The following is a 72089-nucleotide window of genomic DNA, read 5'->3' as shown; positions in this document are numbered from 1 at the left end:
GAATTTTGAATATTTTGATTATTTGACGGGTTTGAAAATAAAAATGTAATAGGGTTGAAATTGTTCCTTGAACAAAATTTGAGAAGCTTTATCATAATCAATGTAAAAATTATTAAAAATATAATGAATGTTATTTTTGTGTGGTTGTTTTCTAATTCTATTACAATTTTTGATAGAGTGTTAGTATTTTCTAATCGTAATTCGGTGTCATTAGAGGTTTTATATTCAGTAATTAAATAATTTGTAAATTTGTTATGTTTTACATAATTAAGCAGTTTCTCTTTTTCGTTTGTGTAAGTAATATTGTTTATGGTTACAATGGTTTTGAAAGTTATGAGATAAGTGCCTGTAAGCCAGGTGTTATTAACGCAATTTTTTCCTGATATTAAAATTGCACCATCTGTAATTACTTCTATTGGCTTATTTTTTTCTGATATTTTTGTGCAGCTTGTGAATTGCTTATTAACTAAATCGATGAAGCAGTTCTTTTCAGTAGACAATTTGAGCAAAGGTATTATAAATTTCGGCCTTTATAAAGTTTTTTATAAGATAAAAAGGTGTTCTTACATTTAGCGATCTTATCGTCGATAATAGTTTTTCCATTGATTGGATAATTGCTTTAGCAGGTATAACTGACAATTATGGTTCTATAGTGGCTGATTGATTGTATAAAAATAATTGAACCTTGTTATGTAATATAATGTATATAATAGGATTTCGTCTACTTGAGCAATAGTATTGACTTATAACTAGGAATGCTTCGCATGATTAAATCAGTGTTTGTAATCGGTGCTTTTATAAAAATTTTTGGGTTTTCTGTGTATTTATTGTTATTGCAGATTCGCAATGTCGTATGATTTTGAGAGTGTGATAGTGTGGCCAAAGTAAATTAAGAATTTTTTGAGATTTTTAAAAATTGAGCACGAGCATGGGTTTTTATATAATGATCTGGTCGTTTTTGTTTCGATATCTACGACAACGTTGGTAAAAAAAATTATTTGCTAAAGGTGATTTGTAGCTTATTTTGAATTTCGTATAAGTCTTCAAGACTGCAATGGATTCCTGTAGTTATATTTGGCTGTAGAAACTCTTTAAGTATTGTGATTAGGTTGTCTAGTGTATCATATTCTATAATATGTCTAGTTTTATTGAATGGGTTACATTTTTCGTGGATAGTGAAATTATTTTTTGAAATTAGTAGTTGCTGTTTAAATTGGTTTAGTGGTTTTTTTGTTTCTTCTAATATGTAATCATGACTGCTGTCGGCTGAATGTATGGTTTCTATATCGGATGAAGATTCATTGTCAGACGAGGGTTTGTTATCGGACATTTGATTGTTTTCAGTGGAGATGTGGTTTATTACTACTCTGGATAATGCGTCAGCAACAACATTGGTTGACCCAGGTTTATAGAGAATGGTTGGGGAAAATTCCTCAATGAAAGCGTGCCATCTTTTCATTTTTGAATTAGGATTTCGTGCAGAAACCGCGAAAGAAAGTGGTTGATGGTCTGTTTTGAATTTCTAGATTTGTAATACCATATAAGTAATTACGAAGATTTTTTCGTTTGTTGCATAATTTTTCTCTGTTTTATTTAAAGTTTTTGAAATGAATGTTATTGGTTTATTTTCTTGTGAAAGGACGGCGCCTATAGCGATGTCGGAAGCGTCTGTAGTAAGAACGAACTTTTTGGAATAGTCTGGTTGGGTTAATTCAACCTTTGTAGCTAAATGTGATTTTAAAGTTTCGAATGCTGAATGGGCTTCGTCGTTTAGAGATATTTTTGTTTTTTTCGACATGTGTTTTGAAATCATACCATTATGTCCTTGTAGCAGTTTTGTCAGTGGCTTGGCTATATTTGCGTAGTTTTGTACGAATTTTCTGTAATAATTAGTTAGACCTAGAAAGCTTCGTAATTCTCTCAAGTTATTGGGAGGGGGATATTTCAAAATAGTTTCTATCTTTTTGGGGTCGGTTGCGATAGTGTTATGAGATACCATATATCCTAAGAATTCGATTTCTTTTTTAAAGAATTTAGATTTTTCTAGAGATATTTTCATATTGGCTTTAAATAATATTTCAATGATTTCTCGTAGGTCGTTGAAATGTTGTTCGATATTTTCTGAAAAGACTATTATGTCATCTATATAGATGTGGCAAGTTTTGCCAATTTTGTCGCGTAGAATATTGTCCATTGCTCTTTGGAAAATGCTAGGTGCGTTCGCAAGTCCAAATGGCAAGCGAAGAAATTCATATTTTCCATTATTAATGGAAAAGGCGTTTTTTTTCAATGTCTGCGTTTTTCATCAAGATCTGATGAAAACCAGACTCTAGATCAATAGTTGAGAAGAACTTTGCTTTACCTAAATTAGATAGTATTACCGAGGGATCTGGCATCGGATATCTATCAGGGATTGTATTGCTATTCAGTTTTTTATAATCAATAACCAACCTGTGTTTTGGTGTGCCATCTTCATTAAAACCCTTTTTTCCTACAACCCATACTGGAGAGTTATAAGGGCTTTTACTTGGCCTTATTATATTATCGTTTAGCATCCTATTAATCTCTTTATTAACGAAGTTATTAACTGAATGCGGGTAAGGGTATTGTTTACTATAGATTGGAGTATCTGTTACCGTTCTGATTTCACCTCTTATATCTGTTCTAAAAGGAAGAGATATTTGTATTTGGGAGTGTTTGGTTTTAATTTCCTGAATGATTTGTTCTTCAAGATTTGCGAGATTAACCATTTCATCAATGGAATGGTTTACTTTGCATATAGAAGTACTTGTAGAGGATACCGACAATTCTTGTTGCCTGCTCTTTTTAGCTTTCTTCATTTTATGCTTATTTCTCTTGAAGTTCAGTTTGGGGCAATCAGAGTCACTTGATGACGATGATTCTATGTCAGATACATTGAATAATGAATTGGATTTAAGAGTTTTATAATTTAGATAAGGAATGGCACAATGCTCCTTATCTAGATTTGAATTTACTAAATTAATTTTTTCCGTTTTATTATTATACTGCAAGGAACCTTTTGATAGGTCAATTATTGCATTGATATCTTTTAATAGATTATAGCCGATTAACAAATCAGCTTCTAGGTTGTTGATTTCATAAAATCTATAACGTTTGCCAAAAATATTTATATTATGAAAGTGTGTTATGATGCTGTATCCGTTTACAGTTTTTACTCTTTTTTTAATAGCTAGCTCCTCTGGGTTATCATATATTCCCTTTTTAATATAACAACATGTAGCACCTGTATCTATTAGTACTTTTAATTGTTTGTTTATTTTTTTATCTATTCTATAGATGAATGGGAGGTCTCCCCTTGCTCCTCTAAAAAATGATCCTCCTGAATATTATTTACGCGCATAACCTTTTTCGGTTGTTGAATTGTTTGTGAAGAGAATCCTCTTTTATTGGCTTGCTCCAAATTTGGATTCTGTTGAAAGGATGGGTTTTGTATTTGAATGGATCTATCTACATCCATCGGTTCTTGAGGGGGTTGAGCGTTTGGATGTTTCTGATTTTGCGAGCTTTGATTGAATCGCAAGCGGTTATCATATTTTTTATAAGGTTGATCAGATTTGTTTTGCTTCGTTTGTTCCGTTTTATTCGCATGTGATTGTTGCGAATTAAAGGAATGGTTATAAGCGAAATTAGCTCTTTGATGATTCGCTTCTAGTTCTTGAGCTTTTGCTAAAGCATTTGGAAGGTTTTCTGGGTTAAGAGAAAATAAAATGTTGGATAATGAGCCGTTAAGGCCTGTAATGAAAACTCGCAAAGCGTTATCCCTATTTTTAGTATTTAATTCGTTAATTAAATTAGCTTTATCGCCGTATGTCATGATAGTTTTGTTTATTATCTGAGTTAGTTTTTTGTTGACCAGATTATAATAGTCAAGAACTGATAAGTTACCCTGTCGTAATACGCTTAATTCTTGTTCCAAAATATGCATCGGACGCTTGTCACTATATGCAAAATCTAATCTAGCAAGTATCGCCTCAAAGTTAAGTACGGTTCCATGATTGGTTAGGACATCGTTTGCCCTACCAGTGACCTTGTTTCGAAGTATTGTTAAAGCACCTACGTATCTTCTACTGCCTTCTTTATACATTCGCATAGCGCCGCAAGCTGCTTCACGCCAGCTTACATACGCGTTATGGCTTCCTGAGAACTCAGGTAAAGATTTAATTATATCAAACGATTCATCGCATCGAATCGTTTCATTGATAACTGTTGCTCTAAACTCCTGTTCATTAGTAGATGATAGTGTTAATTGGGATTTTAATTCTGAAATTTGATCTTGCAGTGCTCTAGTGTGAGTCGCTATCAGTTGAGCTATAATATCTGCTGTCAGATTATTAGCCATTTTTGAATTATCTGTAGTCACCTTTAATTTTCCTAAATTTTCAATTAACTCGTCCAGGTTTAGTACAATTTTAAATGAATCAATATTTTTAATACTATTTCTTATTTAAAAAATTCACGATCGCTCACGTAGTAGTGCTTCTTTCTGGGGGTTTCAGCAAATTGGGTAGGTCGTCCTTCCTTCTTAATCGTCTTTTTGGTCGCAGATTTTTGTTGTTTACTTTTAGTTTTTGGTTTGGCCACAGTTTTTTGTTGTTTACTTTTAGATTTTGGTTTGGCCACAGATTTTTGTTGTTTACTTTTAGTTTTTGGTTAGGTACTTTTACACCTTGTTCATTGAATATTCTATATATTAATAATCGATTCTTTAACTTTTGTTAACGTTATGGTTTTTTTGTAAGCACAATTGTTTTGTTCTTTTATCAAAACTTTTTAATGCACTTTTTGGTTGAGTTCCAGAAACCTTTTGTTTCTGTTGGGTTTAATTTTTTTATACTTTTTAGTTCACGTTTAAAATTTCGGCGGCGTACGATTACATTAAAAGGTTTTTATATTCTTTCAATGTGTTTTCTTATTTAACGTAGGCCCCACGTTGGGCGCCAATTAACTTCTTGACTTTGCAAGTTGATAAAAAAATAATTTTATATTTAGTGAACTTAGTGTTCTTTTATTAAACTCCAAAATTGAACTGATTACAAGATATGATCTTATGCTGCAAGTCAGCTAATGTTTATGCTAAAGCTTCCCTCATTAAAGCTCAAAGCTCAAAAGCTCCCAAGATTGGCTTACGTGATTTTATATCGGAATTGTGAAATTAAGATTTGTTTACATCAAAGCTGGGTTGCCGGCTCTATGGGCTCATGGAAACAACGCAGGGAGATCTTATGTTTATATTGAGGCTAAAACTGCTTACTCTGTGGGAATAGTGCAAGAAGCTTTTATGTCTGGGCTGAGTGGCGTGATACTATAGAGGGAATTATGTTATTTGAAAGTTGTTTACATTTGTCATAAGATTTGCCTGAGTTGCGTGGTGATAACTTGCGCCTCAGAAGGAACGATTGTTTCAAAACATCAAATATTTGGCAACGTTCACGGGAACTGGTGATATATCAATTAACTCGTTCTTCAGCAGCGTGGCGAGAGGCCACTAGGACAATCTTCAACAAAACAATCCAAGGACAGGCGAAGGATGTAGTTATCAATATACCGGAACCAGACAACTGGCAGCTAATCAAGTCAACGCTAAAGCTGAGGTATCCACCGGACACGGAACCCCATCAAATTTAAAAGTAGACACAGTAAGCGAACTTGCAGCAGAACTACAAAATATTAAGTATAAAACAGATGAATTAAGAGTTTACCATCAAAACGATCATTTTATAGATTTAAGTAACGTATAAAGTTTACTAGTAAATGCAGCTAAAGAAATGACTCAAGGCACTTTGCTTGATAAAATATACGAAGAACGAAATTTAAATGAAATTCTAAAAATAATAATGTTACGTAGATACGAAAATAGTTGTATTAGATTTCAATATAAGAAAAGTAAACCCAATAGGTATAACGCTGAGGCTGAGTCTAGCTAGAAAAATCATAACTATAAAAACGAAAATACCCAACAACATAAATATAACAAAAAGCAACAATATTATCAACAAAATAATAACAATAACAAGCAATCTTATTATCAACCACAAAGTGGTCAAAACAATAACCAAAACAATCAGCAACAATTTTACAGAAACAACTCAGGTCAGTACAGACAAGATTATACTCAACACAATTCAGGACAGAGTCACCCTAACCAAAACAATCAGCAAACAATTTCACAACAGTCAAAACAGTATAGGTCAAGGAATTCAGAACCCATGGAAATAGAAAACCTAGAAACAAAGCAAGATACAAACAGTTTCCAAGAAACAAAAAATGACTACGACCAGGTAGAGGTTAATAATAAAGTTTTTTTTATGAAGCAGCCTCGGAATGCCTACCATTATTAGAACTTAACATCGATAAACATAGATATATAGCAGCAATAGATACAGGTGCAAGTTTAAGTCTAGTAAACAACCAAATTAATGGGCACACAAAGATTAAGCTGAATAAACCCATATCATATAGCACAATTAATAGTAAGGACATAATAGAGTATGAAATTTATACAACAGCACCTAGAGAATTCAATTTACCAAACAACGCTAGAGTCCGCTGGAAGTTAGCCCCACTAAAGGGAAGGAAGTATAACTTTATTATAGGTATAGACCTTCTACAATTGTTGAGTGCAGTTATTAACATTGAAAAAAAACAGTTTAACATTAAATCACAAAGAAAACCGTATAATAAATAAGCCATATCAATATGAAGAAATCTGTGCATTAGAGAGTACTATAGATAAATGTGATAGCTTGGCATTAGATCATTTAAATACACAAGAGGTAATTGAAGTTAAGAAAATTATAAAACGATATAGTAAACTTTTTTTTAAAGAAGGAGATAAACTAACTAGTACAACCGAAATAGAACATGAAATAAGGACAACACAGATGAACAACTTAATTCAAAGCTATATAGATACCCACCACAGCATGAGGAAGAAGTCAGAAAACAGATAAAAGAAATGGAAGAACAGGGAATTATTAGAAAAAGCAATTCAAGATATTCGAGAGCCCACTTTTAGTAATACCAAAAAAGTTAGACAATTCAAAACAACAAAAATTTCGCATTGTAATAGATTATAGAAAACTTAACGAAATAACCATCGACGATAAATTTCCGATTCCTAATATTAATTCAATTCTTGATAAACTCGGAAGAGCCCAGTACTTCACAACAATAGATTTAGCAAAAGGCTACCATCAAATTTTAGTAAAAGAGGAAGACAGAAAGAAAACTGCCTTTGTTACGCCGCATGGCTTATATGAATTTATTAGAATGCCATTTGGGTTGAAAAATGCCCCCGCCACTTTTCAAAGACTAATGAATGAAATCTTAAGAGACTTTATTAACAAAAAATGTGTCGTATATTTGGACGATATACTTATTTTTAGCACATCGTTGCAAGAGCATATTTAAAGTATTAGAGGATAAGAATTTGAAGATTCAAATCGATAAATGTAACTTTATGAAGAAGGAGACAGAATTTTTAGGTCATATCTTAACCAAACAAAGTAGCCTTTACCAAAAACAGAAAAGGAGATAAAAAGTTTTTTAGGCATAACAGGTTTCTACAGAAAATTTATTAAAGATTACGCAAAAGTAGCACAACCCATAACAAAATATTTAAAGAAAAATACTAAAATAAATACAAAAGATCCAACTTTCATCGAAACATTTTTAAAGTTAAAGCAACTTATTTGTTCACATCCTATATTAAGATTCCCTAACTTTGAAAAAGCATTCACGCTTACAACTGACGCTTCAAATTATGCCATAGGATCGGTTCTTTCTCAAGAAGGGCATCCAATTTGTTTTGCGTCAAGAACGTTAAACAATCATGAGAAAAATTATTCAGCAACAGATAAAGAATTTTTAGCAATACTATGGAGTGTAAACTATTTTAGACCATATCTCTACGGAAGAAAATTCAAACTATTAACAGATCACCAAGCGATAAAATTCTTATATTCAAAACATAAAGGGAAAGATATTTCGCCAAGGCATCAAAGATGGTTACTAAAACTAGGAGAATATCAGTTTGACATAGATTACTTAAGAGGAAGAGAAAACAGAGTAGCCGATTTCTTAAGCAGAATAAAAGGTAATGATTTTGACCCACAGCAAGATAATGACAATATATCAGACATAAATATAATAACAAATATTGAAGAAGATAACTATTCGTTAGCAGCAACTATACATTCAGCAGAAGAAAATTTACAGGATCATTTTCTAATAAAGGAAGAAATAGTAAATAAATATAAAACACAAATAATAATAACAAATGGCAAAACAGAAGAGTGTAAAACTATTCATGGAAAAAGAATAATTTTCATAGCAAAACACGACTTCCCAACAATGGAAGAAATTTTTATAAAATACTTAAACAAAGGAAAAGTAGGTATATATTCAGATCTACCGGATCAAGAATATAATATAGTGCAAGAAAAATTAATTCAATTATACTCTAACAACAAACAAATAGAATTCACTAAATGCACACATGGAGCTCAAGATATAGAAACTGAAACGGAAGCTGTAAAACAAATATCTATTTACCATGTACAAGAGAGTATGCATTCAGGTATTCAAGAGACGTACAACAAAATAAAAAATAAAATATTTTACCCTAAGTTATTAGAATTAATACAGACAGTGATCAACCAATGCGACTTTTGCAAAGAAGTCAAATATGACAGAAACCAAGTTAGAAACAAATTTGTTAAAACAGAAACTCCATCGGATAAAAACCAAATAATACATATAGACACATACGTAATAAAAAACACATATTTTTTGACTATTATAGATAAATTTTCGAAATTTGCAGCCGTTTACCCACTAAACGATAGAAACCATATAACCATCGTAGAGCAGATTGAAAATCATTTTACAAAAATAGGCAAACCAAATAAGATTGTAGCTGACAATGAATTTAATTCGATAAGAATTAAAGAACTATTAAGCCGAGAAAATATTGAATTACATTTAACAAAACTAAACAGCCATACCAAGACTGCATAACTCATTGGCAGAAAAGTTTAGGATAATACATAATACAGAAACAGAAAACTTATCAGTAAAACAAATTATGCAAAGGGCAGTAAGAAATTATAACGACAGGTACCACTCTACTCTAAAATTCGAATGGACAGCTAAATGCCAAAACGCCTTCGAGCATCTGAAGCATTAATAAATCCAACACTATTACAGCACCCAGATTTCAACAATGAATTTTGCATTATTACAGATGCTAGTAAACAAGCATGTGGAGCAGCTCTTACTCAGAACAAAAATGGACTTCAGTTCCCAGTAGCATATGCATCTAGATCATTTACAAAGCGAAAGTAACAAAAAAAAAACAGGAATTAGCACCTATTCATTGAGCAATAACGCATTTCAGACCGCCGCCGACGCGCTCTCTAGAATAACAATCACAGGCCTGAAAAACATAAAAATAAAAAATAAAAAATTCTGAAAGTTACTACCAGAAATCAATTCCTGCGCAGGAAAAGAAAAAGAAAAAGAAGATTTGCATAAGCAATCTCTAGATGCTCAGCCCAACGTATACGAAGTCATAGTAAATGACGAGGTACGAAAAGTAGTGACCTTGCGAATAACAGAATCTCTATGCTTACTAAAACATGGAAAGAAAGTTATAATAATTAATAATAATAATAATTTACGTATCATGACGATCCAATACAAGGTCATACAGGCATAGCTAGAACAATAGCAAAAATAACAAGTAAGAAAGCTCTAGTCGAGACTGCTCGACTATGAGATCCCCTGCACCATACAAGCAACTGATATTTCAATAATAATTAGCACACACACACGCACACAGACACACACAGAGAGTTCGAGTTGCGTTTTCGTGGAGTGCGGTCGATGTTATTGTGGTCCATCGTTGACTGTATCTTGTTTAGAGGTTTTCCCTGCAAAAGTGGAAAAATCTAAAGGAAACGTGTATGCTGTGGGCGAGACGTACCCAGCTACTTCGAAAACTATCATAGACTTACTGCGTGGCGGTTCATGGAGTGACCCAGCGGTGGAAACCAGTGGTTCAAGAGAGGGGGGCATTGCGTCATTGTTTTGGCGACTGGGCTTTCCTCCATCCTTTTCTTTTAAGCGCGAACAAAATTTGCATCGTTAGACGTCGCACTTGTGCAAATAATAAATATAAGGTGCACTCACTCGCTGCAAGCTTTCGCGCGTCTCTCCTCGTTGCAGCGATCGTCGCAGCAACAACAGAGGGCGTTGCCGCAGCCGATGACTTCTAATCAGTCCCCAATAGTTGAGTGCCAGGCACCCAAGTTGCTAAAGGAAGCGTTAGCCCAAATGGGAGTTACACTAGAGGGTTTGTCTGCCTTATTTGGGGGTCAGCGGCAGAGAGGAGCTGGCTAGGCTGGTTAATCTCCACAAGACGGCCGAAGCGTTCTGTAATCGACCCAAGCGGTCAAGGAAAGTTGCCCTCGAACAGAGGAAAACTCCCTCAAAGAAACCGAGGCCCAATAAAAAAGCAGCGAACCCAAAAGAGCCATTTCAGGCGTAGGGTGTTGTAGCTATGCGAACATGCTACGTGTAGTCAAGACCGACCCAAATTTAAAACACCTGAGCGGCGACGTTCAAGGCATTAAGGAAGACAGCTAATGAAACCTTTTGTTGCAATTGAGTAGGAAGCCAGAGCATAGCGCTGAGGCTCTACACGAAGCTGTAGGCAAAGCCTTGGGCGACCGAGCGGTAGCTAAGACCCTTACCGAATCGGCTCAAATTGAGATTCGTGATTTAGGTGAGCTAGCGAGCAAAAAGGAGATCTTGGAGGCAATTAGGGTGGAGTTGAAGGATAGCTCTTTCCCCATTGAGGGTATAAAATCACTTCGACCAGCTTTTGGTGGACAGCAACGAGCCTAAACGCTGTTTCAAGTGGCTCGATTACGGTCATATTGCAGCCAACTGCATCAGCTACTCTGACCTAAAGGGCGCCTGTTTCAGGTGTGGAGAGAGCACTCGAAATGTAGCCTTTGCGCCCGGAAAGGTGAAAAGCAGACGGATCACTCAGCAGGCAGCTTCAAGTGCCCATCCTACCGTGAAATGTTAAGGTTTCTTCAGCTTAACTTAAGATCTACTTGAGCAGACAATAAGAGAAAAACGTATAGACGTAGCAACTCAGCGAATGTACTTTCGGATGTTAAGTCATTCAGTGGGTCTGTACGTGGCCGATATGGTAACCTATGGCTCTACAGTTGCTATCTGGCTCCCAGCATGCAGCTCAGTGAATTCGGAAGGCCATTATAGGAGATTTTAACGCACGAGCGTTAGAATGATGCAGCCACACAGCAAATGCCAGAGGCCGTATCCCACTGGAGATCTTCGCAACACTTGATGTTGCACTGCTCAACACTGGCCACGAGTTCACCTTCAGTCGGGCTGGATACGGATCTGCAATTGACATTACTTTTGTTACTTCATCCCTCTTTCGGGAAGCAACATGGAGCCACTGCGATAGCTATACGGGCAGCGATCATACGGCACTTCTGTTCACAATAGGCGAGGCACCTGCCAGGGTGTCAACCTTATGGAGAGAATCGTATCTTCTGGATACTTTTGACTCCGCGGTCTTTCCAGAGGATATTCAGTCTGCTGAGGCCAGAGCATGCCAAATGGTAGCCCAAATTCAGAGTGCCTGCAATAGGAGCATGTTACGTCGCAAACAGTTCACGCGACAACAGGAGCCTATGTATTAGTGGAATGTACAGATAGGTGACACTCGACGCAAAAGCATCCAGGCGAGAAGAAGCTACCAACGGTTTCGCGGTAGGTCTATGTTAGCTGAGAAACAATTAGCTTATCAGGCAGCTAGAAAAGAGTTGAAGAAGGCCATTCGGATAAGTAGAAGAGAATGCTTTTTAGAGTTGTGTGACTCAGCCGAATATGACCCTTGTGGCAGGACATATAAGATAGTAGTTGAAAGACTATACTCAGGTAGACAGGTGCAGCCTACGGATCGCTTGAAGCTTAAATCAATTGTGGAAACGCTCTTTCCAGAACGATTAAGCTCCATTCATGCTGTGTCCGATGCTGCTGATCAGAGCACTCAAATTGATTTGGTTACAGACGAGGAAATATTAATAACTCTCAGGGCCGGACGGGATCCCAAATCGCGCGCTAAAGCTAGCTCTCGCCTTGCACCCCAGTACGTTTGCCGAATTATACAATGAATGTTTAATTCAGGAGACGTTCCCTGCAAAATGGAAAACGCAGAGCCTTGTATTGCTACCCAAGGCTGGCAAACCACCGAAAGAGCCATCGACGCACAGTGGAGCCTTTGCCGACAGAGCGTGGCAAAAATCAAAAAAGGTACTTGAAATATGAAATTAAAAAAAAAAAATTTTTTTTTAATTTTTTAAAATTTTTTTTTATTTGTTTTGTTATATTTATTGCATATAATTTAAATAAAATCAATTTCAACAAAAAAATTTGTAGTTTTTCATACAAAAACATACATTTTAGGACAAAAATCACATTTTTCAGGTTTGAGGTAAAACTGTGAAGCACCCTGTTAACGCATCACCCTGTATTTTGGTTTATTTATAACTTGAAGAATTCTCTGTCGAATGCTTTTTAAATGTTTGAAATATCTTGCTTGGTTTAAAAGTTATGATTTTTGTAACGCAAAATGAGCAAAGGCTCCACTGTGCGTCGTATAGACCAATCTGCCTCTTAGACACCATGGGAAAGGTGTCTGAGAAACTGGTTTACTCTAGGCTGGAGACATGTATTGCAGGCACGGAACAAAGCAATACTGCATCATTGCGACCCTGGATGTAAAGAATGCTGTAGTATGTTGTATGACATATAAGCATATGCTCACAGTATTGTAGTGTACACAATATATGATTTTACATATGCCCGAAGATTATCATGCCCACAACATAGCAACACTTTGTTGCTTTATTTATATTATAACAGCTATACATAAGTGCCGTAATTTGATCGGTCACTTATGTATAGACCGGCCTAAAGCGTGGGATCTGCAACGTAAGCATTGTTACGCCGCAGCTTAAACGCTAAAATGTATATGCCTTCTGCATATACATACAAACATATATACACACACATACAGCATGCTATATACTCCCATTCTGCCGCTGCTTTTAGCGACAGAATTCTTTATGTAAACTTTATGTATTTAGGCTAAGACAAACCCTTTTCGAATTCAATAAAGCATTAGCTCAATGAACACCAAACATATCAGTTCGTTTTATTCTTTTATTATTACATTATATCGTGACAGCGCATTCAGTATCATATCCCAACTAGCTGTATTGAAGGCATTCTTTACGTCCAGGGTCGCAATAATGCAGTATTGCTTCGTCCCATGCTGTATATGTGAGTGTGTGTGTGCGCGTGAGTTTGTTTGTATGCGCGTGTGTGTGTGTGTGCGTGTGTAAGTGCGAGTTATTATTGAAATATCAGTTGCTTGTAGGGTTCAGGGGATCTCGAAGTCGAGCAGTCTCGACTAAAGCTTTCTTACTTGTTATACCCTGAACCCATTGAAAATGGGAAATCAGGGTATAATGGTTTTGTTGAAATTTATGTAACAGGCAGAAGGAGGCATGGCAGACCCCACAAAGTATATATATTCTTGATCAGGGCGACGAGCTAAGTCGGTTTAGCCCTGTCAGTCCGACCGCCCGTCCGTCCGTATGTTTGAACGCGTCGATCTCAGAAGATATAAGAGCTAGAGACTTCAACTTTTTTTTAAAATGTCCGTATAGTACACTATTTTTCAAAGAAGAAGAACTAACCAGTGTAGTATGTTGTATGATATACATATAAGCATATGCTCACAGTATAGTAGTGTACACAATATATGATGTTTACATATGCCCGAAGATTATCATGCTCACAACATAGCAACACTTTAATGCTTTATTTATATTATAACAGCTATACATAAGTGCCGTAATATGATCGATCACTTATGTATAGACCGGCCAGCAGCGTGGGATCTGCAATGTAAGCATTGTTACGCCGCAAATGTAAATGTATATGCCTTCTGTATATGCATACCAGTGTTTAAAAAACTGCAAAAACATTTCTTGATCAGCAGCGCAGCGCTTCGGGAATCAATTGCTGTTTCCAGGAAGCTAGCAATTAGCAGCAATCTCTTAAGTTTTCTTGCGATTTGATGCGTTTAAACAAATTGATTTTCCGTCGGTTGCGTTGAAGCCGTCACAAATTGAGTTTAAAATATTTCGCATATTATCAGAATTTAACACATTAAACGGTATGCAGTCCTCCGTAACGAGCCCATTGTATGACCTTATTAGTTGCTTTTTGTTCATTTCAATTTTAATTTTTTTTTTTTCGTATAATTTTAGACGACGAATAAAATAGTATATATATATATATATATATATGTTCATGTATTAGTGGAATGTACAGATAGGTGACACTCGACGCAACAGCATCCAGGCGAGAAGAAGCTACCAACGGTTTCGCGGTAGGTCTATGTTAGCTGAGAAACAATTAGCTTATCAGGCAGCTAGAAAAGAGTTGAAGAAGGCCATTCGGACAAGTAGAAGAGAATGCTTTTTAGAGTTGTGTGACTCAGCCGAATATGACCCTTGTGGCAGGACATATAAGATAGTAGTTGAAAGACTATACTCAGGTAGACAGGTGCAGCCTACGGATCGCTTGAAGCTTAAATCAATTGTGGAAACGCTCTTTCCAGAACGATTAAGCTCCATTCATGCTGTGTCCGATGCTGCTGATCAGAGCACTCAAATTGATTTGGTTACAGACGAGGAAATATTAATAACTCTCAGGGCCGGACGGGATCCCAAATCGCGCGCTAAAGCTAGCCCTCGCCTTGCACCCCAGTACGTTTGCCGAATTATACAATGAATGTTTAATTCAGGAGACGTTCCCTGCAAAATGGAAAACGCAGACCCTTGTATTGCTACCCAAGGCTGGCAAACCACCGAAAGAGCCATCGTCGCACAGTGGAGCCTTTGCCGACAGAGCGTGGCAAAAATCAAAAAAGGTACTTGAAATATGAAATTAAAAAAAAAAATTTTTTTTTTAATTTTTTAAAATTTTTTTTATTTGTTTTGTTATATTTATTGCATATAATTTAAATAAAATCAATTTCAACAAAAAAATTTGTAGTTTTTCATACAAAAACATACATTTTAGGACAAAAATCACATTTTTCAGGTTTGAGGTAAAACTGTGAAGCACCCTGTTAACGCATCACCCTGTATTTTGGTTTATTTATAGCTTGAAGAATTCTCTGTCGAATGCTTTTTAAATGTTTGAAATATCTTGCTTGGTTTAAAAGTTATGATTTTTGTAACGCAAAATGAGCAAAGGCTCCACTGTGCGTCGTATAGACCAATCTGCCTCTTAGACACCATGGGAAAGGTGTCTGAGAAACTGGTTTACTCTAGGCTGGAGACATGTATTGCAGGCACGGAACAAAGCAATACTGCATCATTGCGACCCTGGATGTAAAGAATGCTGTAGTATGTTGTATGACATATAAGCATATGCTCACAGTATTGTAGTGTACACAATATATGATTTTACATATGCCCGAAGATTATCATGCCCACAACATAGCAACACTTTGTTGCTTTATTTATATTATAACAGCTATACATAAGTGCCGTAATTTGATCGGTAAGTGCGATTTGATGCGTTTAAACAAATTGATTTTCCGTCGGTTGCGTTGAAGCCGTCACAAATTGAGTTTAAAATATTTCGCATATTATCAGAATTTAACACATTAAACGGTATGCAGTCCTCCGTAACGAGCCCATTGTATGACCTTATTAGTTGCTTTTTGTTCATTTCAATTTTAATTTTTTTTTTTTCGTATAATTTTAGACGACGAATAAAATAGTATATATATATATATATATATGTTCATGTATTAGTGGAATGTACAGATAGGTGACACTCGACGCAAAAGCATCCAGGCGAGAAGAAGCTACCAACGGTTTCGCGGTAGGTCTATGTTAGCTGAGAAACAATTAGCTTATCAGGCAGCTAGAAAAGAGTTGAAGAAGGCCATTCGGACAAGTAGAAGAGAATGCTTTTTAGAGTTGTGTGACTCAGCCGAATATGACCCTTGTGGCAGGACATATAAGATAGTAGTTGAAAGACTATACTCAGGTAGACAGGTGCAGCCTACGGATCGCTTGAAGCTTAAATCAATTGTGGAAACGCTCTTTCCAGAACGATTAAGCTCCATTCATGCTGTGTCCGATGCTGCTGATCAGAGCACTCAAATTGATTTGGTTACAGACGAGGAAATATTAATAACTCTCAGGGCCGGACGGGATCCCAAATCGCGCGCTAAAGCTAGCCCTCGCCTTGCACCCCAGTACGTTTGCCGAATTATACAATGAATGTTTAATTCAGGAGACGTTCCCTGCAAAATGGAAAACGCAGAGCCTTGTATTGCTACCCAAGGCTGGCAAACCACCGAAAGAGCCATCGTCGCACAGTGGAGCCTTTGCCGACAGAGCGTGGCAAAAATCAAAAAAGGTACTTGAAATATGAAATTAAAAAAAAAAATTTTTTTTTTTAATTTTTTAAAATTTTTTTTTATTTGTTTTGTTATATTTATTGCATATAATTTAAATAAAATCAATTTCAACAAAAAAATTTGTAGTTTTTCATACAAAAACATACATTTTAGGACAAAAATCACATTTTTCAGGTTTGAGGTAAAACTGTGAAGCACCCTGTTAACGCATCACCCTGTATTTTGGTTTATTTATAGCTTGAAGAATTCTCTGTCGAATGCTTTTTAAATGTTTGAAATATCTTGCTTGGTTTAAAAGTTATGATTTTTGTAACGCAAAATGAGCAAAGGCTCCACTGTGCGTCGTATAGACCAATCTGCCTCTTAGACACCATGGGAAAGGTGTCTGAGAAACTGGTTTACTCTAGGCTGGAGACATGTATTGCAGGCACGGAACAAAGCAATACTGCATCATTGCGACCCTGGATGTAAAGAATGCTGTAGTATGTTGTATGACATATAAGCATATGCTCACAGTATTGTAGTGTACACAATATATGATTTTACATATGCCCGAAGATTATCATGCCCACAACATAGCAACACTTTGTTGCTTTATTTATATTATAACAGCTATACATAAGTGCCGTAATTTGATCGGTCACTTATGTATAGACCGGCCTAAAGCGTGGGATCTGCAACGTAAGCATTGTTACGCCGCAGCTTAAACGCTAAAATGTATATGCCTTCTGCATATACATACAAACATATATACACACACATACAGCATGCTATATACTCCCATTCTGCCGCTGCTTTTAGCGACAGAATTCTTTATGTAAACTTTATGTATTTAGGCTAAGACAAACCCTTTTCGAATTCAATAAAGCATTAGCTCAATGAACACCAAACATATCAGTTCGTTTTATTCTTTTATTATTACATTATATCGTGACAGCGCATTCAGTATCATATCCCAACTAGCTGTATTGAAGGCATTCTTTACGTCCAGGGTCGCAATAATGCAGTATTGCTTCGTCCCATGCTGTATATGTGAGTGTGTGTGTGCGCGTGAGTTTGTTTGTATGCGCGTGTGTGTGTGTGTGCGTGTGTAAGTGCGAGTTATTATTGAAATATCAGTTGCTTGTAGGGTTCAGGGGATCTCGAAGTCGAGCAGTCTCGACTAAAGCTTTCTTACTTGTTATACCCTGAACCCATTGAAAATGGGAAATCAGGGTATAATGGTTTTGTTGAAATTTATGTAACAGGCAGAAGGAGGCATGGCAGACCCCACAAAGTATATATATTCTTGATCAGGGCGACGAGCTAAGTCGGTTTAGCCCTGTCAGTCCGACCGCCCGTCCGTCCGTATGTTTGAACGCGTCGATCTCAGAAGATATAAGAGCTAGAGACTTCAACTTTTTTTTAAAATGTCCGTATAGTACACTATTTTTCAAAGAAGAAGAACTAACCAGTGTAGTATGTTGTATGATATACATATAAGCATATGCTCACAGTATAGTAGTGTACACAATATATGATGTTTACATATGCCCGAAGATTATCATGCTCACAACATAGCAACACTTTAATGCTTTATTTATATTATAACAGCTATACATAAGTGCCGTAATATGATCGATCACTTATGTATAGACCGGCCAGCAGCGTGGGATCTGCAATGTAAGCATTGTTACGCCGCAAATGTAAATGTATATGCCTTCTGTATATGCATACCAGTGTTTAAAAAACTGCAAAAACATTTCTTGATCAGCAGCGCAGCGCTTCGGGAATCAATTGCTGTTTCCAGGAAGCTAGCAATTAGCAGCAATCTCTTAAGTTTTCTTGCGATTTGATGCGTTTAAACAAATTGATTTTCCGTCGGTTGCGTTGAAGCCGTCACAAATTGAGTTTAAAATATTTCGCATATTATCAGAATTTAACACATTAAACGGTATGCAGTCCTCCGTAACGAGCCCATTGTATGACCTTATTAGTTGCTTTTTGTTCATTTCAATTTTAATTTTTTTTTTTCGTATAATTTTAGACGACGAATAAAATAGTATATATATATATATATATATATATATATATATATATATATATATATATATATATATATATATATATATATATATATATATATATATATATATATATATATATATATATGTTCAGGCATGAACATATGAATATACGATGATCGTATACATGCCTCCGACGCACTCAGCGACTAGCAGGTAGTGCGCTGTGATAGCGATAAGGGCCACATGTACGGACTGCATAAATATACAAATGAAGACCAACCCTTGCAACCCCAGGATCAGATTATGAAGGAGACGCGCGCTGAGCCTTACAAACTCAGCGATAGGATAAGAATAGCTAATAGACCAACGCGGAGTCTTACACACTCAGCGATAAGATAAGAATATGTAATAGCCCAATGCTGAGCCTTACACACTCAGCAATAGATACATTAGATTTAAGGGTTGAAATTATACATGAGTCTGGGTATATAAACCCAGGCTCAGAATAATAAAGATCAATACGAAACTAAACACCATCATAGTCAAGTGTATTCGTTCAAGGTCCTTCGAGCCGGATGAAGTATTTTTAATACTTCAATGCAGTCCACAAGGAAAAGTGTTTGTGTTTAGTACAAAGTGAAGTGCTAAATAATAGTAGATTTGTGCATTGGCTTACCAACCCAAGCTGTGAGTCGAGGCACAGCAAGATCAACCTAGTGATCGAATCAAAAAAACCTCCAACGGGAAAAGCCAATGGATCTACAATAAACAAACAACTGTGTCGTCAACCATCAATATTTAACTAGAAATATTTGATGGCATAATGGCAGAAATCAGAACCAAAGTTACCGATCACGCCGTAGACACAGACCAACTTTATAGCTGGGAAACGAGACCGGAAACATCAAAGCATGAGATGTTTTTATTCGGTTGGTCGAGCCCAATGGTGAAGTTGCTTAACCTTTTGGACAAAAGAGTTCAAAGAGTATGGCTGCACATTGAAGAAGTGCAGGCCAACATTGAGCTCAGCAACCAGGAAGATGCTCTAGACAGCAAAGAAACGCTAGAGTTCCTCTGGAATAAAGTCCAGTCAACGCTTACCGATTTGGAGGTGAAATATGATAAGCGTGTCCATGAAATCGATGGCATAGACGCACTGGAAGTCAAAGTGTACACAGTGTCTAAAAGGCTGGAAAGAAAAATAAGTGCACTGCAAAACATAAAAGAAGACACTCCAAAGCGACAGAGACCAACACTTCCTTACTTTAATGGAAGTCCTAAGGCGTGGCCGACGTTCTTCGAGCAGTTCACCAAAATAATCCACAACAGAAAGGATATCAGCGACAAAACGAAACTGCTATACTTGCAAATGTATGTAAAAGGAGAAGATGTACAAATGATAAGCAATTTCGCAATGGGAGTAGGTAACTACAAGTTAGCGTGGGACTGTTTATGCAGACGCTACAAACGTTATTTGCCAGTGGACAAGGAACTGCTGAAGAATGATGATGAAGGCAGAATCCGAAATTGCGTGAGCTCCTCCGATAACAGTGACGAGGTCACCGCTAATGAGATGCTAGCATCTCAGGCAGCTTTGGATGCAATTGTGTTCAAAAAGTGGGATTTCAACCCGCCGGCAAGCCCCCACATGGGAAGATATATAACTGAATCTACAGAACAAGAAAATAAACCTCAAGTAGTAACAACAAAAACAAAGCTGGGTGAAGACAAGAGATCAATAAAGAAGATCTGGGCTCCACCAACTCCGACATTGGATTCGCGGGGCATAGAAGATGAGGACAAGAATGGAATTTATGCCACAACTTCGACATCGACGTTGAGTATCGCTGAAGATACATCAACAGATATCCAATTGGAAGTTCGACCAATGGATGATATTTCCACAGTTGGCAGCACGACGGAAGAGCAAACTTCTGCGGAGACTGCAACAGCGGCTGGATGTGCAGCTGAAGAGAACAGCGACAATACCGACTCAAACTCTCCAGTGATGACCACAGCAGCGCTACCAACTATGGAGACTAAAACTGCAAGTACAATTACATCGGAAAGGGATTCAATTGGAAGTAGCAGCAACATTTTAAAGGAAACAACCATAATTACTACAAGCGAATCAATATCTGTTCTAAGGCATCAGGATCAAACGAAGGATATCTACCATTTGGAGGCTTTGGCTTCGGCAACAATGAAACGATTGCACTCAGCTATACTAATGCAACAAATAATGACACCCAAAAACCGCGGAAGTTCTTCAAAGAGGCTCGACTTCACTTGGCATGGGAGCCGCCACCTAAGCAAAAGTCCAAGGTAATGGTGGCACACTCGGTTTATCTGGATGTCACACTCTCTGGGCCCCGCAGGATGTTCAGGCACGAACATAAGGATTGGATTGATGATCATTTCGTCAAGAATATTAACAATTATCAAATTTGTATTTGTCCTTTATATTATTAAGATTTCCACAGACAGCAATTCCGGAAGTTACACACTTGGCCCCCCGCAGAATGTTCAGGCATGAATATATGAATATACGATGATCGTATACATGCCTCCGACGCACTCAGCGACTAGCAGGTAGTGCGCTGTGATAGCGATAAGGGCCACATGTACGGACTGCATAAATATACAAATGAAGACCAACCCTTGCAACCCCAGGGTCAGATTACGAAGGAGACGCGCGCTGAGCCTTACAAACTCAGCAATAGATACATTAGATTTAAGGGTTGAAATTATACATGAGTCTGGGTATATAAACCCAGGCTCAGAATAATAAAGATCAATACGAAACTAAACACCATCTTAGTCAAGTGTATTCGTTCAATATATATATATATATATATATATATATATATATATATCGGAGTCATTAGAATCCTCTATTAAAGTAGATTCATCTTGTATTTTGTTCTCCATTACACCACTAAAATTGTGCAGCGAATCTCAGCGTGCTGTCGGGGTTTCTACTCAAATCAAAAGTGACGCGAATTTTGTTTTGAGTTCTTTATTTTTTGAAATTAAATAACATGGTTCAACTTCTTCAGTTAATTCTCAGATTAGAACTGACTTTATTCAAATGCTGCTAGCCTATTCGAGCGACATAGCATCTTTTTATATTTCACAATGTTGCTAGACATTTCTGGCGCCAGCTTAGTAGCATAGCTATTTTCTTCATAATTTTAATTTCACAATGTTGCTAGGCATTTCATCATCACAAACATGCAACATTTAGGTATGGACTTTCTCTCTTAGTGATGACAAATCGCTTAAAATTATGCTTATATCGATTACATAATTACATACATAACTTCTCCCTCATTTAAATAAGAATTCTCCTGAATTCTGTGTTGTTAATAATTTTCTTATTAAAGGTAATATATAAGGTAGGTATTACTTATAATTATTGTTTTGAGTAATGAATAGTAACTTGTTTATATTTTTTGATTAATTATTATAGCTTTTTTTTTTTTTTTCAGTTAAATATAAAAAAAATATATTTTTGATTTCATTTTGAATACTTATAAAGATTGCTGTTTGTCAGAAACAAATATTTAAAAGAAATAAAATTATCAACATTTGCTAATAGATTTGATTTGCTCTGTTATGCTTCAGAAAGAGCGAATTTCGTTTTGCCTGTATGGCTGTGTGGTTTTGTTAAATGTAATTCAATATTTTCTCGGCTTAATAGTTCTTTAATTCTTATTGAATTAAATTCATTGTCAGCTACAATCTTATTTGGTTTGCCTATTTTTATAAAATGATTTTCAATCTGCTCTACGATCGTTATATGGTTTCTATCGTTTAGTGGGTAAACGGCTGCAAATTTCGAAAATTTATCTATAATAGTCAAAAAATATGTGTTTTTTATTACGTATGTGTCTATATGTATTATTTGGTTTTTATCCGATGGAGTTTCTGTTTTAACAAATTTGTTTCCAGCTGGGTTTCTGTCATATTTGACTTCTTTGCAAAAGTCGCATTGGTTGATCACTGTCTGTATTAATTCTAATAACTTAGGGTAAAATATTTTATTTTTTATTTTGTTGTACGTCTCTTGAATACCTGAATGCATACTCTCTTGTACATGGTAAATAGATATTTGTTTTTGTATTTTATAAAAATTTCTTCCATTGTTGGGAAGTCGTGTTTTGCTATGAAAAATATTCTTTTTCCATGAATCGTTTTACACTCTTCTGTTTTTCCATTTGTTATTATTATTTGTGTTTTATATTTATTTACTATTTCTTCCTTTATTAGAAAATGATCCTGTAAATTTTCTTCTGCTGAATGTATAGTTGCTGCTAACGAATAGTTATCTTCTTCAATATTTGTTATTATATTTATGTCTGATATATTGTCATTATCTTGCTGTGGGTCAAAATCATTACCTTTTATTCTGCTTAAGAAATCGGCTACTCTGTTTTCTCTTCCTCTTAAGTAATCTATGTCAAACTGATATTCTCCTAGTTTTAGTAACCATCTTTGATACCTTGGCGAAATATCTTTCCCTTTATGTTTTGAATATAAGAATTTTATCGCTTGGTGATCTGTTAATAGTTTGAATTTTCTTCCGTAGAGATATGGTCTAAAATAGTTTACACTCCATAGTATTGCTAAAAATTCTTTATCTGTTGCTGAATAATTTTTCTCATGATTGTTTAACGTTCTTGACGCAAAACAAATTGGATGCCCTTCTTGAGAAAGAACCGATCCTATGGCATAATTTGAAGCGTCAGTTGTAAGCGTGAATGCTTTTTCAAAGTTAGGGAATCTTAATATAGGATGTGAACAAATAAGTTGCTTTAACTTTAAAAATGTTTCGATGAAAGTTGGATCTTTTGTATTTATTTTAGTATTTTTCTTTAAATATTTTGTTATGGGTTGTGCTACTTTTGCGTAATCTTTAATAAATTTTCTGTAGAAACCTGTTATGCCTAAAAAACTTTTTATCTCCTTTTCTGTTTTTGGTAAAGGCTACTTTGTTTGGTTAAGATATGACCTAAAAATTCTGTCTCCTTCTTCATAAAGTTACATTTATCGATTTGAATCTTCAAATTCTTATCCTCTAATACTTTAAATATGCTCTTGCAACGATGTGCTAAAAATAAGTATATCGTCCAAATATACGACACATTTTTTGTTAATAAAGTCTCTTAAGATTTCATTCATTAGTCTTTGAAAAGTGGCGGGGCATTTTTCAACCCAAATGGTATTCTAATAAATTCATATAAGCCATGCGGCGTAACAAAGGCAGTTTTCTTTCTGTCTTCCTCTTTTACTAAAATTTGATGGTAGCCTTTTGCTAAATCTATTGTTGTGAAGTACTGGGCTCTTCCGAGTTTATCAAGAATTGAATTAATATTAGGAATCGGAAATTTATCGTCGATGGTTATTTCGTTAAGTTTTCTATAATCTATTACAATGCGAAATTTTTGTTCTTTTGAATTGTCTAACTTTTTTGGTATTACTAAAAGTGGGCTCGAATATCTTGAATTGCTTTTTCTAATAATTCCCTGTTCTTCCATTTCTTTTTATCTGTTTTCTGACTTCTTCCTCATGCTGTGGTGGGTATCTATATAGCTTTGAATTAAGTTGTTCATCTGTAGCTGTCCTTATTTCATGTTCTATTTCGGTTGTACTAGTTAGTTTATCTCCTTCTTTAAAAAAAAGTTTACTATATCGTTTTATAATTTTCTTAACTTCCTCTTGTGTATTTAAATGATCTAATGCCAAGCTATCACATTTATCTATAGTACTCTCTAATGCACATATTTCTTCATATTGATATGGCTTATTTATTATACGGTTTTCTTTGTGATTTAATGTTAAACTGTTTTTTTTCAATGTTAATAACTGCAGTCAAAAATTGTAGAAGGTCTATACCTATAATAAAGTTATACTTCCTTCCCTTTAGTGGGGCTAACTTCCAGCGGACTCTAGCGTTGTTTGGTAAATTGAATTCTCTAGGTGCTGTTGTATGAATTTCATACTCTATTATGTCCTTACTATTAATTGTGCTATATGATATGGGTTTATTCAGCTTAATCTTTGTGTGCCCATTAATTTGGTTGTTTACTAGACTTAAACTTGCACCTGTATCTATTAATGCTACATATCTATGTTTATCGATGTTAAGTTCTAATAATGGTAGGCATTCCGAGGCTGCTTCATAAAAAAAACTGTATTATTAACCTCTGCCTGGTCGTAGTCATTTTTTGTTTCTTGGAAACTGTTTGTATCTTGCTTTGTTTCTAGGTTTTCTATTTCCATGGGTTCTGAATTCCTTGACCTATACTGTTTTGACTGTTGTGAAATTGTTTGCTGATTGTTTTGGTTACGGTGATTCTGTCCTGAATTGTGTTGAGTATAATCTTGTCTGTACTGACCTGAGTTGTTTCTGTAAAATCGTTGCTGATTGTTTTGGTTATTGTTTTGACCACTTTTTGGTTGATAATAAGATTGCGTGTTATTGTTAGGATTTTGTTGATAATATTGTTGCTTTTTATACCCTGAACCCATTGAAAATGGGAAATCAGGGTATAATGGTTTTGTTAAAAGTATGTAACAGGCAGAAGGAGGCGTGGCAGACCCCACAAAGTATATATATTCTTGATCAGGGCGACAAGCTGAGTCGATTTGGCCCTGTCCGTCTGTCCGTCCGTCCGTCCGTCCGTCCGTCCGTCCGTATGTATGAACGCGTCGATTTCAGAAGATATAAGAGCTAGAGACTTCAACTTTTTTTTAAAATGTCCGTATATGTCACGCGCAAACGATAACTCATTCCGATACTTTTTTATCGATAAAAAACCTTATCGAAGATCACTTAAAAAATTATATCTCCTACATCTTTCAAGCTAGAGTCTCCAAATTTAAAATGTATATTAAGACGCATGTCATACAATTTCGGTTTTTGTTAAAATTTACCCCCCACCCCTAAATCCACCCCCTCACCCTCATCTTTGTAAAAGTCGTATATCAAATACTAGAGACTTGTGATTCGGTATACACATACATTTTAACATTATGATTACGTTCTGAAAGTTTCATTACGTACGTATCGTACGTCTAGAAATTAAATTATTCAACAAATAAGTTCTCATAATATTGCCAACACTGCAGCGCAACCCAAGCGCAATCGCCTGCATATGTGAGTGTGTGTATATGCGTGTGTTTGTTTGTATGCGTGTGTGTGCGTGTGTTTGTTTGTATGCGTGTGTGTGTGTGTGCGTGTGTGTTTGCTAATTATTATTGAAATATCAGTTGCTTGTAGGGTTCAGGGGATCTCGTAGTCGAGCTGTCTCGACTAGAGCTTTCTTTCTTGTTGTTATAATTTTGTTGTTGGGTATTTTCGTTTTTGTAGTTATGATTTTTCTTGCTAGACTCAGCCTCAGCGTTATACCTATTGGGTTTACTTTTCTTATATTGAAATCTAATACAACTATTTTCGTATCTACGTAACATCATTATTTTTAGAATTTCATTTAAATTTCGTTCTTCGTATATTTTATCAAGTAAAGTGCCTTGAGTCATTTCTTTAGCTGCATTTACTAGTAAACTTTCTACGTTACTTAAATCTATAAAATTATCGTTTTGATGGTAAACTGTTAATTCGTCTGTTTTATACTTAATATTTTGTAGTTCTGCCGCAAGTTCGCTTACTGTGTCTACTTTTAACTCATAAATTTTACGGTAAATTTGATGGGGTTCCGTGTCCGGTGGATACCTCAGCTTTAGCGTTGACTTGATTAGCTGCCAGTTGTCTGGTTCTGGTATATTGATAACTACATCCTTCGCCTGTCCTTGGATTGTTTTGTTGAAGATTGTCCTAGTGGCCTCTCGTCTTAGTCCAGAGTCCTCCACTCCTTGGAGAAGGTACTCCACGCTGCTGAAGAACGAATTAATTGATATATCACCAGTTCCCGTGAACGTTGCCAAATAATTGATGTTTTGAAACAATCGTTCCTTCTGAGGCGCATTGATGTTTCCTTGAAGCGTGACGTAAGCTTGATGTAGCTCCTCTAGTTGCCGCTCCTTGTTGATCAACTGCTCATATAATTGCTGCGATGACATTTGTGGGTTAGCTTGTGCCATCCTGCTTTTGTCGTAATATGCTGCTCTCTTTTCTTTTCTGGTTGCCAGCGTTGAGATGTACTTTTGATTGATCAACTTATTTGTAGTTTGATCTTTTTTTCGATTGACTTTTATTTTATAATGATCGATTTATAAATTTGTCGACTTATTTTTAGTTCGCATTTATCACAGAATCCTTTTTAAAAAAAGGATCCTACCGGCTGCGCCAATTTTGTTTTGAGTTCTTTATTTTTTGAAATTAAATAACATGGTTCAACTTCTTCAGTTAAGTCTCAGATTAGAACTGACTTTATTCAAATGCTGCTAGCCTATTCGAGCGACATAGCATCTTTTTATATTTCACAATGTTGCTAGACATTTCTGGCGCCAGCTTAGTAGCATAGCTATTTTCTTCATAATTTTAATTTGACAATGTTGCTAGGCATTTCATCATCACAAACATGCAACATTTAGGTATGGACTTTCTCTCTTAGTGATGACAAATCGCTTAAAATTATGCTTATATCGATTACATAATTACATACATAACTCGCGCTCTAGCACATTCATCGTCTACTAGAGATCATATTCTTCCCTTACTCAATATCGATAACAATCATCGTCACACTTACCCAACACAACCCTGAGCCACACTCGATATTAGCATTTCCTGACGTCACACCACTTTAGTGTTGTATTATCTCAATTTGATCACACTAGAACAACACTGACCACACAACAGAACCTTATGAGTATTGACGCGTAATCTCAAAATACTGTACTCTATCAGTTTACATCCGACACGGCCCACCTGACAATCTACACGTTCACGTCTAGGCAACAGTTTTCTTAAAACTCATTTTACTAGTTCCAAACTTTATTAAAGCAACCAATATTCATTAATAATTCTTGAAAAGTATTTTTTCTCAATTCAAGCTTTCAATTCACATAACCGTTTCTTAACATAACATTCTCATTTCAATAACATTGTCTCTTCAGTAAATTTCTTTTACATCCCAATTTCAATAACATTTTCTCTTCAGTGAATTTCTTTTACATTCCAATTTCATTAACATTGTCTCTTCAGTAAATTTCTTACTACATTTCTATTCTTGTTAATCAGTCGTTTCATGTCACGTTTACGTCTTAAGAATCCTAGGCAAAGTACCACCACGTAGCCATCGACAACAATTCACAACATCCGACGGCATCTATCCCCGTCTCCACACACTTTATTTACTCAACCAGACGGCATCTACCCCCCGTCTCTACAGTCTGTTCCAACTGTTTCCATACGGTCTGTTCCACCCGTTTCCATACGGTCTGTTTCACCCGTTTCCATACGGTCTGTTTCACCCGTTTCTTCAGATGAACTCATTTCATCTTCGTCGATATCCAGCTCGCTTGGTACTTGCCCCTCAGTCATTCTTCGTAAGCTGTTATGAGAGTATTTGTACAGTCGTTTATTTGTTAAAGATCTCAGTTTATATCTGTCATCCTCTAAAACTTCTATTATTACAAAAGGTCCACGAAACTTTGGATCTAACTTTGTTTGTATACGTTCGTTGTTTTTAATTAAAACGTAATCTCCTATACCGAACTTCACAACTTAAGCTTTACCCTTATCAAATTTAACTTTGTCAAACTGAGCTGCTTTCTCTATATTCTTTATCGCTTGCGTTCGTATCTCTGCCACATTAACTTGAGGCTCAATATTATAAATTGGAACTAGCCCCAAGGGTCTAATGAACTTAAATTGCTTGTTCTGTTAATTGTACTATTTAGTGACAATCGCACCTCTCCCAAAACATCTTGACATACTCGATCACTAGCCTCAGCAACAGTTAGCAAATTTTTCAAGGTGCTCATCACTCTTTCGACCTGCCCGTTGGCCCGACTGGTTCCAGTGGCTATTAAATGCAGATGTATTTTCTGAGAAGCCCAAAATTCAGCAAATTTTGCACCTGTAAAACATCTACCTTGATCAGCTATTATTCGAGTGAGTACTCCGAATATAGCAACTGAAGATTTTAATGCGTTGTTACAGCTATTAGCGTTCAGCTTAAATGTGTGATACAGATACACATATTTCGTAATATCTACATGCAATGTATGCCAGGGTATGCTCACTTTAGGAATTGGGTGTAGTTCCGGTTGAACCTTCCCTGAAGTTGACTTTCTCACTCTACAAGTGATACAGTTCGCTACGAATTTTCGGACATACTTTGTCATTGCCTTAAACCAATAGTGCTCGTATACCTTATCCAAGGTCTTTTCCCAACCGAGATGGAATATTGATTAATGAACTTGATAATTATTATCGACCACCGAAACGATCACGGGATCACTGGTAAACTACAAGTCTTACCATTGCGTTGAATCTTCTTATACAAAACTTTAGCCCTAATTTCGTACGTGAATGATAAATCATTCGATAGCTCCCCATCAATAAATATGCGAATTATACCCGAAATATCAGAATCGCGTTGCTGTTCAGCTTGTATCCAACTTTCCGACACTGCACTATGGGTAAAAAGCCCGAATTTTAGGCATTAATTGTCCCTGAAGAGATAGCTCCCAGATAAACTTATCACTAACCTTGAATTATAATTTAGTCATAGTTTTCTTCTTTCAACTCAATACAATTCATATCATATTTGTTATCATAGGCGTCTTCATCGTCGCCTACAGAATCATCTTCCTCTTCTTCGCTTTCTGTAGAACTAGCAATTGTTTCATACATCGATCGAAACAATATGCTTCTAGAAGTGCAATAACTTCTGTAGGCAGTTCTTTTTTCTATTCCGGCGAGCTCGTTCTTTCAAACTGAGACTAGAAATAAGTGGGTTTGATGAGTCTAGTGCTCTATTGAATACGCCAAAAAATCGCCTGCACTTCCTAGTATAAGATTTTCGCGCGTCAGATGCTTCCCCCAAACTTCCAACTGGAAGTATACAGGTGTCCATTATTTGATGCCCATGCACCAAAATGTTGTGGATAGTTGGGCACATTGGATAGCAAAAATATTATAAATAAAATATAATATGACAAACACAAATTGACTGAGACTCTGACCCCGGCCTGAGAATAAAGTAAACTTTCATGTTTTCTCACACAAAACTTTAAATTTCCCGGAGTTCATGCGCGCAAGAGATAGCAATTAATATTATATAAACGTTTTTTAAGATTTCTTGGTCAAAATATTAAATGGTAGAAAACAAGTCAACATTTCCAAAAGCTCTTCTTGCTGCGTTGCCGTCATTACAGCTACCACTTCAAAAGAAAAGTTGTATCCTTTTCCGTTCATTTTTTGACGAAACTAATGCAAAGAGGCGTCGTGTTATCATACTCTCAAGCAAGCTCAGAAGCCAATTTTCTTTTTAATCGAGGACCAGCATCGTTATAATTTGATTGCTTTCGACCTGATCTTTTAGGTGATCGGTCGAATGCACTGACCTTGATATTTGACTCTAATCAGCAATCGATTGCATTTTTTCAAATGATACTTAATAAATCCAACTATTTTTTTTTTTTTGTTCTTCATAATTAATTGATTTAAATTTATCGTCCGATAAGTTCTCTTTACTTATTTTGTAACGCTATAATCTTTTAAAGCGCTTTGTTGTCGCTTGTTGCTGCTCCGCACTTCTAACGGCATGGAATTTCAGACCTCATGTGTCAACATGTCGATAATTTTGTGAAGGAGCAAAAATGAGCAAGAAGTCTTTTTATTATTGGATTTAGCAAAGATTAATACACAACTTCCAATTTAAACATTTCAAATACCTTTGAGGGATCAAAAGTTATATCTAACGAAACACACGTATGAATCTTAGTTTTTGTCTACAAATGCCCAATAGCAACACTTTGCACAATCGGACGAAAAATCACAGGACTACAAAAAAATTTTCACTCATCTTATTTAACATAGCCTCCTAAATCTTTTCCATAAAAAATATTGTCAACTATTTCAAACACCCTAAGATTTGCAAACGTTGAAAGTAGAGTATTATTTCAGGCGCTTTTTTCGATTTTCCATGCTACCTTGAGTCAGCTAACTTTGACGAAGCTTAAAACTTTATTGGTAGTCCGCAAAATTTTATAAAAATTATTTTTAAGTCGGCTGGAGTTTTCTAAATGAGAAAATAAAAATAGTTGGCGGATAACGAAAAAAAAAATTTTTGGATTTTTGCCAAAAAATCGGACTTTTTACCCATAGTGCACCGTCTATGTCGAGATGCCTCAGTCGCGGGGGGCGCTGCCATATGTGCAGGTACCACACTCTTCTCCACCGCGGCCAGCGATATCGAGAATGGAGCGACGTGCTGCTCCCCAGAGCGGAGGCGAAGACGAGGAGGAAGAGACAATCCGTCGCCATGGGTCGAAGAAGTAGGGACGCGAAAGAGGGTGGGACCAGTCCCCGTCGTGGGGACGGGGCGGTGGCAGGGAACTCAGTCCCTCCATCGTGCCTCACGCCCCAGAGTCCGTAGCGGGAGAGCGAGAGAGCGAGATTCACACGGTTTGCGGCGGTGACCAGCGACGAGGAGACGGAACGGATCCCTCATTCCGACGCCGCTTTGGACGGAGTCTGTTAGGGATCCCCGAAGGCGAAGGCTGACGGACCACTGCGGTGGACAGGAACGAAGGGAAACGGCCGAAAGCGGACGACGGCAGCCACGACGCAGTGCACCCCGGCAGGTACGATCAGGGCCTCGTGCCAGAACCAGGGGAAGGAGAGGCCCGATTTCTGGTCGATGAGACCGATGTTTTGGATGGAGGGGAGTCCTAGTTGTCCCGCAAGCACAATCAGGGCTTTGGAGAGCACGACCGCGACACCACGACGAGCACGATCAATTGCGGGAGAGTGAAAGAGGGCACGCGATAGCCTTAGAAAAGAATTACCAATAAAAGAATTAGTTAAGAACTACATAAATGCGCTGTGGTGTTTTATAGCCGATTAACAAATTAACCTCGTAGTTAATCTCTGCTCATAATAGGTAGAAATAAAGAACGCGGATGCGCCTGTTCACTGGGAGGACAAAACCCCCGCCTTTCCCTTCCCACTCTCAACTCTACCCCGGCAATCCGATTAAAGAGCAAACAATACTGAATCTAAATACTTACACTTGCATTACAGCACGAACTCGATTCCAATGGCGATCACGCATGTTCGGATTTTTTAGAGCAGTGATTAATGGCAAAGTCCTTCTAAAACTGTCTATGCTCCTAGTAGTCACCTCCAGCATCTCCCAATGACGATCAAAATACGTTTTATTTAATATACTAAATTCTTTGTATAAACTTTGCGCTTTATCCTCCATTTCATCAATATTTATTTTCCAAAAATTACCCTTTCTCCAATTATCCCAGCTTGTTTGCCAGTCCAGAATAAGTTGCCAAATATTTTGAACTATTTTTACTTCTGTATCCAATTTTTTTAAATCGCAGTTTTCAGGCTGATTTACGTTAAAAACAGACAAATCACTTTTCAGACTTTCCTCGAACTTAAAGCAATCCTCAACTTTAAGTGCTATAATTTTTAGAAATTTTATTGCTATTTTAGGGTTTCTGTAAAAAAAAGTGTTAATATATGGGGAAATACTTAATATAACAACTATTACATGTTAGCCGCCGTTGGAAGTTTCAAATAAAAATCATCAAGGAATTCCTTAAGAATCATTTTAAACTTTTCGGCCTGATTTAATAATATTTTCTTAAATTCATCACGGTTATTATCCAGCATTTCGTCGGCTTCTCCCAATTTTCGTAAATATTCTTGCCAAGCTATGTAGAGGCCCTCAACTTGCTGACGTATTTCGTCTGGTATTTCTACCTGATATTTATCTAAAAGATCAAAAAGTTTAAGTGTACTTGGAAAGGTAGCTTGCTTAAGTGGAGCTTCTGCCGTTAATTTCTCAAAGTAATCTTTTGCTGCTAACGATTCCTTAAGAGTTCTTGGCGTCAACATAATTTTTTTTCCATTGCGGCGCATATACCGATAAATTCCTAAAACGAATAATAAAATATACGTTTTTAAATTATAAAATTTAAATAACTCGAAATTACATGTACATAGGTTTTTTATTGCATTGTTTGACGTTTGCAACGTATATTAGATAATTCTCATAACAACGAGAATTTAAAAGTTTGAAATTAGACTTGGCCTAAAAAGGTAAACAATTTGGAGAGGATACTGGATTTAACAGCAATTAAAACCCGACACCCTTCTTTACGCATCGAACGGTCAAATCTATAAATATGGAAATCACTTGAAAAATGTCACTATTAAAAAATGTTATTTCAGTGAAAACGATAATATCATATTGAGCCCTAAAATTATACAAGAATAGATTTTAAAGTTTAGAATTCAAGCCACTAACATTTTAGTAAATAAGGAAAACATCGGAGTAGAAGATTGTATATTTAGTTTTTATACCCTGAACCCATTGAAAATGGGAAATCAGGGTATAATGGTTTTGTTAAAAGTATGTAACAGGCAGAAGGAGGCGTGGCAGACCCCACAAAGTATATATATTCTTGATCAGGGCGACAGCTGAGTCGATTTGGCCCTGTCCGTCTGTCTGTCTGTCCGTCCGTCCGTCCGTCCGTCCGTCCGTCCGTCCGTATGTATGAACGCGTCGATTTCAGAAGATATAGGAGCTAGATACTTCAACTTTTTTTTTAAAATGTCCGTATATATCACGCACATATCGAGTTTATCACTAAAAAACGATAACTCATTCCGATACTTTTTTATCGATAAAAAACCTTATCGAAGATCACTTAAAAAATTATATCTCCTACATCTTTCAAGCTAGAGTCTCCAAATTTAAAATGTATATAAAGATGTATTTTATACAATTTCGGTTTTTGTTAAAATTTACCCCCCACCATTAAATCCACCCCTCACCATCATCTTTGTAAAAATCGTATATCAAATACTAGAGACTTGTGATTCGGTATACACATACATTTTAACATTATGATTACGTTATGAAAGTTTTATTACGATCGTACGTCTAGAAATTAAATTATTCAAAAAATAAGTTGTCATTATATTGCCAAACATGCAGGGCAACCCAAGCGCAATCGCCTGTATATGTGAGTGTGTGTGTATGCGTGTGTTTGTTTGTATGCGTGTGTTTGTTTGTATGTGTGTGTGTGTGTGTATGTGTGTGTGTATGTGTGCGTGTGTGTTTGCTAATTATTATTGGAATATCAGTTGCTTGTAGGGTTCAGGGGATCTCGTAGTCGAGCAGTCTCGACTAGAGCTTTCTTTCTTGTTTGGTATAATGCTTGATGATGATTGCACCGAAGCAAGATTCTAGGAAATAGGAGTCGATTTATTACTATTATTAGATTTGAATTCATGGACAACTACTTGTGGGGGCCAAAATTTAGTATAACATATTGTTGTAAGATATTGCACCGGCACAAACTAAACTTCAAGATCTGTTTGAAATAAAAGCAGATACTGCATCACAGGTCGTATCAGACGAGAGCCTAGATTAGAAAACTTTTGAGCAGTGACGACAGATAAGGAAATGCTGGGAGTGTCTGACTTATTGTCACCCTTTGTTTGAACAACAATTGAAGAAGGGTTCAATTTTCGTACAGGGACTTGAGTTTCTGTGGCAGCCTCAACAGGAGAAACAATAGATTCAGGAACAGGTGATGTAGGATCAAGTGAATTAGGAGCGGATGACAATAGTGAAGCACAAGGAAAGGGAGGCGCAAGCGAATTAGGTGACGATGTTAGCACGGAAGGAGCTACCAACAACGAAGGAGTCTCCAATTGAGAAAGATAACTTTCAAAGCTATACTGAGTTAATATTGCTACAGCAGCAGCCAAATCCTTCGATAACTGCTAGAAATATTCTTCAGTTTTAAAAACTGAGCCGTTACAGCGATATACATTTTAGAAAAATTTATTCTGTTTTTCAAATCGGACAGGACCAGCGTACGCCCCTACTACCAATTTTTGCTGTGGACATTATCTTGTAATATTCACGACCAGTGAGACCTGCACATTCATTCAGTCCACTGCCTGCCTGAAAGTGCAAGATTTTTCAGCAACTCATATTGGCAATAGGGATCAAACACAAATTACCGAATGAAGCAGAAATATAAGAAAAAAGAGAGTTTAACATATATTTAGGGACCGAGTCCAACAACAAACAGCCGTTACAGAGCGGAACAAAAGTACACAGCGAGAGAGTATATAGTAAGTGGAGTATCGCCGCATGGAGGATGAGGCGAAGCCTTCACCTGCGCCAAGGACAGGCGCAACCGGAGCAAGGACACACATCCCGAATCCAGCCAGGGCATGCCGAGTGTGTGGCCAGGAGGGGCACCGCAGCCAGATGACAGCGATTGTGGCCATTGGAGCCACCCAACAAAAAGCCACAATCGACACTGGAGCCACAAGCAGCTTTATAAGCTAAAAGCTTGCTGACAGGCTCAGAGGAGTGGGCGTGGTACGTGCAACACGGCGGCGCATACGCTTAGCGGACGGCAGTTGCAGTCATGTGGACTCGCAGCTGGAGACGACGATCAGCCTGGGGAATCAGCAAAGCCAAATCCCGTTGCTGATTCTGCCAGAAGTGATCGACGATATGGTGCTGGGCTGAGATTTCTTGGCCAGCATGGGCACCACACTGGAGTGCGGTGACTTGACGCTGAGGATCGAGCCAAGAATTCCACAGTCGAGCGGACAGTCAGAGGAGAAGCTGTCTGTGGCTGTGGCCAGCGTGGAGGCGAGCCCAGAGACGCCAGTGGAGGCGAACATGGAGCAGCCAACGCCTATGCACAAAGACCCAGAGGTGGATGCTTTTCTAAGGCATGAGCTGGAGAAGTTCCAGCATGTGAAAGGCACCACCAGGATCACGGAGCACCGGATCAGGATGCAGGACAACAGGCCCATAAAGGAGCGCTACTTCCCCAAAAATCCAAAAATGCAGGCGGAGATCAACCTGCAAGTGGATGAGCTGCTGGCCAAAGGCTGCATTGAGCCCTCGAAGAACCCGATTGTCATGGTTCGCAAGAAGAATGGGAAGTGGCGGCTATGTGTGGATTTTCGACAGCTGAACAGCAGATCCATTAAAGATGCATACCCGTTGCCGCGTGTGCATCACATTTTGGATCAGCTGCGAGAGGCGCGCTACATCAGCAGCCTGGATTTGAAGGATGGGTATTGGCAGATACCCATGGAAAAGGCCAGCAGACCACTGACGGCATTCACGGTGCCAGGAAAGGGGCTTTATCAGTGGAAAGTGATGCCGTTTGGACTCCATTCTGCGCCGGCAACGTTTCAGCGAGCGCTGGACTAGGTTATCGGCCCAGAAATTATGCCCCATGCCTTTGCCTACCTGGACGACATCATCGTCATCGGCCGAACGCGGCAGGAGCATATGAACAACCTACGAGAGGTGTTCCGGCGACTGCGGGCAGCCAACTTGAAGATCAACATCGACAAGTGCGATTTCTTCAAGAAGGAGCTGAAGTATCTGGGTCACAAAGTCACGGAGGATGGCATTTGCACGGATCCAGAGAAAGTGGCCGCTATCGCCGAACTGAAGCCACCCACAAACGTAAAAGAGTTACGCCAATACGTGGGCGTGGGTTCATGGTACCGCCGCTTCGTGCCAGATTTTGCAGCCACAGTGCATCCGCTAAATGCACTGCTCAATAAAGGGCACGAAGTGGGAGTGGACGGAGGAGCGGCAAAGGGCGTTCGAGACAGTAAAGGCCAACTTGACGGAGTCACCGGTGCTGGCGTACCCTGATTTCTCGAAGCCGTTTTGCTTGCAAATGGACGCAAGCAACTATGGGCTGGGGGCAATCCTGACGCAGACCTCGGAGGACGGAGAGCGCGTCATTTCGTATGCCAGTCAGACAAGAACTATTCAGCTACTGAAAAAGAGTGTCTGGCTATAATCTGGGGCATACGGAAGCTCAGGCCATACCTGGAAGGCTACAAATTTGTAGTGGTCACTGACCATATGGCTCAGAAGTGACTCAATTCTATCACGATGGTCTCGTGTCTTCCCGAAGGAAGAGGGGAGTGTGAGGAGCAATATAGGTATGCACGTATTAATGTATATGAACGTACGTATTTGCTATGCGTAGGGACCCGAAAAAACTATCCATATTTCTGGTATCGGGTACATTGGGGTGACGATACAGATATTCTGTACTCGATCTTTTGGTCTCGATATTTGTACTTATTAAGTATCTCTAGAGCCATATCGATTAAAAAAATACGCGGCACCATACGAAGCTCACCAGTAAATTTGCGCGTAATTTGAGACTCCGTTGAGTCATTAAAAAAAAGTGTAAAAAAAAATATTGTCATAAATCTAAATTTACATTAATGAACCTGAGCCGCAAAGGCTTGACAAACTTATTATTTTAGGCGATTGTGCGGAGGAGGAATGTAATATATAACATGTGTTCATTGTACTAGTAATTGAATATGTACTTTTACCTAGCCCAAAAAACATTAAATATATTTAAGATTTAATAAACATTTCACCCAAATATAAATACCCGATTCCTCGGGTATTTTTAGGCGACTGTGCGGAGGAGGTATGTAATATATAACATGTGTTCATTGTACTAGTAATTGAAAATGTACTTTTACCTAGCCCAAAAAACATTAAATATATTTAAGATTTAATAAACATTTCACCCAAATATAAATACCCGATTCCTCGTAGCATCGATGCTTTTGTCTCGATATTTTTGAGTACGATGCTTTTTTATTAATACTCCTTATGAGGACATGATCGATACTTTGCATTCGATATCGTGTCCCTAGCTGTGCGTTTATATGCATATACGTGCATATGGAAAGGGGGTCAAAGTCCTGTTAGAGGCGGTCTCTTTTGCTCCTACAGATTCAGCAATGGGTTCGCGTCGCACGCACGACGATCATCGGGATTCAGATGATTAAGTTGTGATTAAAGGATTGAGTGACGATTAAGTGAGGTTTAAGCGAGTGAAAAGTGATTAGTGAAAGTCAACGCGAGTGGTAAATCAGGACTTCAGAGGACAGCAAGGACATCGTGGGAACAGCAAGTACATCCAGTGGGAATCCTTGCGACAACGAAAGAGGCCATCAGCAGCATCAGCGGCACCGATCAGGACATCGGTGCACATCAGCGGCTTAAGCGAGGCCTGCACATCTGAGTAAGTTCACGTAGCCGTGCGCAAGAGAAGTGTTTGTGAGTGAAAACGAAGCTAGTGTTGTGCTGTGAGCGAGTGGGATAGTAGGAGAGGCCTGCATATCTGAGCGAACCGCCAGAGTCTTGTTCAGACCGAAGTCCTGGCGTTTCCCGAATCGTCCCGGTAAACTACAGTGTTTTTAGCACAACACTCTTCCAGCCGGAGTGCGTTGAACCAGCGCTCGGTAGGTGTGCTTCGCTAAAGCCAACCAGCGAGCCAGCATAACTTTAAGTGACGTGTACATTTCAAACTTATTCAAGAGAATATATATTTACGCTATAAAACCTAAATTTACAAGTGACTAATTAATATCGCAGGGGCTTCAACAAATAAATTTGTTGGCACGAATCCACAGTCAGCTGAAACTAGCCCAGCTTAGACTCGGGATAAACCGAATGTTCGTTACAATCTTAAATATAATATAGTTTCCAAGAAATTTTCGGTCCATTTTGGCTTGTCTTGACTGTCCGAAATATTTCTCCATTGTCAAACATGATTGCATGAATACTTGTATTATAAAAAAAAGTAAGATCGATCTAGTCGATCTAGTATTCAAATGAGGCTATGAAAAGAAGTCAATTTCTCGATTAATTTTTTCTTTAAAAAAGATAACGGGAGAGTTTTCGAAAAATATGATAAATTCGTACTTCGTATGGTATACACGAGTATGTATGCCAAATTTCAGCTCTATAGCTTTTATATCTTCCGAGATCGACGCACTTATACGGACGGACTCAAACAGACGGGCTATATCGACTCAACTCGTCGTGCTGATTAAGAATATATACATATATTTTATACTGACGAATACAACATGTTCGTGTACCAAATTCGACTGCGGATACCTCGCTTGTTAAGTTAATCGTTTTTGGTAGACGATGAATGGCTGGAAAACACATCACTTGTATGTTTCCCGATATCCGAAAATCGCATTGCCGACATTTAATTCTGCTTAGTGGCTATCACTGATATGCTGTCCAGGCATTACTTGTCCTCAGTTCAGACAGAAAAAACGTATCACAGTATCGACACGCCGGCGGCTTCTATATTAAATTATTTTGTCCATTTTCATGTCACTTGTCGCCTGTGTGCATGAAAAGATCGATTACAAGCTGTCTTACCTTTTTAAGGAATGGCCGCTATTTCTCCCGGGTGCATGAAATTATTGAATTTTTTTAATGCAGAAAGAAATGAGGTGCCGAAGTTTCCTTCGGCTCTCCATTACCCATGCGTATACTTTTTAAGTATTGTAATGTAGAAATTCCGCAACCTGAGGAAAATGCCCTATACATTTTCAAAATCGCGTATGGGTTAGTAATGTGCGTACATTACAACACAATATACCTGCAACCCATTTTCCCACTATATAATATGGCTTACTTCTTTACAAATGTAATTGCATAAATAATTGATTACTAATGAAAATATAGAAACGATTCAGTAAATACTATTTTTATTTAAATTCATAAGAACCATTTATTTTGTAATATTACGTATTCATTTATATAATTATTTTTGGTTTTTTAACAAATTTCTACTTTGCAAGCCGACACTTGTGAACCCGAAAGCAGTTCCTGTCCACCCATTGGTTTTAATAGCATCTGTTAAGTAAATATTATTAATTTTTTGTCATTAAAAATTATACTAAGATCATTTATACATACCAGACAGAGCATCGTTCACATATTTGAACTGCCTTCACTAATATAATGAACAAGCCAATTTATAATATATATGTATTATATATTTATAACATACTGTAGAATACTTTCCTTTTAATTCAAGTCCGCACGGCTCAACAAAATAAGAAAAGTGACTCGTCACGGCGGATAAAACGAAAAAAAAATCAATCAAAAATCACACTCATTAACACTATTCACACAAATGTAATAGACAAAAAAAAAAAAACAAACAAGTAAGAACGTTGCAGTCGGGCGCTACCGACTGCGGAATACTCATTCAAAGTCCCTTTGTAAATTTAATTTAACTTGGCATTAACAAAATTAAGTACAAAACAATTATGCTTTTTGATTATATTGTAGCTTTTGGTAATTTTTATCGAGTAATTCTTATCGATAATTATTATATTGATCGTGCACTTTTTGAGTACAAATGTATGGTAATTTTCGTTTTTAGCATTCTAAGAATTGCGATTGAATTTCTGAATTTTCTAGCTGTTATTGTAGTTTTGTCAGATGACGCTCTGTTATTAGCTTATTGTATTTCAGCTACCAGATTGTCAAGCAAAGCGATAGCGTGGGTGCTAAAGGCGTCGCATGTTATGTTACAGCCCCTGTTGTTTGTTGTTGTTTTTTTTTCATACATATTTCGTTTTTTATAAAATAGATATTTATTTTATTCTTTTTTCTAATTGAACAATTTTATAAGTTTAAATTTGTTTCTTCTTAAATAGCCCTCATATATGTATGTACGCATATATGCATGTATATGTATGTACATAAGTCTGCACGCATATGTAGCATCAAGCATTTCAGCCTTTCTTATGCACGCGCTCATTTGTATGTGTGTATGTATGTACACATAAATGCATACTCTAGCTTTGAAATGAGACTGATTTCTTTTTGCTTTGTTCTTGAATTTATCATTCGCTACTCTGGCTCTTTACTATAATGCGTCATAACAAGAATCTCATTTTTGGATTTCATTTTAATTACAATTGTTGACAGGAGATGGTAGCGCTGTCGGCAAAGGCGCAGGTTAAATTTGTTTTCGTTATTTTGACAAACATTGCAAATTTTGTTATTTTAGCTTCTTTCAAATTTTTAAAATATTAAAATTTTATTTTTAAATTTTATAAAAATGTTTTCTTCCGTGTTATCAATGTCTATTAAGCTTATTTGTATATACATGTACATACATAGATAGCTCAAGCAAATAAATTTCGCAATTTGATGATGGCCGTAGACACCTCATTTTTTGCCAGTTCTTAGAAAGAGCTAACGGTAATGTAAGAGGAGTGACAATTATTTTTGGGGCATCGATAGAGGAGGTTACCAGTATCTCAACTATCCAAATTTGAAGCTCTTAGCTCTTAAAGTGTAGGAGATATATAGTTTTTCGGTTTTCCACGCCTCCTTTGGGCGGACATATATCCACCATAGCTTGTTGGACTTGGGTGGTCAACTCGCGTATATATACCAAATTTCAAGTCTGTAGCATCAATAGTGCCTAGAATATAGCCAAATTTTAAAAATCACTATATCTTCAGGTCCGATTTGCCACGCCGTAGACATAAAATTTTCATTCAGTCATTATAGAATTATAGCATTAGCTCACATGCGAAACTTCAACGTTCTAGCTTTAGAACTTTAGGAGATACAGTTTTATCTGATTTGCCACAGACAGAAGGACAGACGGACGGACAGCAAGACGGACATTGTACAAAGCCAATATACTAATTCACTTCGTGAATGAGTATAAAAAAAACCAAACGAAAGAAGGCACGCATTCCATGCAAGAAATGTTAAAATTCAAAACGAAATTTGGCGAAAAATTCACGACGCAACGATGGACGAAAATCGTTTGTTGATTAGCGGGGAAGGGGCATACAAAAACGAAGTTTTTTATTTTGTACATTACAAATGCGCTGAAAAAAATGTTCATAGGTAATGCACTACTTTTTTCTCGTATGTAATGCATTATTTCAGCAGACCTCATTCAGGTCGTCGCCACTGGGTAGTGTGAGTGTGAGCATACTTGCTCTCTCGATTTCGGTCGTCGTGGTGAGCAAATAAATCTCTCTGTGTCTCTTTCCTTACGCTCTGTAACGGCTGTTTTGTTGTTGACTATCTCTCTCAACATAATCGTTCGTTCTGCTCTTCAACGGCTGATTGTTGTTGGACTCGCTCTGTTAACACTTTTTACTCTCTTTGTTTTTATTTCTGCTGCATTTCTTTAATTTCTAATTTGATCCCAATTGCCAATGTGAGCTGCTGCAAAAAATCTTGCATGTTCAGGCAGACAGTGGACTCTGCACAAGCGCAATTTGTCGATTGCTGGTTGTGCGATAATATGATGCATATTAAATGTGCGGGTCTCACTGGTCGTGATTACGACAAAATTATGTCCATGGTAGAAATTGGTAGTGGGGGTGTTTGCTGGTCTTGTCCGATTTGTTTAGAAAGACAGATCAATTTTTCTAAAATGTACAGCTCTGTAAGGGCTCAGTTTTTAAAACTGAAAAAGATTTCTAAGCAATTATCCACTGATATGGCTGCTGCTGAAGAAACATTAACCCAGTATAATTTCGAGAGTCCCCCACCTCATTTGGAGTCTTTATCGTCTATACCAATTCGCTTGCCCCTCCCTCACCTTGCGCTTCAGTTTTGTCATCCGCTCCTAACTCACTTGATCCTATATCACCTGTTCCTGAAGCTATTGGTTCTTCTGTTGAGCTGCTATTGAAACTCAGGTTTCTGTTCGAAAATTGGAATCTTCTGCAATTGTTGTTCAAGCCATAAGTGTCAATAATTCAGCCACTCCCGGCATTTCCTTATCAGTCGTCTCTCCTCGACAGCAAGTTTTCTTATCGAGGCTTTCATCTGATACGACCTGTGAGGCGGTATCTGCTTTTATTGCAAGCAAGTCTTCGGCTAAGGTTTTTATATCGAAGTTTAGCTTCACAGTTCCGCGTGAAATTTCCTCCTTCAAGATAAATGTGCCGATAGAATATTTTAAAACTTTATGTGATCCAAACTTCTGGCTACCTCATGTAGTTGTTCATGAATTTAGAACTACAAATCTAACAAATCCGACTCCTATTTCTGTAAATCTACCTTCGGTGCAATCGTCATTAAACATAGTACGAAAAAACTAAATACTTTCCAATCTTCTTCGCAGCTGTCTCTGATTTATCAAAATGTACGTGGCTTAAATTCTAAACTGAAAAGTCTATTCTTACACAGTTTTAGTGTACAATGTGATATTATTGCATTCACTGAAACGTGGCTAAGTAATAATATTCATAATAGTGAAATCCTTTCGTTCAATGCGTAGAGGGGGTGGGGTGTTAATTGCGGTTAAATCCAGTATCCTCTCCGATGTGTTTACCTTTTCGTCCCTTCATGAAGCGGAGATTTTAGGGGTTAAATTAACTCTCCCATCGCGCTCATTGTTTATCACATGTTCTTATATCCCTCCCTCTTCTGATTTACAAATTTATGCTCAACATATTAATTGTATTAAAGAAGTTTATGCGCATGTGAATGATAGAGACTTGCTTCTTGTGTTGGGGGATTTTAATATTCCAACACTTTTTTTTGATGAATCGTTTAACCTGTCTTTGTTTCAGATTAACTCTATTTCTAATCATCTAAATCGCACACTTGATCTTGTGTTTATTAATCATGATTCGCTCTTTAATGTCGTGAGATCGACTCCTTTCTGCACACCTGAGGATATACATCACCCCACTTTAAAGGTATTATTAGCTGTTGATAATCATCTCAATTATACTCCTTTGCCTTCTAAGCCAAGTCGTTGTTATCGTAAATGCGATTTTGTTTTGCTTAATGAATTAATTAATTCAACAGACTGGTCTATTTTATATGATTCGAATGATATTAATTTTGCAGCATCTTTTTATTACTCTACCTTAAACTCTATCCTGGATGTTTGTGTCCCTCTCTGCCGTATTTCGCCAGTTTCAAATAAGCCACCTTGGTTTACGAAGACTCTTTTGAACTTGAGAAACATTAAAACTAAATATTTTAAAAATTATAAAAAGTCTGGTTCAAGTGTTGACTGGTCCAAATATTCCATTTCCAAGTCAAACTTCAATCTTTTAAATTCTAGCTGTTATGAGAATTATCTTATACATTGAAAACGTCAGTTTGCTCGAGATCCCAAACAATTTTATTCATTTGTAAACTTGAAGCGTAAATCTTCTGGTTGCCGTTCTCATTTGTCCTTGGTGGTGAAAAAACTTGCAATGACCAGGATTCCTCTGATATATATGCTGATTTTTTTCAATCAACTTCTTCTTCTAATCTCTACAACTCATATTCATATCCACTTTATGAATATGGGTCTATAAATACTCCTAAAGTTACTGCAGCCTCTCTGGCTGCGGCCATTAGGACGTTGAAATCATCTTTCTCTCCCGGTGCCGATAATATTCCTAGTTGTGTGATTAAAAAGTGCAGGGTGTTTCTCTTCAGTCACAATTACTAAAATTGTTTAACTTGTCCTTGGATACTGCTGTGTTCCCTTCGATTTGGAAAGAATCTTTCATCATTCCACTATGGGTAAAAATTTTGGATTTTTTTGGCATCAATTGTAATTGAAGAGCTAGGAACTTGAAATTTTAGGAATATATTATTAATATTAAAAATTTCTTTTTCGGATTTTTTTTTTACAACTGGGCGTAGCATTCAAATTTTCCGCCCCTTTTACATATTATATTAAATAAAAAATCATTACACGTGGGCTCAAATTATTTTTAATAACTTTTTTGTACACTTTCAGCAACTTTAAATTATATTTTTATTATATTTCATTCAACTGCAAGCAAATATTAATATTTGAAGAAACTTAGGGATATATAAAATATATGCGATATAATTTTAAACTGAATGGTCTTCATATTCTTCATCTAATTCAAAATTTAATTCTAAATTTTTATCATCTATGTTTTGGTCTTCACTTTCATCCTCATTTTCGTCTTCATTTTCTTCTTCAACTAAGGTTGGCTCCATTAAGCCTTCAAATGTTTGCTGGTAATTGAAAATTGGGATCTTCCAAAAGTTCAATAACCTATTTTGGGAATTTTTTTTTCTTGTTTTTCTTTTTGCGTTCTTTTAAACTGAGTGAAGAGAGAAGTGGATCAGATGAGTCTAAAGCCCTATTAAGTATATCAGTTAAGTTCTCTAATCGGCTACATTTCCTGGCGTGAGATTTCCTATCATTTCTATACAGCTTGTTCCGGGATTCAGACGCGTTTTCTCCTAATATGCCAACAGGAATTATGCAAGTGCCCATAATTTGGTATCCATGCACCAAAATTTTGTGAACATCATTGATATTTCCACTTCCATTAGGCCTGGGTTTATCCACACGAAGACCCATTTCATCCCACAGCCTCCGCTTAATTTCTTGTTTACGCAATGATACCTTTTGTTTGTCGACATCCTTAACACGCCATTTTTTAATTTGGATTCTGTACGATATTTTCAATACAAACTCAAGGAATCGAATCCAAGCATGAAGAGGGCTAACTCCATATTGCAAATTCGTAGAAGAAGTTCTAAAAATTTCCGAAGTACCGAAGTACTTTCCAAAGTACCTTCACAATCAATTATCACCCGGTTGCACTTTGGCAGATGCTTCTTTATATATTCTACAAATTGCTTTACTCTTTTATCAATTAAATTATTAATATTTTCGCTAATGTTATTGTTAATTTTTTCAATAATAAAGTTTTTTACCGCGCCTTCTTGGCGGTTGTTGTTGGTCCATACCTCCACAAGCTCTGCACGACAAAGCTCGTTTTTAACTGCAAAAACTAATTTTTTTCCAAAAGGAACAAAAAGGAGCAAACGAGGTTAATAGATTCCGAACCTGGACATAATACACAACAACTGTTATATCAAGCCTCTGTGAAGTGGTGTGCTGCACAAAAGTAATACTCCACGGAACACAAGTACATTTGTTAATTTTTAGCTAAAAATACACATAGACAACACACTGGACAACTGGACAATAACACAATTACAATCAAAAAGTAATAGCAATAACTTATTGTACATACCATTAGGTACGTTTTCCATTATACACTTTCTTTGTTTATGTTTACACAAAAGCTTTAATTTAATTGCAAGTTGAACAAAATTCCCCGCGCTTTTTATATATCAAATGCAACTATGCAACAGCTGACTTTGAGTATGTGTAAAATTTTAATGGTAGTCCCTAAATTTAGAAAAAAATACTTTTCAATCTAGTTGAAGTATATATATTCAATAAATAAAAGAAAATTTTAAATTGTAAACAAAAATTTTTTTTGAATAAATGCCAAAAAAATCGAGTGCATTCCCTTATATAAAATATACTGACATTTTATTGTAGTCTCTAGCTCCTATATCTTCTGAAATCGATGCGTGCAAACATACGGACAGACAGACGGACAGGGCTAAATCGACTCAGCTCGTCGCCCTGATCAAGATTATATATACTTTGTGTGTGGGTCTGCCACGCCTCCTTCTGCCTGTTACATACATTTCAACAAAACCATTATACCCTGATTTCCCATTTTTTAATTCACCCCCTCTCCATCACTTTTGTAAAAGGCGTATTTCAAGTATTAGAGACTTCTGCTTTGGAATGTACATACATCTGAACATTACAATTAAGTTCTGAAACTTTCATTAAGATCGTACGTCTAGAAATTAAATTATTCAACAAGTAAATTCGTATTATATTGCCCCCACTGCAGCGCAACCCAAGCGCAGTCGCTGCTTACTGCGCAGTTAGCAGAGCGCGTTCTAATACGTGCGTGTGTATGTATGTGTGCCTAAAAATTGTGCAGAGTGATTGGAATATCAGACTGGAGGGTTCAGGGTATCTCCTAGTCGAGCAGTCCCGACTAGAGTCTTCTTACTTGATTTCATTATCTTTGTTTTTACTTTTTTGTTTAAAGAATTATTTATTATTTTATCGTATTAGATATAGGTAGTGAATAAATCTACATTTAATATTTTTTTCTAAGTTTTCTTACTAACACTTCTTTTTATAGCATCATTAGTTTCACTGACGATATTTGGCTAAGAGAAGTGGGCATATCTGGTCGGACTGGCAAATAAAATACTCCCATCGGGTCAGTGTTACTATTGATATTATATCATGTACTTTGTTTAGGCTTTTTTTTAAATTTAATTTGACTCCCGCTTTTGTCAATAGCTTTAAGAAAATAAATAAATAAATAAAACAAGTAAGAAGGCTCTAGTCGAGACTGCTCGACTAGGAGATACCCTGAACCCTCTATTCTGCACTTCTATGTACACACACATACACATGCATCCACACGCATACATAAGCCCGCGCTCAGCTAACTGCGCAGTAAGCAGCGACTGCGCTTGGGCTGCGCTGCAGTGTGGGCAATAGTAAGAGAATTTAGTTGATGAATAACTTTTTTTGTAGACATGCAATCTTAATGAAATTTGTTGGACGTAATCATATGGTCAAAATGTGTGTGCATTCCAAAGGACAAGTCTCTTGTACTTGAAATACGTTTTTTGCGAATTGGTGGCGAAGGGGGGTGGTATCCAAAATCTGTTGATTACAAAATGTTTGTATTCATCATATGTATGTACGCAATATATCTGAAGTCTACACGTCTATTAGTATTCCAATAAGGCCTAAAAAACAAAATCAATTTTTCGATTATTCTCGATAAAAAAGTTATCGGATGAGTTATCGAAAAAATAAAACTCGTACTGCGTATGGTATACACGAGTATGCACACAAAATTTCAGCTCTCTAGCTTTTATATCTTCTGAGATCTCGGCGTTCATACGGACAGACGGACGGACGGACGAACGGACGGACGGACGGATGGACGGACGGACAGACGGACAGGGCTATATCGACTCAGCTCATCGTACTGATCAAGAATATATATACTTTGTGGGGTCTGCGATGATTCCTTCTGCCTGTTACATACTTTTACACAAAAACATTATACCCTGATTTCCCATTTTCAATGGGTTCAGGGTATAAAAAGCCTAAATAAAGTACATGATATAATATCAATAGTAACACTGACCCGATGGGAGTATTTTATTTGCCAGTCCGACCAGATATGCCCACTTCTCTTATCCAAATATGGTCAGTGAAACTAATGAAGCTATAACAAGTAAGAAAGCTCTAGTCGAGACTGCTCGACTACGAGATCCTCTGAACCCTGCAAGGAACTGATATTTCAATAATAATTAGCAAACACACACGCACACACACGCATCCAAACAAAAAAAACACGCACACACACACGCATAGAAACCAACACACGCACATATACAGGCTATTGCGCTTGGGTTGCGCTGCAGTGTTGGCAATATAATGAGAACTTATTTGTTGAATAATTTAATTTCTAGACGTACGATCGTAATGAAACTTTCAGAACGTAATCATAATGTTTAAATGTATGTGTATAGCGAAGCAGAAGTCTCTAATACTTGAAATACGCCTTTTACAAAAGTGATGGAGAGGGGGTGAATTGAAAATGGGAAATCAGGGTATAATGTTTTTGTTGAAATGTATGTAACAGGCAGAAGGAGGCGTGGCAGACCACACAAAGTATATAATATTCTTGATCAGGGCGACGAGCTGAGTCGATTTAGCCCTGTCCGTCTGTCTGTCCGTCCGTCCGTCCGTCTGTCCGTATGTTTGAACGCGTCGATTTCAGAAGATATAAGGGCTAGAGACTTTAACTTTTTTTTTTTTAAATGTCCGTATATATCAAGCGCATATCGAGTTTTTCACTAAAAAACGATAACTCATTCCGATATTTTTTTATCGATAAAAATCCTTATCGAAGATCACTTTAATAGCTATATCTCCTACATCTTTCAAGCTAGAGTCTCCAAATTTTAAATGTATATTAAGATGAATTTTATGCAATTTCGGTTTTTGGTAAAATTTACCCCTCACCCCTAAATCCACCCCCTCACCCTCATCTTTGTAAAAGTCGTATATCAAATACTAGAGAATTGTGCTTCGCTATACACATACATTTAAACATTATGATTACGTTCTGAAAATTTCATTACGATCGTACGTCTAGAAATTAAATTATTCAACAAATAAGTTCTCATTATATTGCCAACACTGCAGCGCAACCAAAGCGCAAACGGCTGTATATGCGTGTGCGTGGGTATGTGTACGTGTGTGCGTGTATTTGTTATGCGTATGTGTGTGCTAACTATTATTGAAATATCAGTTGCTTGTAGGGTTCAGGGGATCTCGTAGTCGAGCAGTCTCGACTAAAACTTGCTTACTTGTTAGTATTAAGCCTAATTCTAGAGCAGCGCTTTTGGTGAACGGTTTCATTAGTTCTTGGATTAATTGACTGATATAATTTAATGTTGCTGTCCTTGCACATTGCAATTGAATAGCATTGATGGATATTTATGTCTTTGTTGACTCTGTTTATTTTATTTTGTTTGTTACGTAATAGTATTTTTTGTCACTATTGTTAATGAAACGGGTCTTATTTAATATTGCTATCACTGCTTTATATTCTTAGCACATCACTGGTAGCTTGTGATTAAATGATGTTGATACTGGCAAGCAGATCATGTCACGGTCGCCATGTAGAAAAGGTCTTCGATCTTTGCGGTTTGAGTAGCTTTTATTGAATGAATCAAATTTATTTTTTTTTTTTTCAATATGTGCTTTTTTGAACATTCAATAAATTGGATAGTACACATTCAGGGCGCTACTTAATTAGTTATATGGTGGGGGTGTAGGGAGGGTTGAATTAATTAAATAGCATGATCCATTCTAAAAGGCAGGTCAAGTGGATGTAGTCTCCTCAAGCGACGAAAATGTTGACATCCAGCCTTGTTGTGTATTTTTCTGAGGTTTGACGTATGGCTTGGTGGATTGTCTGGATGTTGAGGTCGCGGTGCAGGTACCTGTTCCTCATGTAGAATGGAGCCTTGGTGATTATTCTTAGTGGTCTGTTCTGGAATCTTTGGATTGTTCGCACGTTGGAATTGCTGGCCGTTCCCCAAATTTGTAGACAATATGTCCATACTGGTTTCAGCATAACCTTGTAAATTAGAATTTTGTTTTCAATGGAAAGCTTAGACTTATTCCCTATAAGCCAGTATAGTCGTGCAAGCCTGTGGTGGTACAGCTGGTGGCGTTTATTTTTGATATGCTGGCGCCATGTAAGCCTTCTATCCAGTGTAAGACCCAAATATTAGAGAGACTTGTGGACATGCACCTCTTCTCATAGTGAATGTTGTGTGTGCCGATTTGCTGGTGTTGATTGTTATACACCACCTTTTCAGCCAAGGGCTCAGTAAGTCCAGTTGAGATTGCAAGATCCTGGATGCACAGATGACTCCGATGTGGCCAAAAAAGCGGTATCGTGAGCATAGGTCGCGATCATCAGTGAAGGACTTTTTACCACTGGAATATCGGCAGTGTATAATGTGTATAGCACCGGTCCAAGCATGCTGCCCTGAGGTACTCCTGCGCAAACCTGTAAGTGGGAAGCAGCGAGTTCCAGTTTTGGAAGCGATAACTTACGAGTAAACATTTGCTCGCACTGCAGTTGCTCAGGTGTGAACTTGTCGGTTGGTTTGCTCAAATCTTCGATATGCCATAGTCGTCTGTTGCTGTGTTCCTTCATAGCGTCCAGACACAATTCATCCGAGTAACGTTTTCTGAAGCATGGGAAGTTTGGGGCCCAACGTGACTTGATTGTGGCCGAAGGGCCAAACTTGATGTAAGTGTGTGACTCACCAACGCTACAGATTCGCATATGCCGTTTGATCTTTGGCAAGCGTAGTGCTTGTGTGAACTGTTCTGAGATGAAGGTCACCTGTGAGCAAGAATCCAATAGAGCACGACCGATCCTGTAGTTTCCATGACCTCGACGATGGCCGTTGCTAGAATGACATGGTTTGTTCGATTGGTGTGTGTATGTGTCACAGCATCGTTTGAATTCGAGTCGCTGGGCAACATAACTGTCGATCTCATCACAACTGCCTCCCGAAGCTGTGATGAAGTCTCGAGCAACATCGACATCTTGTGGCCTTTGCTGCTTCATAGCGCTCTGCAACCGACATCTCCTGAAGTCAACTGCAACGTAAAACTCGATGCTCTGAGCTAAGACAAAGAGGACATGAGTGAGTTGAACAATTAAAAGACGAACCATGTCGCGTGGTTGTCTGGCTCCGTGGTTTGCTAGCAGTCGCAGTTCGAGCTGGCTCGATTCGGACTTACCATGATTCCAAATACTGGCAATGCCTCTTTACTACCTGTACACACAAATCCCACGTAGGCAACTTGGAATAATCCAATGATTCGTTCCATTTGCGCTTGGTCTCCATGTCCATCTTATCCATAACAATGGCTATTAACATTGCCGGTGCGATTTGTGCCTCGTTGCTTAAAGATTTTAACGAGTTGTACAATGCCGTAGAGTTGTCAATCAAATTTCGAATTGTAGCGTTGATTCAAGCGATCAAGTGCCTTTCGGTAGTTTTCAGGTGTGATCTGAAATGCCTTTACCGTTTCTAATGCTGCTCCCTTTAAGCAGCTGATCAGTTGATTGAACTTCTCAATATCGTAGGGTCAGCGAAGTGACGAAGATTGCGAGCAGAAGCTGCTGTTGCTGCGAAAGATTGACGAAACGAAGAAGACTCGGTGATGCGACGGCGGGGGTCACAGAGCGACAGCGAAGTCAACCAAAGCGAATGACCGGTGCGAACAGCAAGGCAAGCAAATGTATGCACAACTAAAAACTTGTATGCTAAAACATTCCCTCTTATGTGCAGATGTATGTATGCAGAATATGTCTGTACATAAGCCAAATTATATAGCGCATCGTAGGTGCAACGTTTATTCGTAGAGTTCTTGATATACACTAAAGTACAAACGTATGAGCAAGCACAGCTTGCTTAGAGCTAAGCGAATTAATGCAACTAATGAGAGTTTACAATGCAAGAGAAGCAAGTACTTAGGGTGAACCCAAATATAAAAATATAGGTATAAAAATACAAGCTAAACAATAAAGATGAGTGAATTTGGCCCAACAGTTACTTTATTTTTTCCAGTCGGGGTCAAGGTCTCAGTCTGCCCAGGGCCATAACTTACAAGAAATTTATAAGTTAATACGGGACATATCGAGTTAGAGAAATGGGAGAGGTGGGAAGAGTTTTATAGGTTAGGCGACCACGCGGCTTGAGCTCGCCGACCACGCCCACTCCCACGCGGGAGGGCGGCAGCAATCGAGTGATGCGATCAAGCGCACTCTAGACTTCGGGGGTCGGGGCTGCGAAGGCGCGCTATGGGAAGTTAGTGGTGCCACTACGAACGGTAGATCGCGGGTCGAGGAACGCCCAGCCTTGCCGCCGGCGCTCACTCCCAGACCACGCGATTTTCACTGCCGGAGATTTACCCTTCCGGCGAACGGGGCGTAACCACGTTCAAACTACCTTAGTAGTGTTACAGTTAATTGCAGTTAGTGCTAAATATCGACATGTTAGTTAAACTGACTACCAATACTCTTGACACGTACTTTTGACACGTGCTTACTTTATTGCGCTAAACTTAACTCCAACGCTAATTTGCTTGTTTGCGTCTGCTCATCCCGAGAGCTCAAAATTAACTAAAACTGGCGCGCAGCTTTCGATCCCTTTCTGCCGCCTTTGCAGCTTTCACCACGCGACCAGCAATGCAGTTCACCACGACGCGCTTTCGAGCAGCAGGGTCGCATTGCTGATCGTGCGCGCGCTCAATTATTTAAATATTTGCTTATATCCTAAAACTAAATGCTACAACACTTATGACTACTTATTAACTACTTATTGCTATTTTACAAGCTAATGCTTATCCTACTTATTACCTAACTTACTCTCTACCAAAATATAACAATGCGCAATTTGGAATATAAGCTCTTACTAGAAACAAAAATTATAATTTCAATTCCAAACTTAATTTCAAACATATTACTTCATTTCAAACATATTGCTTCATTTTAAACACATTACTTCATCTCAAACATACTGATTAATTTAAATATTCAAATAAATAAGGTGGGCAAATAGGCCACCTTACACTTTCGCTTTTCCCTGGCCAGTAGGAATGCGGAGGCCCGGACTGTGGTCGGGAACTGGTCGTCCTCGTCGACGCCGCCCGACGACGCATGCGCTCGGTCGCATGACCGTCGTCCGTCGGGCGCTCTGCGCTGGACGCGCGCGATAGGCGTCGGTTCTCGACCGTGCCCGGCGTGTATCGCAGCGTTGGAGGATGAGGAGGACCGTATGCACGCGACGGGGTGGCGCCCGCTCCTCTTGGCGGCGGTAGTATTCCCGACCGAGCCTCGGGTCCCTTTGCCGACTTCGCGCCTCTTCCCGAGAGAACGGCTCCGTGCAGTCGCTGCTCGCGTCCTCGACTCGGATCGGATCGACTCGGATCGCCCTCGTCATCCCTGCTGATATCTCGATGACCTCCTCCAACTTCGTATGTCCCTGTAAGTTCAGAACTTTTAGTCTTCTGTTTTTATCGGTCTTAATGACCGAAATGGCCCTCTAACTACTGCGTTAGTGTTAGCGTTAATAGGGGGTCTCTACGGGGAAGTTAGTGGTTCGTAAGACGTATAGGCCTATCAGAGCACTTCGTCGCCAACCGGGGACAACGGGGTTTGCTCTTCGTCCCCCGTTTCCACGGTTTCGATTTCCGGGATCATATCAATTCCCTCGTCTCCTTGATGAAATGGTTTCAGTTGTGCAATGTTGGCCACCCTTCTCTTGCGTTCGCCCTCCTTCGTCAGGCGGGCCGTCGAATTTGGGCGCCAATTTCGCCGCGAATCCTTCCTCCGCGTTCGACAGCAACAACATTGTGTTTCCACGCTTGGAATGAGGTAATGGTCCCACGAAATCGGCGCACAAGACCGCCATTGGCTCCGCTACCTGCCTGCTGAGCATATGCCCGGCCGTCTTTTGTTGCGCGCATTTGAATTTCTGGCACGTTTCGCAACGCCTCACGTATTTGGCGGCGTCTCGAAACATGCCCGGCCAGTAATACCTCTGCGCAAGTCGCGCTGCCGTCTTCCTCACTCCTTAATGTCCAGCCGTGGCAGCATAGTGGCACTCCCTCATCACTCTGGCACTCTCCCGTCACCTCTATTTGGGTATGCCGGCGGGTTTTTACGCCGCGCTCATGAGTGAGTGAGCTATATGGCTCATTTTGGCTCACTAGCTCATTTTGGTTGACTAGCGCATTTTTGCTCACTCGCTCATTTTGCGTTCTTCTCAATCGAAAAGTTTTTTGTTTTTTTTTTTCCGCGAATCGTGTATTTCATCAAACTTTCAATGTCGGTAATTAGAAAGCATAGCGAAATTTGGACTCATTAGCAACAGGCTAAATGCAAGATTAGCAAAAGTGTCTTAAGCTGCAAGTCACAAGCATCCAGCAGCTCTTGAGACCGGTTCGCAGTTGCGAACGGCATCGATGGTGGCCCGAGCTCCCAACGGGCAACCCAACTTATTGCTGCGTTCTCCTCGTCTCCGCTCAAACAATGAATGGCAAAAAAAGCGATTTGGGCAGCCTTGTCTCTCGTCCTGACACGCTGCTGTTGACTGCCAACGTCAACATCTTGAATGCCCGACTGGTGAATTAGGTGCCATTGCCAGTAATGAGCACCTTTGGCGTGCCGAACCGCGCCAAGATCCGCTCTCGAAATGCCTTTTTGAAAACCAAAAGCATGCTTTGATCTCGGCAGTGGGCCAACAAAATCGGCACAATCTGTTGCCCATGGCTCCTCGGGCATCTGCGTCAGCATTTGCCCAGCAGCTTGCAGCTGAGTGGGCCTATATCGCTGACACACTTCGTAGCGCTGTACGTATGTCCTCACATCCCGGTACATACCTAGCCAGTAATACCGCGCTGCCACCCGAGCGATTGTTTTTCGGCTCCCAAGGTGGTCAGCGGTGGCTGCGTCGTGATTCTACTTCAGTACTTGTTTGCGCCGGTCCGTCGGCACGCACAACTTTCATGCAGCCACATCCTCGTGGCCGGCTTGATGCAGGCTGTACCGATATAAGTTTCCAGACTCTTCCATATAGTCTGGAAACTTATGTGGCGCCTTCTTTATGTCCTGTCGAAGTTTGGTGAGCCAGCGGCATACTGTCCCTGCTGGCATCTCCTTGCTCTTGACCTAACGTCACGCCTCCTCTCCCAAAGGCTGCCGTGAGAGCGCATCTGCTACCACATTCTGCTTGCCCTTCCTATACCGAATCTCGAAGTCGTATAGCTGCAGCTCCAGTGCCCATCTGACAATCCTTCCCGTTGGGCTCTCGATCGAATTGAGCTACTTCAGAGCCATATGGTCAGTGACCATAATTGCTTGCGTCCGTCTGCAAGCAAAACGGCTTCGAGAAATCAGGGCACGCCAGCACCGGTGACTCCTTTAATTTTGCCTTTACCGACTCGAACGCTCTTTGCAGCTCCACTCCCACTTCGTGCCCTTTTTGAGCAGTGCATTTAGCGGATGCACTGTGGCTGCAAAATCTGGCACGAAGCGGCGGTAGCATGAAGCCACGCCCACGTATTGGCGTAACTCTTTTACGTTTGTGGGTGGCCTCAGTTCGGCGATAGCGGCCACTTTCTCTGGATCCGTGCAAATGCCATCCTCCGTGACGTTGTGACCCAGATACTTTAGCTCCTTCTTGATAAAAATCGCATTTTTCGATGTTGATCTTCAAGTTGGCTGCCCGCAGTCGCCGGAACACCTCTCGCAGGTTGTTCAATGCTTCTGCCGCGTTCGGCCGATGACGATGATGTCGTCCAGGTGGGCAAAGGCATGGGGTATAATATCTGGGCCGATAACTTGGTGCAGCGCTCGCTGAAATGTTGCCGGCGCAGAATGGAGTCAAAACGGCATCACTTTCCTAGCACCGTGAATGCCGTCAGTGGTCTGCTGGCCTTCTCCATAGGTATCTGCCAATACCCTTCCTGCATGTCCCGCGGTGCCCCTCCTGGCCACACACTCGGCATGCCCCGGCTGGATTCGGGATATGTGCCTTGTCCTTGGCGCCTGTCCTTGGCGCGGCGATACTCCACACCGCCTCCAGCGTCGTCCATGGCCATGAGTCGTGACCGGCCACGCCGTGCCTTCTGCCGCAATCTCTCGCGGTCCCTCTCCAGCTCCTCGAACTCGTCTGCGAGGTGCATCAATTCCACCAGATTATGGAACTGATACGGGCGGGCGTAGGCACGCAGATCGGGCAGGCTGTTGTTGTAGATGAGCTTCATGTCGCGGTCTGCTCCATAGCGCAGAGGCCGCATGAGAGTCTGTATCTCAACCATGTAGACCTTGAAGCTCTCATCTACCATTTGCCTCCGGCGTTTGACGTCGTCCTCCAGCTTCTCCAGATAGCCTCTGGGCAAGAAGAACTCCTGGAAGCACAAACGTCGCCCTCGCTGCCAGTGCCTATTGTTGGCCACGTACCACTTTAATGCCATGCCCCTCAGCAGCTCTGGCATCGCCCGCGGGATCATGTCCAGATCCAGGCCATATGTGTCAGCCGACCACTCCACCTGCTCCAAGAACTCCAAAGGCTTTGTGGTGCTATCAAAGCGGAAGTTCCACTCACGCACTTGTTTGGCCACCTTTGGATATTCTTATGGTGTACTGCCGAGTCCTCGTGGCCTTATTTCAGGTTGCAGGGTGGATGTGGCTCTCATCTCACCCTGTCGCGCTGCTGCACTCGTGGAAGGCACACAGAGCCGTGCCACATGCGCCAGCTCTGTCTCCAAGTCGTCGTACGGGGGTCGTTGCCTCATCCCTCAGTGAGGCACGGCGTCCATGCAGTCGCCTCAGCTCGGCGATCCTCAGTGAGTAAGGAATGCTTCCTTCATTCCTCTCAACCCACTCGCCAAACTGCCTCCGCATAACGTCCAGTGTGCCTGACAAGCTCACTCCGAAGTCGTCAACATAACTCAGCACCTCCTCCTTCTTCAATTTATACACCCACGCTCGCACCACAGTCACAAATGCTAATTAAACTCTTATCGCTGGGCTCCACATTGGGCGCCAGTTGTAACGAACCTTCGGTTTATCCCGAGTCTAAGCTGGGCTAGTTTCAGCTGACTGTGGATTCGTGCCAACAAATTTATTTGTTGAAGCCCCTGCGATATTAATTAGTCACTTGTGAATTTAGGTTTTATAGCGTAAATATATATTCTCTTGAATTAGTTTGAAATGTACACGTTACTTAAAGTTATGCGGGCTCGCTGGTTGGTTTTAGCGAAGCCCATCTACTGAGCGCTGGTTTAACGCACTCCGGAGTCAAAGTTCGGCACCGGTGGCAGTTGCGAACGACATCGATGTGGCCAACTCCCAACAACCCATAATTTGGTCTGTAGCAACCAGGAGGGTAGCTGCTGACATGGAGCGCCTTCATCAGCAGCGGAGAGGACGAGGACGAGGCGAGGGATGTCGGGAGGCAGGTGGCCGCCGCACGGGTGCCAAAGCCACCGGGGACTGCAAAACCAACAGGTGACTTGTGCAGTAGCGCCCGGCGTGGGCAGAGGCAGCGGCGGCCCATCATGTCACGGGGCATGCAGTCGGACATGCTGCTGCTTGCTGTGAGAGTGTGGTTGCAGACGCCTGCCACGCAACTGGGTGTCGGAAAAGCTTGGCAACCGATCCTCGCGCACTGTCCAGCGACTTCGCTGTGAGCTGTGCGCGAAAGAGGATTGGGCAACAAGCGTACCTACACCAAAGATCCGACACCGGTGTCCACTTGCGAACGACGCACAGTGGAGCCTTTGCCGACAGAGCGTGGCAAAAATCAAAAAAGGTACTTTAAGCGATTTTTAAAAAGTTAATGTCATATGAAAATAAATCGATCTACTGGTTTGTATCCGAAAGATTTTTGAAAATCGGTCAATTTTAAGGGTAGTTATAGCCCTTCAAAATTTGGGAAAGTGGCAAAGTTGTGAAAAGCAGCGAGTTTTTGTGAAAAATATCCCACTTGTCAATAGAATTGTAGGAAAAATCTTTCACCAATTTTTGCAGTGTTGGCTGCGATTTAAAGAATGGATTATTACTAATAGAATAAACAAAAAATTAAGTTAATACGACTTTTCATTGCAAAGCTGGTTTAAATTTACTAAACCTCTAAATTTGACCTTTTTTGTTTACCTAAAGTAGTCTATATCTTTTGAGTTCCGTCGAGTTCCGAGCATCGATTTATACAAACGTGTTTCTGAATATGTCCTCTTTAATATAAATAAAACTTTTGCTGCCCCCATGTTCCACCCTGGGTTTTTATAGCAAAAAACTAACCCAAAGTCGGCATAAAAAAGGTCAAATCTGCATGCAGCTGCATGCCGTAGGTAGAAAATTAAAAAAAAAAAAAAAAAAAAAAAATTTTAAATTTTTTTTAATTTTTTTTTTATTTGTTTTGTTATATTTATTGCATATAATTTAAATAAAATCAATTTCAACAAAAAAATTTGTAGATTTTCATACAAAAACATACATTTTAGGACAAAAATCACATTTTTCAGGTTTGAGGTAAAACTGGTATAAAATACATCTCTATATACATTTTAAATTTGGACTCTAGCTTGAAAGATGTAGGAGATATAATTTTTTAAGTGATCTTCGATAAGGTTTTTTATCGATAAAAAAGTATCGGAATGAGTTATCGTTTTTTAGTGATAAACTCGATATGCGCGTGATATATACGGACATTTTAAAAAAAAGTTGAAGTCTCTAGCTCTTATATCTTCTGAGATCGACACGTTCATACATACGGACGGACGGACGGACGGACGAACGGACGGACAGACGGACAGACAGACGGACAGGGCCAAATCGAGGAAAGGTGGTGCAAATGACGTTGCTCGTCATGCCTACGACGTTGGACCATTTCATCCTGGGGATGGATTTCCTGTGCGCCATGGACACCACGTTGTGCAGTAGCAATGCGGCGCTCACCATGAGGGTGAAGGAGGAGCTGATTATAGAGGCGTCCCCGAGAAACGAGCGATGTGTGTCGATAGAGAGCGATCGGTCTGGAGGTCCGAACTCGCTCGCTCGACCGGAGACTTGTGGAGGGGAACTCAAAGAGTGCCCTCCGGTAGCGCGTATCCGGGGATCCGAGGAAAGGACCCGAGGAGCGTCCCTCCAAAGTCAAAACATTGGAATTAGAGATGGTAGACGAGTTTCGGAGCAACTCGGCCGCGGCAGCGGCAGAGCAAAAGGGCCACCCGCCAGAAGCGAACATGACAGAATCGGAGGTGCCGGGCGAATTTCGGAGTAGTCCAGCGGCGCGGGACGCACGAGCAGCAGAAGAGGAGGAAGAGGATGCAGTCTTCCCCGGACGACGCCGGTTGGCCGGCAGACCTGGAAGATGAGTTGAAGGAGTTCCTAGAAGCGGAATTGGCGCTTTTTGAGGGACTGACAGGAGTGTCCAATATAGCGGAGCATAGCATAAAGATGCGGGATGATAAGCTTCTCAAGAAAAGGTATTACCCCAAGAATTAGGCTATGAGCAGAGTAACGAACAGGTAAACGAGTTGATTCGAGTAGGGGCTATCGAGCCATCGCGGAGCCCGCACAGCGCGCCCATCGTCTTACTGAAAAAGAAGACCGGAGTTTGGCACATGTGCGTGGACTACCGACAGCTCAATGCAAATTCGATCCCAAACGCCTACCCCGTTCCGCGGATCAATCACATCCTGGAGAAGTTACGGCACGCGCACTACATATCTACCCTGGACCTGAAGAGCGGATACTGGCAGATCCCCATGGCGGCTGACAGCAGGGAATGCACAGCGTTCACGGTGCCAGGGAGGGGATTGTTCCAATGGCGAGTGATGCCATTCGGGTCTACATTCGGCGGGCGTTACGCTTCAGAGAGCGTTGGACACAGTCATGAGACCGGATATGAAGCCTCACGCTGTCGCATATCTGGACGACATCGTGGTGATCGGCGCCATGAAGGCGCAGCATGTAGCATTATGTGGAGGAGAATGGACAGCTATACCGTAATTGGGGTCATCGGACGGACGAAGAAGATTATAATCCCTGGAAGCTGTGTGTCCCCGCCCATCAGAGGAGCAGACTGCTGCAGGACTGCCATGACCTCCCACGGAGGTACACCAGGGCGTGAGGAAGACAGCAATGAGACTGGCGCAGAGATATTACTGGCCAGGGATGTTTCGGGATGCGGCCAGATACGTGAGGCGTTGCGAGGTAGGCCAGTAGTTCAAGACCGACAAGGCAGATGCTGACCAGGCAGGTAGCTGAGCCCATGGCGGTTTTGTGAACGGACTTCGTGGGTCCCTTACCTCGCTCGTGGCGTCGAAACACGGTGTTGCTGGTATTCCACGATGCCTTCGCCAAATGGGTGGAATTGGTGCCGCTGAGGAAGGCCACCACCGCGCTGCTGCAGGTGGCGTTCAGACAGCGCATCTTAAGCCGGTTCGGCGTGCCCAAGATGCTCGTCTGCGATAATGGCGCGCAATTTACAAGCAGAGGGGTTAAGTTGTTCATGGAACCCTTAGCGGTGAAGTTGCAGTTCACAGCCCCGTACTCCCCGCACGAAAATCCCACCGGGAGGCCGAACCGCACCGTGAAGTCTATGATTGCCCAATCCATCGATGGACACCAAAGCTCGTGGGACGAGCTATTGCCTGAAATATCGCTGGCCATAAACTCCAGTGTTGCGGACTCCACCGGATTCACGCCTGCGTTTCTGATGATGGGTAGAGAACCTCGCCTCCCGTCCGCACTCTACGACGAGGTCACGCCCGGCTCAGCAACGAGGGAGGTCGATCCGTCAACGACAGAGGAAAGAAGTCTTCGAAGTGGTCCGCAGCAATTTGCAGAAGGCGTCGGAGGACCAGCGCGCGTTGGTAGCATTAAGTTAATATAGAAGTTAGTTAAGTTAGAATAAGCATTAGCATTAAGTCATAGATATTAGCAATGGTAAAAGCTGGTAGAATTAAGTAGAATTAAGTTTGTTTACGCATAAGTTCATAAGTTCGAAACAAATTTTTTCAGTTTAAATGACGATTTAAAAGGGCCGCACAAAGCGCTACCCTGCGTGGAGAGTTCGCTGTGGAGAGTTGTGCTGCCGATGCCGAGAAGAGTGGAGGTGTTAAAAGTTAGTTTAAGTGGGATTAAGGAAATGACCGCCGAGAAGAGCGGAAGTGTTCAAAAGTTTAGTTTCAGGGAAATTTAATTAATAAGTGGCCGCCTTCCCCTATCCCCTGCCACATTAATAGAATCATTCAATGGTGTCTCTTTTTCAAATCAATTTTCTTGAGAGTACCCAGACTGAGTCTGCCCAGCTGTCAATTTCACTACTTTACACCATTGCTAACCGAACCAAATAAAATGTTAGCCCAACTCAACAAGATCCAACAGAAACTGCAGAGTATACAAAAAGCGTAAGCTATATTTAAAGACAACATGCTTGTCATAGACATCAGCATGCCTCTCTTCGAAGCAGTACCCATACCACTTGTAAATAAAGGAAGAAAGGTTATTCCGAGGACTAAAATGTTATTCCTTATCTTCAACACAGAGATAAACGCCTATCACTCAATGACTGAAATGGAAGTCGGTCCGTGCCGCCATGAAGACGAAACCACATACCTGTGTGAAGGAAGTTGAAATTAGTGAAATATCTCCCTTAAAACCGAACAACAAGCAGCCGTGCAAGATGATGGAATACAAGGAGGTCACGTTCGCCAAAGACTCAATGGAAAAAAACCGGTGGCTCTTCAAGGTGTTTGAGAAGAACTCAAAGAAGAAGTACGAGCACATGGTCCTTTTACCTTTAACCAAGGCATAATCGAGATATACGTTGGATGCTCAGCCAGGATAGGTAAAATTAACATTATAACTCCGCAGGACTTAAAATAATCTACTAGAACAACACATGGGATCCAACACCACTTCAACACTTTGTCGTAAATATTTTAATGGATCTACAACGGGTACAACAGAGTATAAAGGATTTGCCTTATCAAAAAGTACACATCGAGGATCTTCTGCTCCACGAAGCAAATGGACATATTTCTTTGGGACTAGTAATAATTATGGTTGTAGTGGTGGCGTCTTTAATAAGTGTCGTTAATACCAGGAGAGGCAAGTGACACGAACCAGTAGGAGAACTGAGTTATTAACAAAGTGCTGTTAATAACATAACGTGTGTTGCGGGAGGAGCAATTCTTGTTAATGAGATCTGGCATTAACATACTCCCCCCCTTGCAAGGATTGCAAATTAAGACGTCGCATTCGAAGCTGGAGATGTCTTGGTGTGCGGATCGAGGCCGTCCTGGAGATGCAGGAGCGTGTGGTGATTCTGGCCAACGTCCCTTGTTGTGGCAGAATTGCCCGGAGTGCTCGTGAGCCAAGCAGTTCGTGCAGTACTCATGTATAAGTACCGCACGCATCCGTTCTTCCTCTGAAAGACCCACTACAATGGGCATATGATTTTGTAGCGTACAATATACTACAGAGTATCATCTCTAAGTTAGGCATTTAAATGTAACATGTGCTTTTGAAAAGAACACAAATTTTTTATCCAAAAAGAAAGTCTTTCAAAACATTAGGCACGGAAGTTGTTAACTGAACAGAGAAATAAACGAAAAAGGAGAAATTTAATAAACATAGTTAGGATAAATTAAATTATTTAAAATAAGTCAATAATTTTTAGTTTAACCTGGACCCATTGAAAATGGGAAATCAGGGTATAATGGTTTGTGAAATTTATGTAACATAGACCTGGTAAACTCCACTAATTTTGTATGTATATCAGGGCGAAGAGCTGAGTGAATAGCCCTGTCCGTCTGTCTGTAAAGAAGCAAAGAATCATTGCAATATCAGTTGATTGTTGTTTAACTTCAACTAGTATTACATATTTTATTTGCGTTTGAAGTTGAAAAATTAATATAAACTAAAATAATATTGGTACTTAGATACCAGGCAGAAACAATTCTAATATTATTATTAATTAACGAAACTTTCTTACCTCGAATAAGGTAAAATGAATGGCTCAGCAAAATTTTAATGTTTAAAGTCTGCCACTTTTCAATAAAATCGAGAATCGAATTTTTAATATAGTTTTGATTCATAAGTATAAAGTATACATGCGATATGGCATCTACAAAGGAAATGTCGTCAGCTAAAGTACTATAATACTTAATAAACGATTCAAACACATCCGAAGTCAGATCTGTTGCTTTCACTCGTTTAATAAATGTGCTTTCTGTTGTTTCCCATAACGCTTGGTGACAATTCCAAAAGGATATGTATCTGTCTATTTCTTCACGTTGATGTTTTATTTCTGCTTCCACATTTAAAATCAGATCTATACACTCTGCGTCTTCACGGAAAACTTTAGAAAATGAAGCTGATTGCTGTTCTTTTGGCAGCTTTAATTTATTTCCTACTCTTGGAAACTGTTGCAAAATGCTTTGTATTCTGAATATAATTCCGTTAATTAAGTCTGCTACAGTATCCATTGTAGGGTTTAATTCAATACGTCGTTGCTTAATATCAGCCTCCATAACCAATACAGGAGAGGCAGCAATATCATTTTCTCGATGAAGGGCAGAGCATACCATGCTAAGAGAATTCCGAGCACTTGTTAATAACGCAGTAGCCAACATGTCATCTATAAGATTTACATAGTTGTACCATTCAATAGCCATCTATAAAAAGTAAGAAATGAAATTCAAAACATAAATATTTAGTTTTATAATTAGTATGATAATTAAATATCTTACTGATATATTAAAGTATACATGTTTTTATCAAATTTTTTGTAATAGGCAATTTGTAATAGAGACGAGAGAGACAAGAATAGAGAGAGAGACAAGCTAGCACACAATAAGTGCCAAAATAAATTCCAAAATTTTTCTTTTTATACCCTGAACCCATTTAAAATGGGAAATCAGGGAGATCTCAGAAGATATAAGAGATAGAGAGCTAAAATAAAATAAAACAAACATTTTGTAATTAACAGATTTTGGATACCACGCCCGTTCGCCCCCAATTTGCAAAAAACGTATTTCAAGTACTTGAGAATTGTGCTTTGGAATGTACACACATTTTGACCATATGATTACGCCCAGAAAGTTGTATGTTTACAAAAGAAGATATTCACCAAGTAAATTCTCATAGTATGCCCACACTGCAACGCAGCCCAAGCGCAGTCGCTGCTTACTGCGCAGTTAGCAGATCGCGGGCTTATGCATGCGTGTGGATGCATGTGTATGTGTGTGTACATAAAAGAAGTGCAGAGTGGAGGGTTCAGGGTATCTCCTAGTATACAAAACATAAAAATTTTAATTAATAATTCATTTAAAAAATCTGTTTTTTTATTTAATTTATGAAAGCTGTTAAAAAAAGACATTTTTTGTTGGTCACTGAAATAGACGTACTTAAACTAATTCATTTTTTTAAGGAAAGGAACTTCATTTTAAGTATTATTTTTAGTGCGTCCTATCTTAGAGTATTACTCTGCTGTATGGTCTCCACAGCATAAACTGCATCAGGATCGTATCGAATTGGTCCAAAAACAGTTTCTTCTCTTTGCCTTAAAGGATCTTCGATGGGACAGTAATTTACGATTATCGTCCTATCATAGTAGGCTCCAGCTTATTGATCTTCCATCGCTAACCAATCGCAGAACAATTTTGGGAATTGTTTTTCTGCATAAATTGATTAATGGTGATGTTATTCGTCCTCTTTGTTGGGTCATCTAAACTTTTCGATTCCGTCCCGAACAACTAGAAACTATCGTCCGCTTCATTTACCTGTGTGCACCAGGGATTATTCTTTGCACAGTGCGTTTCATGTTCTTAGTGTTAATTTTAATAAATATTATCACGTTTTTTCCTTAGACCTCTCTCTTCCTAAAATAAAAAGTTTGCTATTAGTTTTTATACTCATTCACGAAGTGAATTAGTATATTGGTTTTGTGCAATGTCCGTCTTGCTGTCCGTCCGTCTGTCCGTCTGTCCGTCCGTCCGTCTGTCCGTCTGTCCGAAAGAACGCAGTTCATTTCGCCGCTATTGAAGCTAGAGACTTGAAATTTGGAACACATACTCGTGTATAACTCCGATTTATAAAGTGTTAAAATTTTCCCGATCCGCCTACTAGGGGCGTGGCAAATCGGAAAATGCATTTTCCGATATACCAGAATCATGTTAGTTGAAGAGCTAGAAAGTTGAAATTTGGTATGTAGATCCGCATTGACCCCCCAAGTCCAAAAAGCTATGGTGGATATATCTACGCCCATTGGGGGCGTGGCAAATCAGATAAAACTGTATCTCATAAAGTTCTAAAGCTAGAAATTTGAAATTTCGCATGTGAGCTAATGCTATAATTCTATAATGACTGATTGAAAAATTTTATGTCTACACCTAATAGGGGCGTGGCAAATCGGACCTGAAGATATAGTGATTTTTTCAAATTTGGCTATATTTTAGGCACTATTGATGCTAGAAACTTGAAATTTGGTATATATACGCGAGTTGACCTCCCAAGTCCAACAAGCTATAGTTGATATATGTCCGTCCAAAGGGGGCGTGGCAAACCGCAAAACTTTATATATCCTATAGTTTAAGAGCTAGAAGCTTCAAATTCAAGTTGAGTTACTGGTAACCTCCTCTATCGATGCCCCAAAAATAATTGTCACGCCTCTTTGGGGACGTGGCATATCGAAAAATACCCTGTAATTTTCACATTTTTTGAGCGTAAGCATTCAAATTTCGCATTTACGTTACCGTTTGCTCTTTCTAAGAACTGGCCAAAAATGAGGTGTCTACGGCCACTAGGGGCGTGGCAATCGGCATTTGTAGTATCGAATTGCAACATTTATATGCTTGAGCTGTCTATGTATGTACATGTATATACAAATAGGCTTAATAGGCATTGATAACACGTTATGTTATTAACAGCACTCTGTTAATAACATAACCCAGTTCTCCTACTGGTTCGCTGTACTCGGCGCCCCGCGGAGTACCTCGCCCCCCTCCACGGTCACTTGCCTCTCCTGGTATTGACGACATATATATCTTTTACTAATGCTATACGAGCAACACAGCTTTAATCTAAGATATAAAGACGAGGAAATTACAACCCGGTCTTTTTACTTATCGGCGACGCCACCACTACAACATTTGGTCCTTCGAGCCGGAGATCATCCACCTCCACATACACATCAGCATTCCAGCGGCCGTCGAGATAAGTACCCCATCTTTGCGTAAAGTAGTACATATATATATATACAGTATATACATACATACACTGGCACTTGTCCGCCGCTATATTTCCTTGTATATATATTTATATATGTACTAATTTACATTATATTTACTGCATGCCTATATGTATATATATCCTTATATGCATATATAGACATGTCTGAAGCTGTGTTACAATCCATACACAAGCATATGTACTAATCCTATTTAGTCCGACACTCCGTCCTACATATCGCCACATCATTCATACACATATATTTCTCCATAACTATATGTATATTCCGATAAATATTTATTAAAACGAGAGAACAATATCCTTTGTTAATTGTTTAATAAATTTATTTGCAATATTCTGCTGTTGAGCACATCCGCATACACTTATATACTAGTCGCCGGTTGCAGAGAGACATACATACATATGTACGTACATACATATGTATATACATACATACTCGTCACTCGAACTATTAAATAAAAAACCAATATCCTTTGTTGTTTTTAATAGTTTTATTTTGCAATTTAAGATAACTTATTCACCAAGCATAACTACTTCTACTTGTTTTATTTATTTTATTTATATATATATTTGCTAATTGTGTGTCCGCTATCTTCTGTTTGTACGAGCATACGCTCATACATATTTACATACATACATGTATGCACATACGAGCAGCCTTGGATTTATTTGATTTCCACTCGCGTACTTCTAAACAGCCCAGCAACACAATTAACATATAAATTCACAATAAAAAATAATAAACTTAAATTGCTAAATTGGTTGTTTTGCTTTGTGTCCAAGCAGCTGAGATCGTAACTAGTATCAATAACTTTTCCGATAATTATCACCGGCCGCCACAATTTCGTGACGATAGTTTTGCACGATCAGAATTCATCGTAATTTAAAAACTATTGCAAAATAAATAGAAAATGGATTTTAAGTCTTGTTTTTTTTTCTTTTATTGTTAAAAGGAAATATCCCCAGCTTTATAAATTAATTTAATTGTTTAATTTATCCTAATTAAATTTATTAAATTTTTCCATTTTTCGTTTATTTGCTTAACAAGACATTTTCTTTTTCAATTTGTTCTACAAAATTCAGTTGACAACTTCCTTGTTTTGGTCAAGTGCATTACTCTGTTCTTTGAGTTACTTTCTACCTCTGTATCAGAAATTTCCGCCAGCTAACTTCTAGTTAGCTTCTATGTCTGATCGTTCGGGTCGAGCGTAACTTAAGGTACCCGCTTCGCGTTTTATTAAACGCAGTGCCTCCGCATCTCCCATTCCGTCCGGGAAACCACAGACCACCAGCACTTTCAAGCACAGTCCGGTCGTAACCCGGTCCATTCCGAAGCCCGCAAGTCCATTAAATATGTCTCTGTCCGAGTTCATCGCGGCTGCGGATAGGCTTATTAAGTTCGAAGCCCGCATTGACGGTCCCGGGGACTCTAATGCCACCCAGGCGGCTCTACTCCGGGCCTTCGAGATCCGCCGAGAGCGGGTCAGGGCCTTGTGGGATGATGCTGAGCAGCAATATAAGGTCTGTGCCAGAGCGTTGAACCAAGGGGCGAGCAGTGGCGAAGTTGAAGCCATGGAGGCCAAATTCGACAACTGCTACACTGTGTATGAGCGGTGTACGACGCACCTGGGGGTGCAAATCGACGCACTTTCCGCATCGAGTACACCGCCCGCTCCTATGTCCGCTACTTTCGCCTCGTCTGGAGGCTGTCGCCTTCCACCTGTTGATACAGAAGTGTTCCACGGCGACTACTTGCGCTGGCCAACATTCCGCGACCTTTTTACTGTCATTTATATCCAAAACCCGCGCTTGACTCCGGTGGAAAAGTTATTCCACCTCAATTCAAAGACAGCAGGCGATGCAAATGCCTTAGTCGCAGAGTATCCTCTCACAAACGACGGCTTTGCATCGGCTTGGGGCTCCTTGTGTGATCGGTTCGAGAATAAGCGGCTGTTAGTCAACAGCCAGCTGAAAATCCTGCTTAACCTCTCCAAAGTCACCAAGGAATCAGGCTCGGCTCTCAGAGAGTTGCATGGCACCGTTCATAGATGCGTCACTGCAATCGAGCATGCTCAAATCTCTACGGAGAATTGGGACTGTATCCTTGTGTTCGTGTGCACATCCAAATTGCCAGATCACACTCGATCTCTCTGGGAGCATTCACTGACACAAAAAACAGAAATTCCAGCCTGGCAGGACGTGCGATCTGTGTTCAGAACAGAACCATCCAATTCGATTTTGCCCTCGGTTTCTCCAGCTGTCTATCCATGAACGAGAGGCATACATCAAAGCAAAGAATCTTTGCCTGAACTGCTTCGCTAAGGGTCACCAGTTACGAGAGTGTGTCAGTACGCACAACTGTTTCAAGTGTAATGGTCGACATAACACCCTACTCCATAGGGACAATACTACTCGGTCTGCTGCTGCATCCGCAACAGCTATAGCCCCAATTCGTACGCAAGTTATGTCCAACGTCCAAACGTATCTGGCTGCCAACACGCGAGGTGTCCTCCTCGGCACGGCGGTGATCAACATATGTCATTCCGGAGCAATCTATCCCGCCCGTGCTTTAGTCGACTCAGGATCCGAAGCAACTTTCATTTCTGAGCGACTATTCCGCAAAATCAAGTTGCCCTTCAAATCCATGCAGACTCAAGTTTCCAGCTTGAATCAAGCAGTTACAGCTCATGCACAAAAGCTATGCAGCTTTGACATTGGTTCTCCTTCGAAGCCGAGACTACGAATCGAAGCTTCTGCTCTCGTCCTTCCAAAACTTGCCGGTAAACTCCAATTCCGCAACTCTTAGTGAACCAGCTGCCGAATATTCAGCTAGCTGATCCCGAGTTCTACAAGAGTTCAGAAATTGATGTCCTTCTAGGTGCGGATATCCTTCCGACTATTATTCAGGAAGGTTACTATCCGAATATCTGTGGACCTCTTCTAGGTCTAGAGACTGTTTTCGGTTGGGTGCTGACTGGCCCACTTTCACGAACTTCACCGGGATCCTCGTTCACAACTCAAGTCTCCGTTCCGGGTGAGACAAAACTTGAGATTCCGGCAACTCTTCCATCCCGAGTTCCCGACAACACCACTACAAAAGTGAGGGTCGGTTTCAATGAGAGCCTGAATGATATCCTTCATTCAGGCCCATCATTCCAACTCGATCCTCGTCCTCCTTGTGCTGTCGAACTAACCTCCATGTTATGTTCTAACGAACAAGTAATTCAACCTCCAACTCATTCGTTCTTCCAGATAAAGACGCCGTCATTAGAAAGCAGCAAGCCACGTGGTACCAATTCCTTCCAGTGCCGCGTATGCCCAGGAGCCCATGGTCTCCGAAACTGCCAGCGGTTTCTGGGCCTTTCTAAGGAAAAACGGAACACAACATTGAAGGGGCTTTGAACCTCCGCCGCTGTAACATAACTTGCGACGCCTCTATCACCCACGCTATCGTTTTGCTTGACAATCAGGTAGCTAAAATACAATAAGCTAATAACAGAGCGTCATCTGACCAAACTATAATAACAGCTAGAAAATCCAGAAATCAATCGCAATTCTTAGAATACTAAAAAGCGCGCTTTTGTAATGTAAGCAAACGCTTAAGAATCTGCAATAGGTGTGACCGAAAGCTATCAACGAAAGTTACCATACATTTGTACTCAAAAAGTGCACGATCAATATAATAATTATAGATTACTCGATAAAAATTACCAAAAGCTACAATATAATCAAAAAGCATAATTGTTTTGTACTACATTTTTTTAAAGCCAAATTAAATTTGAAATAAGAATAAATGCCCCTTTGTAAACATAGCATCATGTATACGGGCTGTGTATGAGTATTCCGCAGTCGGTAGCGCCCGACTGCAACGTTCTTACTTGTTATAATTATTTAAGCAATAAGTAAATATATAAAAATAATTTCAATAAGGAGTCCTGCTTCTATTGTTCGAAATAACCTCATACAACCGGTCCTTCATAGAGTGATACAATAAGCTTATGTAGCACAGCGAAATCTCGCCCCAAGCATATTTAATTGCAGCAGTTAGTATTTCTTTGTCTTCATGTTGCTTACTTCCTTCAAATACTTTCTTAAAAAGCCTTTGCCAAACATTTACAATTATTTTGAGATCTGGGGAATACGGAGGCCAAATCGTGGCCTAAACATTTTCACTCGTAATAAGTGACTACACAGCTCCAGCGTTATGGAGTATTATCTTCTAAGAAAATCGATGGCAACGGTCCGGAGAGATCCTTAATCCTAGAAATTACGGACTGTAACACAGTTTCTTAACGCTCATCGGTCATCCTCTGATCTATGAAAATGAAATCTGTTGTTCCATAATATGTGATGGCACCCCACACTGTGATGGCGGCTAAAATACAGCTCACATGTTTGTAAATCATGGTAGTAAATTTGAAACCATCAGGGCCATCCAAATTAAAATGTTTTTCACCAGTAAACACAACTGAACGCCAATAATTAAATCGAGTGTATTCATGTATTCTCTCGCATATTGGAGCCGATTTTCTTTACGTATAGCATTTAGAGCTGGGTTTTTATTATTTGCAGACACCTTTGGATGTTTTGTATTTCTGTTGAAAGGCTAGCGTTTACACCGGATGATTCCTTAATTTTGGAAGCAATTTGGACATTTTTTCGCTCGCAATGAGCGTAACAGTAAGCTCATTTGTTGATAATCATCTCAATTATACTCCTTTGCCTTATAAACCAAGTCATTGTTATCGTAAATGCGATTTTGTTTTGTTTAATGAATTAATTAATTCAACATTTTATATGAGTCGAATGATATTAATTTGGCAGCATCGTTTTTTTATTCTACCCTAAACTCTATTCTGGATGATTGTGTCCCTCTCTGCCGTATTTCGCCAGTTTCAAATAAGCCACCTTGGTTTACCAAGACTCTTTTGAACTTGAGAGACATTAAAACTAAATGTTTTAAAAATTATAAAAAGTCTGGTTCAAGTGTTGACAATCTTTTAAATTCTAGCTGTTATGAGAATTATCTTATACATTGCAAACGTCAGTTTGCTCGAGATCCAAAACAATTTTATTCATTTGTTAACTTGAAGAGTAAATCTTCTGGTTTGCCGTCCTCATTTTTCCTTGGTGGTGAAAAAACTTGCAATGACCAGGATTCCTCTGATCTATTTTCTGATTTTTTTAATCAACTTCTGCTAATCTCTACAACAACTCATATCCATATCCTCTGCAGCCTCTCTGGCTGCGGCCATTAGGACGTTGAAATCATCTTTCTCTCCCGGTGCCGATAATATTCCAAGTTGTGTGATTAAAGAGTGCAGTGTTTCTCTTCAGTCACAATTACTAAAATTGTTTAACTTGTCCTTGGATCCTGATGTGTTCCCTTCAATTTAGAAAGAATCTTTCATCATTCCCTTATATAAAAAAGGTGGAAGATTTGATATTTCCAACTATAGAGGCACTGCGAAATTATCTGTCATTCCGAAGTTATTTGAGAAAATTATAGCATCGGCCTTGCAGCATTTTTGCAAATCGATTTTTCAACCATCTCAACATGGTTTTGTTCAATGACAGTTTTTCTAAAAAAATGCAAACGGATGTTATTTGTACTGACTTCAGTAATGCATTTGACTCAGTACTCAGTACATCATCACATACTAATTCTTAAGCTTGAACACTTGGGATTTTCGCCTAGACTTGTATCTTGTATTTCATCCTATTTAATTGGTAGAACCCAAAGAGTCTTGCTCAGAACAGCTACGTCTAAAGTTATCTTTGTTTCGTCTGGTGTACCACAGGGTAGCCCTTTGGGTCCATAACTCTTTTCCCTTTTTATACCCTGAACCCATTGAAAATGGGAAATCAGGGTATAATGGTTTTGTTAAAATGTATGTAACAGGCAGAAGGAGGCGTGGCAGACCCCACAAAGTATATATATTCTTGATCAGGGCGACGAGCTGAGTCGATTTAGCCCTGTCCGTCTGTCTGTCCGTATATTTGAACGCGTCGATTTCAGAAGATATAAGAGCTAGACTCTTCAACTTTTTTTTAAAATGTCCGTATATATCACGCGGATATCGAGTTTATCACTAAAAAACGATAGCTCATTCCGATACTTTTTTGTCGATAAAAAACCTTATCGAAGATCACTTAAATAATTATATCTCCT

General features: G+C 39.2%; 2 long non-coding RNA genes across 2 annotated transcripts; both read right to left on the bottom strand.

The window, feature by feature from the left end:
* Nucleotides 1-31817: 31817 nt before the first annotated feature.
* LOC149090485 (uncharacterized) lies at nucleotides 31818-63336 on the bottom strand. The gene is made up of 3 exons (XR_016197590.1): nucleotides 62661-63336; nucleotides 32310-32694; nucleotides 31818-32256 (listed from the first exon to the last, which is right to left on the bottom strand). It is a non-coding gene; the product is annotated as an uncharacterized LOC149090485 (long non-coding RNA).
* On the bottom strand, nucleotides 44494-45850 carry LOC149090486 (uncharacterized). The gene is made up of 2 exons (XR_016197589.1): nucleotides 45683-45850; nucleotides 44494-44737 (listed from the first exon to the last, which is right to left on the bottom strand). It is a non-coding gene; the product is annotated as an uncharacterized LOC149090486 (long non-coding RNA).
* Nucleotides 63337-72089: the final 8753 nt, after the last annotated feature.

The sequence above is a fragment of the Drosophila navojoa genome, unplaced genomic scaffold (assembly GCF_054131105.1).
Source record: "Drosophila navojoa isolate 15081-1374.11 unplaced genomic scaffold, UAZ_NAV_1.0 NAV_Backbone_79, whole genome shotgun sequence".
NCBI lineage: Eukaryota > Metazoa > Arthropoda > Insecta > Diptera > Drosophilidae > Drosophila > Drosophila navojoa.
Note: the sequence above shows the minus strand (reverse complement) of the source record. Positions and strands in the feature narration are given on the sequence as shown.